At 35.5% G+C, this 72089-nt stretch overlaps 4 protein-coding genes across 5 annotated transcripts; 2 read left to right on the top strand and 2 right to left on the bottom strand.

Moving 5' to 3' along the window:
• Positions 1 to 15530: 15530 nt before the first annotated feature.
• Positions 15531 to 18408, top strand: PUB8 (plant U-box 8). Of its 2 annotated transcripts, XR_013662476.1 has the most exons (3): positions 15531 to 16768; positions 17394 to 17456; positions 18116 to 18408. XR_013662476.1 is itself a non-coding variant. In XM_078964026.1 (2 exons), the coding sequence occupies exon 1, from the start codon at positions 15630 to 15632 to the stop codon at positions 16755 to 16757; it is 1128 nt and encodes a 375-aa protein (XP_078820152.1). In that variant the 5' UTR covers positions 15531 to 15629; the 3' UTR covers positions 16758 to 16768; positions 17394 to 17617. The 2 variants fall into 2 exon arrangements, 1 of the variants encoding a protein (XP_078820152.1); XM_078964026.1 differs by lacking the exon at positions 18116 to 18408 and having other exon boundaries at positions 17394 to 17617.
• A 5705-nt stretch (positions 18409 to 24113) lies between these two features.
• Positions 24114 to 26020, bottom strand: LOC145006707 (uncharacterized; the record flags this gene model as incomplete). Its single annotated transcript, XM_078965772.1, has 2 exons — positions 24114 to 24208; positions 25447 to 26020. Coding segments are annotated over 2 exons (669 nt in total), but the record flags the coding sequence as incomplete, so codon positions are not given.
• Positions 26021 to 30726: 4706 nt separating this feature from the next.
• Positions 30727 to 33748, top strand: LOC145006706 (uncharacterized). Its single transcript, XM_078965771.1, has 7 exons — positions 30727 to 30735; positions 30954 to 30983; positions 31194 to 31206; positions 31274 to 31286; positions 31358 to 31645; positions 31747 to 32473; positions 32558 to 33748. Exons 1-7 carry the CDS (start codon positions 30727 to 30729, stop codon positions 33746 to 33748), a joined length of 2271 nt encoding a protein of 756 aa, XP_078821897.1.
• An 8999-nt stretch (positions 33749 to 42747) lies between these two features.
• LOC145005783 (transcription factor bHLH112-like) lies at positions 42748 to 45110 on the bottom strand. The gene is made up of 7 exons (XM_078964892.1): positions 44793 to 45110; positions 44148 to 44631; positions 43941 to 44051; positions 43764 to 43829; positions 43598 to 43663; positions 43467 to 43517; positions 42748 to 43359 (listed from the first exon to the last, which is right to left on the bottom strand). The coding sequence occupies exons 1-7, from the start codon at positions 45044 to 45046 to the stop codon at positions 43207 to 43209; spliced, it is 1185 nt and encodes a 394-aa protein (XP_078821018.1). The 5' UTR covers positions 45047 to 45110; the 3' UTR covers positions 42748 to 43206.
• Positions 45111 to 72089: the final 26979 nt, after the last annotated feature.

Here is a 72089-nt window from a genome sequence, read left to right as displayed (position 1 = left end):
GACTTTGTCTCGGTCTGGCAGTCAAGCAGAAAGCTGAACCAGATCTAGTACCCTCGCCATACACTATAAGCACTCCCCAGCTAGGGTCTCGTATGGTCACTACCTGATGCTCGCAGTCGATCACAACCCCGAATCGACTTAACCAGTCCATGCCCACAATGACACATACATCACCCATCGTGATCGACACCAGATCTATCGGAAACTCAACAATAAAAATCTTGAGCACACATCCCCAAATCACATTAGTAGCAAACACCACGTGTTCAACGGCTATAGAAACTCGCAGAGGTGAACTCAACGCCTCACATCGGATATTGATGTGGCGACTAAACACTAATGACACGAAGGATCGACTCACACCCGAGTCAAATAGCACCAAGGCAGGTACATAACTCACAAGAAAAGTACCTATACACTACACAATATAAGCACAAATATAACTCGAAAATAGAATAAGTAAAAGAACACATACTGGCAATGACATCTGGTGTTGCGCGAACCTCCTCCGCTGTCAGCTGGAAGGCTATCCACGAATGCTCGATATCTCGACTTTCGCTGGTCGACTCTTAGTAGCTCGTACAGCAGCAGGTGCAGATCCCTGTGCTGATCCCTGAAGCATCTAGGTTTCGATGGCCAGTCTGGTTGCAGTGAAATTAGACTGCAAACCCATTGGGTCAATCTCTCGCCATATGCCTCTCTTTGCTACATCTGTAGCAAATTCCCACTCGACATGATCCCTCATGACTCTTGCCACGCTTTCCACAAGTGCGGACTTTCTAGCCTCCTGATCTCAAATCAGCGGGCTTAGCCCGCTTTGCTACCGGATGCAACAGTGTCGGCCGCCTGTCTCTCCCCTGAGACTCCGCCTCCTCCCTGGCCTGAGTCTCCAGCTCAATCTCCCTCTTTCGGGTATTTTCCTGAAGCTCATCAAATGTCTGATAAGACGATTTCTCCATGAACTCCCGAATATCCCTCCTCAGAATGCTCAAATATCGGCACATATGTGTTTGATCAGAAGACACATGCTCAGGGCAGAACAACGCCCTCTCGTGGAACATCCTCGTAATCTCTGTTATTGACTCAGTTTTCTGCTTGAGAGACAGAAACTCCTTGGCCAAACGTTCCCTCTCTACTGGGGGAACATACTCATCTCGAAACATCAAATTAAACCTCTCCCAAGTCACTGCAGTGAGCTCTGCAGGAGTAAAATTGGCTGTCACAAACTTCCACCAGTCCTTCGCTCCCAAGCGAAGCTGGTTCAACGCGAATCGAACCCTCAAGTGCTCTGGACATGAACAAGTGTAGAAACACCCCTCGATATCAGAGATCCATCTCATCACAAAAATTGGATCCTGGGTCCCATCAAACTATGGTGACTTCGTGCTACTGAACTCCCGATACAACAATGAGTTACCCTCATGTGGCCTGGTAGCAGCGACAGCTGTAGTGGCTGCAGCAGCAGCCGCCTCAGTAACTACAGCGTATCGCTCGTCAAACGTCTCGATCAAAGTGGTCTTAATAGACCCAAACATCTCTAGAATAGCCTCTCGTATGACTACGGCCACCTCATCATGAATCATCCTCCAAATCTCATCATCACTGACTCCACTACTCTCTGGGTTGTGACGTGTACCCACTATGATGCCTCTAAAACACAACACAAAATCATTAGAGACTCGCTCGATTATACTCACACTCGATCACTCACCCCTACTTGCTCCTTAGCATCCTAAGGATTCTTACATGGATTGCCTACAGATCCAGTGTTTCCAGTAGTACGGGCCCAATACTACCTTCCACACCAACCTATATTCATCCCAAGTCCTCCTCCAAGGATCCTAATTTATAGGTACTCTATCTCTTACAATATCAGACTACTCTCTCAGTAGACTACTCATATACTCATCTAGGTATCACTTCCTAGATTATCTCTAGACCCAGAACTCAGCACGTACTTAGAGCAAATAACAAATAACACTGATCATAAGCATCTCCTAGGCTAAGGCATCATACATCAGGAAACTCTAGCCCTAGAATATGAAATACCTAGCCTAATCTCTAGCATAAATTTCTAATAAAATATCTCATAACACAAAAATAAAGGTATTTTGGGAATTCATTGTTCGGGCTCTGGCTGATTGTACACACTGCTCTGACCCGTTTTCTCGTAAACTCTTTTCTCATTTTAGAAAAATTATCCTTTTTGAATTTTTTTCTCAAATCCTCAGTTTGAGTCCAAACATACCCGGAGGTGCATTCAGATCCCTCAAACCAAGACTCTAATACCAACTTGTAACACCGTAAATTTTCAAACCAATATTTTCATTTTCAAACACAATAAAACACATGTTGCATTTTCCCAAAAATCTCAAGCATCAAATATCAATACATATATCAAAAAAATTGTTTATCACAATCAAGGATCCACCAAAAATATAACTCCAGCTCAGGTGTGTTTATAATCAAGCCGGTGCCTTCCCGTGATCCTCAAAAGTACCTTAAACACATAATACATAACACGGTAAGCACGAAGCTTAGTGAGTTCCCCAAAATACCACACACAACTCATTAGCCACTCTCAGTGGGACCCTCCGGTCTTACAGCTCGGTTCGGACCCTACGGTCCTGTCTCAGTGGAAACTCTCCGGTCCCACATCTCTGGTTGGACCCTCCGGTCCGATATCAGTAAACACAAAATATAACATATATATCACACATGCAAAAAGCATAATATCACATAACTCAATGTTCACTTAAGACCCTCCGGTCACACAGTAGATTACCATTCTAGGTAAAGTATAATGAGAAGACTCACCTCGTAAGATCTCGGATTATCTCGAACTCGAATCACCGGTCTAGCCTCCACCTAACACATACGATAATTATCCCTAATTAATAATGTCTCTCATGAAGCTAGACTATAACTCACAGAAGGGTAAAAGACAATTTTAGCCCTCCATGGGCTTAATAATCCACAAATTGGCCAAACCCTAACAGTCAACCAAAAAGTCAACGACAGGGAGTATGTTGTGCGTACCAGCTCTCTACGGTGGGCGTACTCAGCTGCCATGCAGGCATCAAGGATGCTCGACCCCTACGTTGCACGTACTGGGATTATGCCCATCGTACACCCCAGCTTCACTCTTCTCACTCATTTTGTCTTAATCAGTTAAGACCTTGGCTCATATCATAGATCTGGACTCCCTAATAGCTCTTACTCCATAAAGTTAGTGACTTTAAGCCTTTACATGGATGATATGGTCACAACACACAAAACACTCACTCTCTTATCTTAAAAAGCTCATAACTCATGCATGGTTGATTCCAACGTCCAAGATTGGATTTTTATCACATTACACCACTAGATACACTCAAAGGGTTTGATCAAAGTCTTTGGAGCTCAATATCTCATAAAGTCTCCAACTTTTGGGATAAAAACCCTAAAATACTCTATTATGATGCACAAATCAAAAGAGTAAGAAAGCTTGAAGCTTTATACCTCTATGTGAAGCTCTCAACACATATATGCTCAGATCCAAGGGCCTAGACTCTCACTCCTTCTCCAATGCTTCTCCTTCAATTAAAGAATACGCAAAGACCTTCAAAGGCTCTCAAATGCACTCCCACGCTCTAAGAACGAAGGTTAGGGCACAAGAGGGTTTGTTGTCTGAGAATGGTGGCCATATCCTTTATATAGGGGACTCACACTAAATTAGGGTTTTCACTATGGGCCTAGTATGCCTAGCGTAGTAGGTGGCCTCCGCGTCAAATGCACGCATATAAGTACGTTGAGCGTACACTCGCGTACGCCCCGCGTACTCATTTACCACCTTTTCTCAATAAATTGCTAAAATGGACAAGTACTCAAAAGATCAAGGGTTTCAAGGTATACCTGAACTCGGGATGTTACATATGGAGTGGTTTTTAGTGATATGTATACATTATAATGTTGTTGGATATGTAGATGAACTGACTCCCACCACATTAGTGGTTACTGTGAGTATTCTTGACCTTATAAATATAATCTACAAAACTAACTTCGCATATATTATCAGTTTTATATAATTCATTCTTATTTTTATAAATTATACTTGAGACAATTTCATAGTTTTGTTAACCAATGGATGTGGGTATGATCTTTCGTATATTTAACATTATCAATTTCAATTTAAGTTAATTAACTTAATACGTTTGCTCTATATAAAAAAATATTAATTAGAAAAAGATATTTAGGATGACGAGATAAATTAAAAACTATAAAAAAAATAACACACACATATATATATATATATATATATATATATATATATATATATATATATATATATATATATATAATCTTATAAATATTGTGGGGTATTTTTGATCTTTTTGTTTATATTTGAAGAAGAACATAAACTGAATTTAAAGATGGCGTTGAGTATATTTTAGATTTAGGAAGACTATATTTAAATACAAAAGTCTCCTAATGTTGTATTAATAATATCTTACAAATTGTGTTCACTAGATTCTATACTTTTATGTATTACTTTCTCCATCCCAATTTGAAGTTATTATTTTAGGTTGTTCGAAAATAAATGTCCACTATTAAAAATATATGAATAGATTACCAAAATATGGAAACAAATAGTAACTCTAGTAAACTAAAAATTCAATCATATGAATTCATTGTAGTGACAGTAAATCAAATCGTAACCACACAAACAAAACATTTCATTTTTTTTTAACTTTCATTAAAAAAAAATCAAAATACAAGTGTTCTTTTCCAAACAAGGTGACATGTAATGCATTTTTTCCGGTTTAAATACAATATGTCATTGTCTAATAAATTTTGATCACATTCAATTTGGAGTGGCAAATTACCTTCTCGTTCTGACTTACATTTACCAATATGCGGTACATGATAGTTGTTGCGACATTGAATTTTTATGATTTCTTTCATACATGTTTGTAGAGTTAAAAAAACATTGTTAAGCTGTTATGATGACATTCTTTCAAAATTTGTTTAAACCGCATCAACCAATTCATCAATTATACGCAAAACCTCTTGTTCTTGAAGTGACTGGATTGCTCGAAAAAAACCAAGGTCTAACATTCAGATTCGGACTATTAGGGGGCTGAAAACTAAGTTGAATATCAAATCCATCTCGAGATGCCGCTTCAAGAAACTCGATATCGTTAACATCAATATGGGGCTTCGCGTTGTCTTGTTGAATAAATATTGGACCGATATGACCTTGCGGCCATTTGGCTTTGATATCCGGTAGAACCTTTTCTATCAACCATGACCTTGTTACATCTTTGCTCATCGATAAAATAGGCTTCGTCTCCAACGTTCCCGTAATACAGTTTTTGCTTGAACGCTTAGCGAGTTCTAATGTTGTAAACGGGTAGATACCAATTTTTTCTGAAAATACTTCGTTACCTAATGAATCAAATCTCGGTCTTGCTATGGCCGCTAGAAACATAACTTTTGTGACAAACTTTTTGCTTTTACATGTTCGCAACGGTTCATCCTCACTGGGGACAAGGTAGTAACGTTTTGATGGTTTTGATATGTAAAACCACTTTTCATCAATATGAACAACGTTAAACATATCATAAAATGTAGGAATCAGACTTAATCATGATTGTATAGTAATCTTGGATAAGAAAAACTCTAACATTTCTCTTCTATTCTCATGAGTTAGAGTCGGCTTGATCGCATTTGTATGTGGTCGAAGTACACCTTCCTTGATACGTCTATGCATCGTTGATTTTGAGACATTTATAGATTTTGCAAGAGATCGTATATTGGCTTGACGACGTAACTGAACTTCTGAAACTTGATTCAAGTTTATTTTTACCCTTTTCCGCCCAACAACCTTTGGCTTATTTAAAGATAAATCAACTGGTAATCCGTGGTTAATTTGAAATTTAGCTTGATGCCAAATGCGACTAATTATCCGTGTAGAAACCGAAAATCATGAAGCTATTTCACTTATGGAACCTTTTTTTAAATTCTCCATCACTACTTTATTGCAATAAGAATTGATATATGGCTTGACGTTGTGCAATGGTGGTGTTTTTTTTAGTGGATGGAGTTGTGGAATGCTCCATATGAAATTTGAATTATGACCAATAATGGTTAATGTTTAAGGCTAGTCACACGAAGTCTTTGCTTAAATGAATACATATGTATATGTAATTAATGGGAAGTGAAGAGACACATGGAATAAATTGGCGGCAAAAGAAAAAGCTACGTAATCTAAAATCAAAATGAAATTTTAAATGAGTTTTAATCTAAATGAAAATTTAACTGTGATTTGCAACAAAATTATGGCGGCAAATTTTGCCTCCATTCGTTTACCAAAAATAATGAAAGTTTCAAGATACATTGTGGCAAAAAAAATTTCAAGATATGTTTATATGAATTCTAAAATAAACTAAATTAATAAGGGTAGAAATGACATTTTATTAGGTAAAAGCCACATTGATGTGTGTTTTCTTAAACTGTGTGTTTTTTGTTGATGGATACTTATTTTGGGACAGAGGGAGTACTTTTTTGTAATGTATGAATAAATGTGTTCTAAATGTATTTTATTTATTGACTAAATTTTATAAGTTCAAGGAAGGAGTAGTGGTATATACTGTTGGTGATTTTAGTGTCAGCGGTTCATTTTATGTAATGAGACTTATATATGTTTCAGATGAGATTATATATTAGTTTTAATAGAAGTTTAGAGATGTAGAGTGCACACTTGTATTAATTTAGATCGACCCCGATGTGACCAAAAGAGCGGAGGTCAAGGGGGTTGCACCCCCTTGTGGAGCCCCGTGGCGAGTGTTTATCCAACCCTCAACGGGTTAGGAAAAAAAATGAAAATTTACTACAAGGAACTTAATAGAAATTGTTGAATTTTCAAGGGTTTCATTGTAAATTTGTGTTTTTATCCAACCCTTAACTGCCTTATCCTAAGGAAGTTGTTTGAATTCCGAAAGATATTAGAACTCTTTATCTCTCGTTTTTTGAAACATACGAAATACACACACACACACCATATTCTTTCTCGTTTTGGTCAAGTTTTTTGTGCCTAGAATCTGGTTGTTCCTTTAAGGATTATCATATATTAAATTTCTCGTAACCTAGACATAGGGGATAAATATTGATTCAGAAAGTGAATAATACAATCCTTGAAGAATATAATGATCATATTTTGTTTTCTACCCTATTTTTCTAACAATCTAATGAATAATTTATGTTAGGGATCATGGCGGATTTTGTGAAGGACATGACTTTGAAATTCAACAAACTGGACAAGTTTGAAGGGAATGATTTTAGATGCTGGCAGAAAAAAGATGCATTTTGCGTTGACAACATTGAAAGTGGTGTACATGTTGAGTACTCCGATGCGAAGAAGTAGAAGATGAGACGCTGGAACAAACTCGAAAGCGCAGTAAGTGGGAGAACGATGATTATATATGCATATGACACATTCTAAACGGTATGTTAAATTCCTTGTTCAATACCTACCAAAATATTTAAAGTGCCAAGGCATTATGGAATTCCCTCGAATCAAAATACACCGTTGAAGATGCTTCAAGTAAGAAGTTTTTAATGAGTGATTTTAATTACTATAAGATGGTTAATTGAATAATGCAATGAACTCCTTTGTATCTTGGGGAAATTCACTAACACAATATGAATATGGATGAATCCATTGCTATTTCGAGTGTGATTGATAAACTCCCCTCTTCGTGGAAGGATTTGAAACATACTTTGAAACATCATAAGGAGGAATTGTCTTTGGTTCAATTGGGTAGTCACTTGCGCATAGAAGAATCTCTTCGTGTGAAAGAGCATGCATTTAATAAGGGAAATGTTGAATCTGGACAACCCTCTGTTCATATGGTTGAAGATAAGAAAAAAAACTCCAATAACAAAGGAAAAGGAAAGAAACGCAAGTTTGATGAAACGTACATATCCAACAACAAAAACTACAATGAGTTGGTGTGTTGGAGATGTCATTGAGTAGGTCCTAGGATGTCACACCCCAAAACCATTGAATGGCGGAAACGTTGTGGGGCGGAGGACGTCATGTACAGTATCACAACAATGAAAAGTAGTAAACAAGCAACAACATCATCCATTGCATTAATAATATAATTTTAATACAAGTGTGTTCTGTCAAATTATAATAGACACTACAGTATAAATCAAAATGAAAGATGAGTCTTGAACGAGCACCATCTTCTCTAAACCTTGCATCGGTACCTGTCTATGGTTAACCTGAGGATACAAGTAATTTTGAAAGCGAGTATCAGCTTTGAAGCTGGTGAGATCATAAGTATTTTAGTGTCTTAATTTGTATGTATAAGAATTGTAAGTATTGAAAATGTATGTAAAACAACTGTAAACGTTTGAAAAACTCTAGAAATCCCTATGATTCCTACTATTATAACATGGAGTCTTCTACCAAGACTTAACTGATCTGTATGCAGCCTTCTACCAAGGCATCTAGTGTCTGTGTGTGTGTCTCTTGTGAGAGTGTGTATTTTCCCGAGTCTGACTATCATTAACCAAAAATATAGTTTGTACATTACCGTGCGTCGTGTGAATGTTCACGAAGTGAATGTAATGGGAAAATGAAATAGTACTATGGTCTAGTGTCGAACTACAACCGTACTAATTACCTTAAGTCTAGGGTAATCTCGTAAGTACTGCAATATTTATAATAAATGACTGCCTATGTACTCCTATTTCCATATTTGATGGATAAGGCATAATGTGATGGCTAGATCCCAGGCTAAACGCTCCCCTGTTAAAGGGATTTTGAGACCTTTACACGCCCATGCATGTATGCATGCCGTGAACATCCACATTATTATGATCATGTATACCCGATATAACTATCACAATGCGTTGCGATTCATCGGTATAGTTAGATCCTGAACTTGTTCTATGCTATAGCACCTAGTGATGTCTGTCCTATCAAAGTATATGTAATGGAACTCATGTAAATGTATATATGTAAACGTACTCATGTAAGCGTAATCATGTAAAAACATATCTATGTAATAGTATAGTAATGTTCTGCGTCTGCTAGCTGTAACGTGTGTTCTCTCTCTCTATCTAGCATGTATAGTAATGTACTATGTGTACTAGCTGTATTGTATGTTCTCTCTATCTAGCAAGTATTGGCTCATGAATGAACTAACTCATTGTATGATATCGTGTTCTAATAATAGTTCTAGTATCTTCCTAAACTACCCCTATGGTAGCTTACTAGTAATATAACTGGTACGCATGAACATGGGCGCATACCCTTGCTACCCAAGGGTATTGAATGAACTGGATGAACCTTTATGACTATATATGTACACATGATATATAACTAATATTTAAACGACCTTCGGACGGGTACCCGATATCCCACTAGACCACATCTCACGCGCGAAAAGGAAATAGGGTAGATAGCCTTCCTAAGTCTTTTAAACATTTCTTATATAACTATACATATATAGGAATGCAATTGATAATATAAAAGCATAAAATAAGTTTGGTAAAACCTTTGAACATAATTATTATCTAAGAAACGATCAACTTGATGTCAATCCATAAAACGGTTTGAAAGCGTGGGTTTGATAAAACAGTTTAAGTATAAAGGAATATTTGTTTGAAACGCAATTGTAAATGAGTTTGAAATGAAGCGTACAGAGTAAAATGTACAACTTAATAAGGAGTTTTAATCATATAAAATGTTTATGAAAATCATTTGAAGGAAACTGTTTGGTAAAATGGCTAATGAGTAGTAAATCATTTAAATGTTACTTACTAATCACATGTGATTGATATAGTAACTAACATGATTCTGATTGATATAGTAACTAACATGATTCTACTTGTATCCCCCCCCTTAAAACATTTAAAAACAGTTAAAACATTGATTAAGGGGTATGAACTTACCTGTTGTGGGTGATACGGGTGAACTGAAGAGGTAGGACTGCTAGGTGTCAAGTGAAGACTTTAGACACACACAATGGTCCTAATTACATATGAAGACATATATATATAAACAATTAGTGATTATAACACTAATTAAACATGTATGAACATCCTAATGCGAGGAAAACACTTTTGGTCAAGTGCTAGGAGGCTAATGGGTTGCAACAAAGGAGTGCAAGACCTCATATGGAAGTTTATGGTCAAATGACCATGTGTATTGGAGTTTACGGCCCAGGGGAGTAAACTCCTGGCCGTAAACTCTATATAGGGCCCCTAAATGAAGCTTAACATTATTACAACTCAAGTGGTGAAGTGCTTCTAGGCTTAAACAAGTGTTTGGGTGGGTTTATGGCCTTAAAATTGCCTTGCTTGATGTTCACGGCCCTGGGACCACTCCCCCATGAGTTTACGGCCGTAAACTCATGGTAAGGAGTACCATTTGATGTTTTGAGGTTCCTAACACTTCAAGGACATGATCTATGTTGGGTTGTTGACATAAGGAAGGAGTTAGGGTGTCATTTGTCCCATTTATAGGGGTTTATGGCCCAAGAACTTGTCTTGGCCGTAAACCCCTTTATCCTTGTGATTCCTTATGTTTTCTAGGCTATAAACACTTTAGGGTATATGTCTAAATTAGTCTCTTGCCTTAAGGAAGGTTTTTAGGGCATTTTGGCACATAAATATGGAGTTCACGGCCCAAGAACTTCCTTGGCCGTGAACTCACTTTCACCCTTGATTCTTAATTGTTTTGTGGTCTAAAACATGTAATGGTAGTTCCTAGGTTAAGTTCCAAGGCTTAGAGGGACATTGGGCACTCTTTTGTCCCTTAAAAAGGAGTTTACTCTCTAAGTGTTCTTGGGCGGTAAACTCCCAAATCTTGGGGTTTTGATCCGATTTTGATGTTATAAAACACAATCTAAGGTATATAATATAACTAGATAGAAGTACTCACGATTTGGGATAAAACCCGAAGATCTGTGAGAGAAAATTCGGCTTTTCTCTAGTTGGAAATGCAACTAATGAATGAATATGGTTTAGATTTCAATATATAGTCCTGAGATTTTTGGCAGAAAATATTTTATTCCTGGAATGAACTCTAATATCATAGAGTATTGAAATAACAGTGTTGCACAAAACCCTAGTGCATCCACTCTCCTGATATCTCCTTAAGTGCTAAACCTGAAATACTTAAACTTATACCCACAGTCTGGAATTTCACTGTAACTATTCTAACTTCTATTGGCTTGATATGGTTTGTTAAGAACGGAAATTTCAGGTTGTCACATAGGATGTTTGATTATTGTGTGAAATTAACTGATGGTGCTACTTGAAGCGGGAGTGGAAATGGAAATGAAAATAGTGGACAAGGATTAAAATACCAAAGTCTACCAAAAGAAGGTCAGATTTTGACTAATTTTGATAATTTTGTTAAGAATTATATCACAAATTATGTTTTATTCATTTAGAATAATGATTAGTGGTCATAAGATTAAATTGTATTTTGCAGCTAAAATAAGTCATTTTGAAGAATAAGGACTAAAAATGGAAAAAAGAAAAACTTGGAGACTAAGAAGATTAAAGAAGATAAAACACACGAAAATAGTTGTGTCCATGTCATGGATATGACTTACACGATGTGGAAAAGGAAAATTCTGGAAGATGAGTACGCGCAAAGTTGAAATCCTTGCCCGATAAGGATTCGTCTAGGACCACAATGTGGAGCACTATTCCATGACGTGGAAGGCAATTTTATGACAACTATAAATATTCATGATCTCTACGAATATGAGGGTTGGCTGGTGAAAGAAGTTTTCCAGAAGTCGATATTCAGAAGGTTAGAAGGTCAGTAAATTGGTTTGAATACCAAAGAAGAAGTGTAACACCCATAAAAATCAAGCCAATTTAAAACTTTTTCAAACATCCAAAAGTCATTACAAAATAGTTTATTATCAAAGTATCCCAGAACCCATAAGACCAAAAAACGAGGATATGCACGGTCACGCCTTCGCCTTGCCAAGACATCTGGAGCACCTGAAACAATAAACTGAAACCGTAAGCACGAAGCTTAGTGAGTTCCCTAAAAATAATCATACCCACAACAATACACAAATAATCATAAACAACATACTAAGGGTCTAGTCAACCATCGAGTTGGAATACCCCCGGCCCACAGCCAACAGGTTGGAATGCCAACATACTATGGGTCCACTCATCCTTAGGATAGAATAACCCAGGCCCACAACCAACAGGTTGGAATGCAAACATACTATGGGTCTAATCAACCATCAGGTTGGAATACCCCAGGCCCACAAACAATAGGTTGGAATGCCCACATACTATAAGTCCAATCATCCTCGGGATGGAATATTCACCGCCCACAACCAACAGGATGGAATGCCTAGGTCTATTGGCTTTCACACAAAGCAGATAAGTCTCAACCGCCAAACAAATATGTGCATATAACATATAATCACATAACATTCTATAGGCAATATTTGATCTAACGGATCATACCACATAGCACATAACACCATCCTATCTACCAGGATGCCGATCTAACAAATCATACCACATATCATATAATATTATCCTACCCTCTAAGATACCAATCTAACAGATCATACTAGCATAACATAACCAGATAACAATCCAAAGGGCCGGCCTTGGTGCCTTAAGCCCTTGAGTATAGTGAGGAAAACTCACATGTCACTACTGAAGTCCCTAGAGATGCACACAAAAACCGGTTTCACTATTCAAATCCGATCCGATCCGATTTTGTCAAAACCAGTTTTAAACCCTTGTGTGTGTGTCCCGATCAATTTCCACAAATTAGGGTTTTCCTACCCAATCATAGCCCATTAAGCAATTGGTTGGGCTTTTAGGTCACTTCGGGCCTTATTGGCCCATTAGGTTTCTATTGGGTCCACTAGGGTTTCTTTGGGCCCATTAGGATTTCATTGATCCCACATTGTCCAAAAATCCCCAAACAAGGTCTAAACTCAATCAAAGCACACCGCCACCCAACACGGCGACTGGTGGTGGTGATGGATCTTCTTTTCATTATTCCTATTTTTTTTACAATTACAATGCTAAACCCCAATTAACCAACACACACAAACACACTAATAAACACATATACACTCACTAATAACACATACATATTGTCTTGTTCGCGAAGGGAATCCGGCCACCCACCTGGTGGCGTGAGGCAACGGTAGTGACACGAGGAGGCGGCTATCGGCGACACAGATGATGGTCGGTAGGTGGCAAACGACAATATCGAGTCTCAACCCAATCGATCTGACCTGCTCCTCCCACGACCACAACAATGGACCTAAACTCGTTTTTGATCTTCTACAGTGGCGACAATGTACCACGATTCATGAGCAACAACAGCACCAACCATCAGCGCTCTTGGTGGTGATGGCGATGACGAACATTTCCGAGGAGCGGCAACAGAAGGATGGAGAAAGGAGGTTGCGTGCGACCTACCCACAAACCACCACAAAGTCCATGGTCGCTCGCCTCCGACTCTCGCGACTGGATCAATGATGGGTGGCGGTCCTCCGTCTTCAAGCACAGCAACGGTCCGTCAGCGACCTTGGTTGATCGGACCAACATGAAGGAGAAGGGATATGGCAGCAAGACGAGGGAGAAGAAGATGGAGGCTGGAGGATGAAGAGGGGGTGAGGTGTCGGTTGTATCATGTGTTGGTTTAGGGTAACCAGGAATGGCAACCTTATATATCCCGTCCCTTATTAAACTTCAACCCATATTGACTATAGCAACACCTCTTTTTCCTTTTTCTTTCAAAGAAGATCCATATTTTCCCTTTTTACCCCCCCCCCCCCCCCCCCCCGCCATCAAAGCTCTTCACAAATTGGGTCCGAAGTTTACCATTTAGCCCTTAGGTTCCAACATCTCTTCATATTAAGTCCCAATAATTATCCGATAGTCCTTGCCCTCATAATTATTTACGAAACCCATCGGAAAACTCACACTTTTAACCATCGTAAATCAAAGTATATCATTTGGCACCCCGAAACCAACACTGCACTAATTATTATCTGATTTTGGACTATAATAACATATAATAATTATAATAATTGCTGTTCGGGGTTCTGAATTTATTATTTAATTATTCTATTTTAAATGAGATGTTACAAGAAGAATAAACTCATAATTACTTTCTAGTTGTGGTATTTTACAATGTTTTTTTTTATTATGACTTGTTTGTGTTTACTTATTAGAATAAGTAGCTAAATCTAGTTGCTTCTGTTAGCTATATGAAGCTGGAACTCATGGTTTGTTTATAAAAACTTAGAATTTTCTTGTTGGTTAAAAAAAATGAAAAAAAATTAATTAAAAAAAAACTTTTGGTAAGGGTGCCAAAAACTTGATGTGGTGCATGAGTACGTACTAATTTTAAATTTATATCCTAACTAACTTAACTAATATGCACCTAGGTAGTGTACCTAGTCGGATTGTAATGTAGTTTAGATAAGTCGGGGTCAAACACAGGGAATGATTTTAATTAATTAATCTACCTACTCTCAAGTTAACCTAGAATTCTAGCAAAGTCTTGGGTTTTATCTAATTTTGCAAGTTTAAATGAACTTAATATGTCAACATCTATTCAATCAATATTATAAAAACATTTCTTTTTAGTTTGAATCTACTTTCCCTCAATGGTTTAATTATTAATTATGACAAATCCTGTTGGTTACCAATTAAGATATTATTAACATTTAATTCCAAATTAACTAATATTGAATTAATTCATGTAGATCTAAGCATAGCCACACATAATTTAACACATAATTAGCTATTAAATAGAATTGGAGCTATGTAAGATTGAGTTAACAAACATAGTTATGTTCATAATATGAGTTCTCCAGCACAACCAAATTCAATACTTCAATTACTTATCTAAGATTGGTTAAATTTTAGCTCTAATAATCTAATGTTCACTAAATTACTAGGTATTCAAATTCATGCAGGTTATTGGTCACTAACTACACACAATAAGAGTTTAAACCAATCAAGTATCAAATTAAGCATGCTACGTATAACCAATCAAACACAATACATTAACCAACAAGAAAAGTCTAACTTTTTATAAACAAATCATGAATTCCAGCTTCATCTAGCTAACAGAAGCAATTAGATTTAGCCACTCATTCTAACAGGTAAATACAAACAAGTCATAATAAAAAAACATTGTAAAATACCACAACTAGAAAGTAATTATGAACTTATTCTTCTTCTTTAGTATTCAAACCAATTTCCTCACCTTCTAACCTTCTGAATATCGACTTTTGGAAACCTTCTTTCACCAGCCAACCTCTCAAATTCATAGAGATCAAGAATATTTATAGTCGTTATAAAATTGCCTTCCACGTCGTGGAATAGTATAAAAATATGTATAAAAACGAATGAGAGAGAGAGTAAAGTTTGAATAAAATTAAAAAATAAAATAAAAGAAAAAAAGGGATTTGTGAAACTTAGTTCCTCCACCTCACAACTAGATGAAGCTAAACCTCATAAACCTCTTTTTCAACTCCATGGATTTATTGAAATCTAATACTATCTAGAAAGAGATTGATATAGAGAGAGAAAGAGAAACAAAGAGTCTTCTCTCGATGGCAACAACAACAAACGCCACCACCACCCACTATCCAGACGACTTCAAATGCCCGATTTCTCTTGAGATAATGTCGGAGCCGGTCATCCTTTCTTCCGGCCACACCTTCGACCGCTCCTCAATCCAACGGTGGCTTGACGCAGGCCACCGTACTTGTCCTATCTCCAAATTACCCCTCTCCGACCCTCCTTCTTTAATCCCTAACCACGCCCTTCGCAGCCTTATCTCCAGCTACACCACCCTCAATTTATCAAAACCTAATCAAAACCGAGGAGACCCGGAAACCCTAATTTCTAACTTGACTTCGAAATCGTCGTCGCCGGAGGCTAAGCTTGTCTCGATTGAACAGCTCTGTCAGCTTTCAAAACGCGATTTCGAGCTTCGGAAACGGCTGACCGAGTCAGGAGCTGTAGCGGCCGTTCTGGCTTGTATTTCGAGGAAAAATTATATTACTTTGCAGGAGAAAGCTTTAAAATTGCTGTTGAATTTGAGCTTAGATGATGACAACAAGGTGGGTTTGGTGGCAGAGGGTGCAATTTGTAGTATCATTGCTGCTTTATGTGGCGGAGAGTCTGCAGATTGTAGGGCAACGGCGGCAACGGTGTTGACGAGTCTAGCGGTGGTGGAAGTCAATAAAGCAACAATCGGCGCATACCCTTTTGCGATTAGAGGGTTAGTTACGCTTTTGAGAGAGGGCGGAGGACGCGAGAGGAAAGAAGCTGCCACCGCTCTTTACGCCCTTTGTTCTTTTCCGGATAACCGGAGACGAGCGGTGGAATGTGGGGCGGTGGAAATCTTAGTGATTTCATTGAATTCCGGGCTTGAAAGGGCGGTTGAAGTATTGGGTTTATTGGCGAAATGTAAAAGAGGGAGAGATGAAATGGTCAGGTTTAATGGTTGTGTAAAGAGTTTGATTCATGTTATACGTAATGGGAGTTGGAGAGGTGTTCAATATGCACTCATGACACTGAATTTACTTTGTTTGAGTAGTGAAGTAATTTGTATGGAGGCATTGAAGGAAGGTGCATTTGACATTTGTTTGAGGTTCTTGGATGATGATAATGAAAAAGTTAGGAGAAATGCTTCAAGTTTGATCAAGGTTTTCGGTGGTGCTGCTTGTGTTTGATCCATCGGGAGGTCAGTTGGGTTCTAATCTTTATGTTTCAAAAATTTGTTGAAGAAACAAAGAAAAAAAAAGTTTAGATTTTGGTTGAAATCTTGTTGTCAATTTGTATGTTGTACATTTGCAATAAATTTGGCAAAAATAGGAAGTTCCTTGTAATGTGTCAATAGAAAGTTCAAATTTTGTTCATTGCTGCTTTCAGATCCATTTCTCTGCCTAATAAACACACACACACACACACACAGTTATAGCATCATACTTTCATTTATTTTCTATTACCACATTATGCTTTTAATTTTTTTTCTTCTTGTTAAGGAATTGTAGTTTGAAAAATTGACACTATTTAAGCGTTGTACAATGTTGTTATATTATATTTTGTTATAATACAATGTTGTAATAGGAATAAATGAGATAATAAACAAATCAAGCATTAAATGTGGAATTAGTTAATTGGTTATGAGGATGATGGATTTTAATATCAAAGTGATTATTAAACCAAGAATGTAATTATCATACCGAATCTAATGCATGGAGTACAAGATTTAATGTGGGCAAATGTCACTTCTGTAAGTCATCTATTTAAATTATCAACGTTTTGTTCATCTGTCTATTTTTGATTTATTTTAAAATGGATTTCAGATCGAGACAGATGAAGCAATCAACGAAGATAGTTAAATATTCGCAAGAAAACAAACATTAAAGGTATGTTTTTTCATGAAAATTTACGGAATTTATAAAAAATGTTCATAGAAAGTTGAAAAAACAAAAGGAATCTTGAAAGATTCTGTGATTAATTTGGTGAGTTTGGACTTTGGATGCACCAACTATGCCTGCAGGCTTATGAAAGTGATGTTATTGACTAATATATTTGCATGATTCATGACTTTTAGGGTATCTAATAGATTAATAATAGATAGTTTTCCTTTTTATTTTAAGGTTAAACTTAAATGCATTGAAATAACAATTTACTTTTGTTAATGTTGTTTATTATAGCATCCTACTTTCTTCTCTTCTTATTGTAACATTGTACTTTGAAAATCCAGTATAGTGTTGTACTTTCATTTAAATTACAATATGCAAATAAGTAAAAAATGTTGTAATAGAAAAAAAAAAATTAAAAGTAGGATGCAATAATAAAAAAATTAATAAAAGTATATTGCTATTGCTTGCATTTAGCATCCAAAAGCTGGTTTTTCTTAGCCTAGAAGATAACGTTCCTTTTGACTTTTTATATGTTGACTTAGCATTGACTAAATTCATTTCTTGCTATTATGTGTACAAGTACAACTGTTATTTAATACTCACCATGGCCCACGTTCAATCTTTATTGGGCTAACACGGGCCCAATCTTTTGACTCTAGGTGGGCTGGTTTGGACCACCCTAGTAGGGATGAAAGGCCAGCCATGTAATGTGGGCCCATTATACTATATTTTTTTTTTGTCTCAAAATGATAACAATTGTATAATATTTGGTGAAAACAGTAATTTGTTCCGATTCTTTACGCTATGTTTAGTACCAAAAAGAGTTCCTTTTTTTATTTTCCAACTTTTGTGATTTTCTAAACAACTTTTAATTAGATTATGAGCATTGTAATATGTACTTTGATTATGTTCTATTATAAAATGTATTGTAAAGTACTAATTTTTTAAGTAAGTTTGAAATATAAAAGTTTAAGTTTAATATACAATATGTAATATCAATTTAATGTATAATCTATCATCACGAGTGACGATATTACTTATAGAATATTATCGGACAAACAATAATATAAAAATAAATAAATTAGAAGTTGAAATCAAAACCAAATTAGTGTTAATGAACAGTACAACATCATGTTCGGTGTCTTACAATTATCAACATCATTTTCGGCCTAAAGTCATTCAATTGGTGTTGGGTCGTTGTGATTTTGTACAAAAAGTAATTTAATTTATATTTAAATATTTACGAGCTTCTCAATCATTTTATTGAATTAAATCATTTTGATATAGTAATACGGTTCTTATAATCATACTTAATATCTTGTCTTAGTATAAATATAAGTTAAGAACATTTAAAAACTTGACAAAAAGATATTGATAGGTAAACTCAAGTCGTTCCAAAATAAAAGCACGCTATGATCTGAACTCCGTTACCTGTCCCATCTATATTCCGGGTCCAAAATCTAATAATTTTCACATGGATAATGCTTACTTATAACGTGCAATCTCCTTTATGTTGAGCCTCTACTTGTGGGGTATTTTTGTAATATTTGATATTTCATACTCTAATTGTTCATTTCGTTTAAATAATATCTAACTGTGGGTAGTTGCGAAAATCTTGTGTTTGGGGTGCATCGATAACCAATGCAACGGTTGTGAACGTATTGCCTATAAAACGAACCTTGAAATTTTGACAACAGATTCAAGTCAAAGCAAGAATGATCTTGCAAGACAACATTTTAAGGATAACGAAATTTGGGATGCAAGAAAGATTGTCGATTGCCACTTTGACCAACAACGATTGACAAAGTTCATACTAACGCCTTCAGCCATGTTATTGTGCAAGTTGTGTTCTTAGAAGAGATTCAATTAAAATGTGGAAATTACTCTTTGAAACGATTCATGTTTTGAAAAATTGAAATATGGAGTAAATTCAACATGCGATGTCTAGACAACTTCACATAGCTTAACACATACGTATCTAACCATTATGGCTTATTGTCTAAATCGGAGAACGTGGCTAGTGATGGAAAACATGATTGTGTTTGAATTGTTTGGATATCCATACATTAGACACAAATTATCTAGAATTTTAAAGCATGTAATTACTATGTCTAAATTACATAGTAAAGTTATTTCTATTTATTTTCATTATAGGTGTGCATGACTTGATTTGGGATCTAAGTCAAACCAATCGGTTTTAGTTATTGCCTAAAGTCGGTTAAATCAGTTCCATTTATGGTTATTGTATCTTTATAATGGCAAAATTTTATTGACGGAAAAAATAAACTAGTAAGAAGCTAGCCAAAATAAACAAAAACATAAAATAATAGCTAGTTGTAATCTTTGAAGCCCCAACCCATTTAATATATTTTCAAAAACTAGCATTACAATATAAATAAGACCTCCTCCAAATATTTTTTGACAATTTCAGAAACATAGAGATGTTAATTGCGACAACCAGTTCGCATACGAACCAATGGGATGCGATGTGATAAGTCATCACCTAAAAATCTAGAAAAGGAGCTCATTTGGTAATGAGCAAGTAAAGAACAAATGACTAGCTATCTCTATGACTCTATCCCAACTTCACAGATAGGCACAACAACGAAGGAACATCCAAATCACGACTCTCTAGATTAGCTTTAATTGGGAGTTGATCTAAAGACAAACGTCATGCCATAATGTTAACCTTGATAGGTATATTCCTCATTCACCGAGTAAGAGAAACTAAATATGACAACACATAAATCTTGTATGTCTTTTTACAATGACAAGAACCTTTGAGGTGTGTAGACCAAATATAAACCTTGGTTTTGGGATTAGTTTCAACTAATCCCAACATTACAAAAATAAAATAAAATAACGCCATTTATTCTGTAGATCAATACAACATAAACTAAAAAAGTTATTAAGATCAATACTTGCTCTCAAAATTTCAAGATCAATACAACCAAAACCAATTATATCTCGTTTTTCTATAATAAAATCTTGTATTAACTTGTACTTTAATTATGAAAACAAAATACTAGTAGCAAAATGTAACATTCAATTCCAGGTATTTCCCTCTTTGGTCCTTGAAGTTTGAATTTTTTGCGAAAATGGTTCCCTCGTACGCTGGGCGTATGTTTAGGTACGCTTAGTGTAAATGCACGCTTTTGGATCGAAGGGCTTAGCCACGTACACTGAGCGTACGTGGTGTACGCAGGGCGTATGTAGCTAAAAACTAAACCCTAATTTTTAGGGCATAAGCCCTGTTTAAACAACATTATGGTCTTTGGACACTCACCCTCATCAACCTCCATTGTTCATTACATCCCATCTAACCCTAGCTCACCCCCTTTGAGTGTTCTTGAGCTTTGAATTGATTTTGTGGCATTTTAGTGTGTATTCAAGAAGAAGGAACTTGGGGACTAAACATTTGTTGAGGTTGAGCTTCTAGATCGAGAGACTTCATCAACTTTTGAAGCTTTTGAAGGTAAAAAGTTCTTACATTGATTATTCATTTTGATTGTTAGAGTTTAGGGCTTGTTTATGAGTTCACTTGGTCCCATGGGTTCTTTTTATGAGTTTGGGCAACTCCAGAAGTTAGAGGTGTTAGATCTCAGTCCCTTTGATGTTTTAGATGCATAAAAGTGTCATATTGATGGTTGATATGAGTCTATGCATGAATGGATGTTGGACAAAAATGGATGTTAGGTTCCATTAAGACATGCTAAGGCATAAAGTTGCCAACTTTATGTCTTAGAACCCCATAATGGTCGAGATCTGAAAGTTAGATCAAATGGTTGTAAGGATTAAGCACCAAATGGCTTAAGGTCGCAAGCAACTCAGTACGCTGAGAGTACCAAGGGCATGCATCGCGTATTGGCAGGCGGATGAGTACGCAGCGCGTACAACGTGTATGCCGAGTGTACGCCTCTCAGTGGGCATTTGGACTGTGGTTGGGCCTTGAACCTTTTGGTCTTTAGCTAGTTTATGGGCTTTGGCCTGTTTAGAGTAGGTGGGTCTCGAAACTCTGTTAGTGGGCCTTAAGTTGCTTAAGTTGGGCCTTTTTGGGCCTTGGAGTCCATTATTGTGTTTTTAGGCTAATGTTGGTTAGGCCCATTATGGGAAAGGTAAATGGGCCTTTATCTTAGGAGTTTGGACTTGGGGTTTATGCTAGGGATGAAAGTGGGTACAAACCCGAACCGGATGGACCCGGACCCAGAAAACCCGAAACCAGTTCATGGGATTTTGTAGAACCGGAAACCAGACCGATAAATAGGAACCGGTTTCGGTTCGGTTCTGTGTACGGTACCGGATAAAGTGGGTATAGAACCGGAAAACCCGGAAACATCAAAGTGGGTAGGTTGGAACCGAATAAAGTGGGTTTAGAACCGAAAAACTCGTAAAAACCGAATTTTTTTGGTAATTACTTACTACTTAGTGGGTTGAACTTTGAAGTCGGAATTTTTCAGCTATTTGTTTTTGTACTTTGTATTATGTGAAAATGTTAACACATGTATATCTTATTCATTTAAAGTTGGATTGACATGTGGTTTTTTACAGAGTGTATTTTAGAGTTTGTACATGATGTTAAACTATAAGTTTTGTTAACTTTGGTTTCATATTCAATGATTTACAGTCCTCCACTAAGTAGTAAGTTGAAAATTTTCAGTTTTGATATCCCGACTTTGGAGGACTGTAAACCATTGAATATTTAAAAAAAACGACAAAATTATTGTCTAAACTTATGTACAAACTTTAAACTACAAGTTGGAAAACACCACATGTCAATCCGATTTCAAACGAATTAGATATGAATTTTTTAAAACTTTCACCGAATACAAAAAAACTGAAAAACTAAAAACTTACAACTTTGATATATCGACTTTGGGGGACTGTAAGTTAATGAATATAAAACTAAAAATGGTAAATTTATAGTCTAAAATCATGTACAAACTCTAAAACACGTGTTGGAAAAAACAGCATGTCAATCGGAGTTGAAACGAATGAGATATGCATCTTTTAAACGTTTCACAATAATCGGTTCCGATCCTAAAAGTGGTTCCGGTTCCTAACACCGGTTCCGGGTTTTAGACCCGTTTTACCCAGACCCAATGGAACCAAACCCGAATGACCCGAAACCCGAATAAAGCCAATTTTTAAAACTGCAACTGAAACCGATTCTATATATTCCGGTTCTAACGGTTTTGGTTTCGGTCCGGTTTTCCGGTTTTAAATCTCATCCCTAGTTTATGCCCACGATTATGGTTTATAACCTATGTATGATTAGGGTAATTTGTGTATGTTCAGTGTGGGATCTTCTGGTTCGATAGCCGAGTAGTTAGTTATTTATCAACAGACTAAGGTGAGTTTTCTCACTGTATCAATGGGTCGAAGGCACCAAGGCAGACCCATTATTTGTGATATACGGTGTTAGCTATATTTGAGATATGTGTACGAAAGACCACGATTTGGCCCCTGACAACTATATGAAAGACCGGGATATGGCCCCTGACATTTGTGTGAAAGACGAGGATCTGACCCCTGACAACTGTATGGAAGACCGAGATTTGGCCCTCGGCTGGAAATTGCTTGTAAGACTATGGTTTGACCCATAAAACTAGCTTATTTATGTTTTGATATGTGGTACTTTGTGGAAAATCACTAAGCTTTTGCTTACAGTTTATATTTGTGGTTCCAGGTACTTCCGGTACTAAGGGGAACGACCCGACGTGATGACACAACATTCACTCCTCACTATTTTCCGCACTTTTGATATTGTACTCTGATGATTTAACATTATTATTATGTGATGGTTTTGGAACAATGTGATGATAGTAACTATTGTTTTAAAATGAAAAATTTTATCTTGATTTTTGGACCGTTACACAAAATACGACACTTTGAGAGTTTTATGATCCTTCAATGTTCATGTCTTAGTGATAAGAGACACCTTTTGATTTTGTTAAAATTGTTTGAGCTTTTTCTTTTGTTCCCTTCGATTCGATGTAACTAATTGATAAACGAATTTTCACAACGGTTCATCTAGATGAAAATTTGAACGTGATATCAATTTCCCATACAAATTCGCCCAAATTGCTCATCATCAACATACTAAACGGTCTTTTTGTAACACACATTCCAAGTAGAAATTTTCTATCATTTTGTTTTTTGAAATAACAGAATCTATCCCCAAATTCCCATAGCATAATTTAGATTGTTTCTCCATGTGTTATTAATAATATAGGAGCGACCCTCTACATAAGTTATCCAAATGATACGTCATATCATTCAAGCCGTTTTTTTACCAACAACCATTATATTTAACAAGGGTATTTTGCCTTTAGTAGTACTACCTTTTACATACCTTATCCAAATGATATGCTTCTCGATATTGCTTTTAAAGAAATAAATATGTTGATTGAATTCTTAGTGGATTTTAGAGAAGCAGGGTTCCTAAAGCGATTGATGATGATACAAAATTTTCGATTGAAATGAATATTGGTATGATATCCGTCTAAGCGTTTCGTTCATTGAAAAAATTATTTTGATGAGAATTCAAGTAATCTAGGTACCGTAGTTTCAACTAATGGGAATTTTAATTTTTTATTTTATTTCTTTTATATATTTTTGATTAAATTAGGGTTTATCTTAAAATAATATTTGTACAATTCAAAGAATATGAAATGAATTTCGGTTTTTTGTTTCCAAAAAATTGAAGAAATTTGATGATAAAGATTTTAAGTTTTGTTGTAGCCGTGTGAAAACTGCATTTAAATATGGTGAACAATCAAATTTCAATGTCAATAAACGTTATCTAGAGTTAAAGTTGTTTGATGAGTTCTTAACGAGTGAAACTACCAACCCTTCCGATGTTTTAAAATATATGAAAAATATTGATTGTTTTCCTAATTACAGTGACGTTTGTAGAAAGAAGTTTCTCAAAACTAAAGTTGTTAAAAACTAATTACGATCCATAATGTCACAAGAACGACTTAATGAATTGACAATAATAGCTATTGATAATGATATATTAGCAAATATTGATTATGAAGAGTTGTTGAATGGTGACCAACTTCTAAAAAGAAGTTTCTCAAAATTAAAGTTGTTAAAAACTACTTATGCTATATTATGTCACAAGAAATATTTAATGAATTAACAATGATAACTATTGATAAGGATATATTAACGGGTATTGATTATGAAAAAGTTAGTGAATGGTGACCAATGTCGCTTCCAAAATATTAGAAAAGTCTCACAATTCATACAACTATGTAAAGATTAGAAAGAATTGGAATTCATGATTCCATTCCAACAGAATTGGAATTCTTGATTCCATTCCAACATAATTGGAATTCATGGTTCCTTTTATCTTTCTTCATATCAATCTCAAGAATTGTACCACACGTTTATGTTTTCTTTCCCTTAAATCACAATGTGCTCCAGATCTATCAAAATTCACAACTATACAATAAGATCATCAAGAGAATCGATTTTTTTTTAAATCTATTTAACTAGTAAAACCCAATAAAAAGAACATACCCAATTCTGTTTTCTTGCCAAAGAACACTACTAGAGATGGTAAACTTGGTTCTTGCTTCTATATTTATGACACAGTCGATCTTTCACCTCGTAAAATTAGAGTTCATATGAAACATATATGTAACAAAATAAACACATATTCATGAATTTTATGAAATAAATGCGTAAAAAACAAAAAAAAAAATAAAAAGTTCATATTCTTTAATAAGTGATTTAACAATTTGAGCTCTAAAACTGTATAGCACCCTAAGCAATTTAACAATTTCCAAGAAGAATTAGCAATTCAAATAATTGAACAAAGCAACACCAAACAGTGACACATTTTAAGAGACAATAACATATATGCAATACCCCATGGACAAAAATACCCTTCTAGCAATACATTGAATGCAGAAAGCAGAAAGCAAGTCCCAAAAAATACATTGAATGAGATACAAAATAATAAAATGATAAAAACTCAAACCTGAATGCAAAAAGCATGTCCCAAAAAATATTCTGTCAACACATCGAAGCCCGAAGATTATCTCCCTCTGTTCCCAATTCCTGATTACAAAACTGTCGTCCCCAAACTCAAAAGCCGGAAGAATTACCTGAGGTAGGTTAACTAGAGACTCATCGGAGCTGAGTTGCCGCCGGTCAAAATCAATATCATATCCACTTTCTTCACCGTAATCTTTCTTTAACAACGGTTCTCCCTTCGGTGGTGATTTGAAATTTAATTTCCTCTTCTTCCATGGTAAGATGCTGCGTTTCAAAATCTGAGTTATACTCTGTTCAGAACTCGAAGCGGTCAGGTCATTTTCCGGTGAGTAACGCTCACTCTCATCGTAATCATCACCTGATTCAGAGTCAACAAGATTGGAATTGGAATTGGAATAGTCACCTTCGTCACTCCTGCTTTCGCTAATTTCATTATCATCCTTGCTGGAGGCTTTTTTGCATCTTTTAATCGAGACGTACTCCTTGAAGATCTTAACTTTTCTTAATCCCGCTTTAAGTGCTGAATGCTCGTCTTTATCCCCCGATGAAGTTTCCGATTATTGATTTTGAGTTTGAGTAGCTCTAGGAAAAGCGCTGATACCCTCTAGGATGCTAGGGCTTTATCTGGTGGGAAATTGAGGAAGACACGCTTATTAATTTAATCAATACCATGATTATAAGGATTATTTTTGGAATTTACTAACAAATTACTAAATTACCCTTATTTATTTATTTAATTATTTAAGTTTTTATTTAGTTTTGATTGGTCCACATTTATGCATATGATAACACAATACTTAGTTTAAACAAATGAACCTAACACTCTCTCTCTCTCTCTCTATATATATATATATATATATATATATGTTATTTGATTGTTCATTTATTAACTTATTGTATTATTAAAGAATTTTACGTATAAAAAGATATATATTTATGAGTTCATTTTTATTTTTATGCACAAGGCCTTTGAAATCAATGAGCCCATGTATGTATGTGTGTTTGGTGTAACATTTTATTTGATGAAACAATGTTTATGGGCATGCTTGGCACACAACGTTTAGAAGCTTCTAACTTTTAGTTTTTAAGAAAACGCTAGTAAAAAAGAACAAGACTCGTTTGGCGACATGATCGTTTAACTTTTAACCTAAACAAAATGTTCCAAAATCAAAAGCTATCCGTTAACCGTTAACCGCTACCCATTAGTTTTGCCGAACACGCCATATATTATAAATGAGCTTTTGATGACATCTTTTAAAAGAAATAAACATATTTAACTGTGGAAGGAGAACATATTTTATAAAGACAATTGTGATAACTGATAAATGATAATACCAGAAGGGGACGAGTGCAAAGAGAAGACGACAGAGAATTAGAGAAAGGGAGAAATCGGATCTAGGATAAGAGAAAGTGAGACCGTGACCCCACTATATATGTTGGTGGGATAGAAACTTCAATTGAAAATATAATCTATAATTTGGGTTTAATCGACAACAACATTTCTTTTGTCAAAAATAGAAATTGGATTTCACAAAAAAAAATTCAAAAATATTTGAATTACCCCACTCCCACTCGATGGAATTATGCATTTGCATAAAGAACTACTCGGATAACACACAATGGTGACAAACATACTTTTGCTTGAAGGTGAAATTGAAAAGGTGGTACAAATATATACGCGAGGAAGAATTAGCAATATGAATATCGCCACCAAAATCCGGTATTCATATGGTACGATTTTAACTTATCTCGGTTTGGAAGTTGATTCATAAACAATAACTTTTTTTCCGTACACAATAATTTATGTTTTAAAATTTTATATTGTACAACTCTATTAAACGCAAATTGTTATTTATGGAAAACGCAAATTGTTATTTATGTAAAAAAATATTGTGTACAAATGACTTCCTTAGATATGTTTGGACTTCTTGGCCAAAATTTGATTTCAAACTCATCCGATTTTAAACCAAAAGCGATTTGTTTATGTTGGGAAAAAGGAATATTTATCGTTTTTTGAAATAATAATAATCCTTTTTTTTTCTTTCTCTAAAAAGAAACTCGTTGTAAAGATTGAGATCATAGTTTCTGCTGGATCATTAGCAAGCCCAAAACCTCTAATGCCATGTTGACTTGGCCCGTCGGAACTACACTGTCTCCTTATTTTGGTCCGGCCCACTTTTGGCAATATCATATTGGCATGGCAAATGTTTATCAATAAAATCTTAAAAATTCTTTTAAGTAATAACAGAAAGGGAAGTGATTCGTATAACAGTTTTTTATCATACACAACAATTTATGTATTATTGAGTTGTACAGTACAACATTTTAAAACACCAATTGTTGTGTATGGAGAAAAATTGTTATGTACAAATCATCTCCCTAACAGAAATCTGTAGTTGAGGAAGGAACGAATCGAACTTACGGGGACGGGATTGGCTGGAAATATTATAGTGATTGCTTGAACATTTCTAGTCATTACCATGTTTAACATGTCACAATGTAGATGCATTAGATTGATATTTGCGTTCCTTTTTATATCAACTTCTTAGATTGAGAATTACCAAACAATATTCAAACTCTTACTGGTTAATATAGAAAAAAAATTATTCCGTGGTTTATTCAAATAAGAGGCAGTGATTAATTACATTTTTCTTAAGGAAAATATTACATAAACATAGCGGGTAACGAGCAACAAGTTGTGTTGCAACCCTCTTTTGGATGAAAAAACTATTTTTTTTTTTTTTAAAAACAACAACATCCATAGATCTTGGGGTCATAGCGTTACTATGCATGACCCGTTGAACTCTAGTGAGGAGCTCCACAACATCTGACGCAAGAAACCAAAAATATCAAATGCAAAAGGTATAAACGTCTGTTGATTGTCTATGCATGCTTTCTCATGTTTTGCCAATTTGCATGATACAACTTTTAAAGCACCTTGCACCACAATGAAAACTCCACTCCCTAATCCCACAAGAGGGGAAGAACTCATATTTAGCAGTATACAACTCAAAAAACCGAATTTTAGATCAGTCGATTTTTAATCAAAATAATCTAAACAAGAGCTGAAGAACTCATTGATAGGAGTCCAACAAGAGAAAGTATGTCGAAAACGGACCGACAAGCCCACACAGGCCCACCCACTTTTCTCCACGTGTCAGACCAACATTTCGCCACGTCAGTATGTCCCGACCAAGAACATGACGCGCCCTATGGCATGCATGATGCGCATCCCAAGAAACCTGCTATAAGTAGCAACCCATTCACTCATTCATCCTCACACCATTTCAGTCGATATTCTCTCGACTTTTGCTCTACTTTAAGTCGATTTTCCCTCGTTTATGCTCTGCGGCGAAGCCCCTAAGTACTCGTCTGAGTAGTAGCCTTCGAGCAGGAGACCCCGAGTCAATATTCTTCCTACTTAGATCCTGGTCTCATCGGTAGTCCTCTGTAAGTGAGATACACTTACTCTGCTTCCGTGTAATTTATAATTATAATTATAAGTCATTACTAGGAACATATAAGTAATATTTATCAATGATTCCAAGTCACATATAAGTAATATTTATCAATGATTCCAAGTCGTTATACTGTTTGATCTACTTACCAGAGTGATGTCTAGGCTAGATTTAACAAGGTGTTTAAAGTGAGATTTCCAAATACTATACTCTGTATACCAAATAGACCCTACCTCTAATACCATCCTACCTGGTTATTCCTTATTTTAGGAATCTAAACCCTTAGGAGAGTAGTTCATAAATCATGAAGTTAGACTAAGACTTAGTGTTATATACATCTAGTTCATTTGGAAAAGGTGTAAGGCGAAGCTATGCCCGATTCACCAATCACCAGACACTATTGTCAGGTGAGTGCATAGTTATTATCAAGATCGTAATCTAAAAATAGAAGCATTATTTATATAATGCTTTCCTATGTTATCTGTGCTATATGCTATTATGTAATTAGGATAATTCTATTATATTAGAAACCATAACGGAAATCGATTGCCCTTAGTTATAAGTCTTACCTTAGGTTTAAGAATAAGACTTGTATAGGTTGCTTAGTTCAAATTAAGCTTGGCATCGAATAGGTCTCATGACTGAGGTAGAGTGTGTGAGATCAGAGCGGAGTGTTTCTCCTCTTTCTTGGATGACCAAAAATGGTGGGTCTAGATCAGACAACTGACAAGTATGTCTGGCTCATCGACCATAGTGAATAAGAACACTTGACTATTCTAGGCGGTCTAGTGAATTACATTGCTAGCATGGACTTATAACCCATGTACGTAGATAAAATGAGATACCATATTATCAAATATTTGAGTATTGGTTGCGTATATATGACTTACACTGGTCAAGGACACCCGTACTTGTGTATTCAAATAGTTGCTCAAACGATTCATCAGGTTGGGTTATTCCTCTTAATAATTGTTGCTTTAGGATCTGTTAGGATCAGAACCGAAGAGGAAGTTGCACACTTACTGGATCTGACTTGCTTACACCTCAACATCTTGACCCTTCCACTAAAATACACCAAAATGACAAGATTCTCAAAAACACCCAAAAAGGGGCTAGGGTTTCCCTCTAGGAGAGGGAGGCTGAAAATGAGGTGAAACCAGGGGTGGTCCTTTGTAGGTGCCCGGTGTGGCACCGGCAACACCTAGCTTCCGCGTACATAGTAGAATTTTTTTTTTTTAAAATTTTTACCTATTGTGCCACTACGTAAAAAAATCGTGCAACTACTAAAAAAATTGTGCAACTACATAAAAAAAATTGTCACTCTATCGGGAATTACCAAACGAAAAAAATAATAACGAGCCCACAATCCAATGTTTTAATCGATTATTATCTAATAGTCCAATTAGCCAAAGCCCAAAATAAAACTTAAGTGGATAAATTAGCAATTGGGCTAATTGCTTGTAAAAAAGATAGCCCATCCCAATTATTTTAGTATCTAATTAATGATCGGTACAAGCAAAAAAAAAAAAAAAAACCCGATCGTTGCCTTGCCTCCAGTCGATCTCCACTCCAGACGTCGACTCAACTTCTCAGTTCTTGGCTCCAATCGATTGCCTAATCAAATAATCAATGTCGATCGCCCCTCAGCCCCTGGAATCTGGATGACTTCTATATTCTATCGAGTCACAGCCTAATTCTGTCTTCTTGATCGTGAATCACAGCCCAAAATCGATTTTGTTGTTTGCCTTGAATCTTGATCGATTTCTTGAAGCAGTTGATCTAACTGTCTTCTTTCAATTTCTACAATGAAGCAAGTAAGTTTTACCAATTACCATTTACCAATTCATTTAGATATTTGAAATTGATATGTTTTTTAAAGTTATTGATTGACTTGGGTGAAATTGATTTGTTTTGTTGAAGTTATATTGTTTAATTAGGTTATATTCATATATTGCTATGTTTTTTTTTATTGAATTGATTGTTTGATTAGGTGAAATTCATATGTTTTTTATTGAATTGATTGTTTGATTAGGTGAAAGCAACTTGTCTTATTGAAGTCATTGTTTGATTAGGTGTAATTGTTATGTTTTTATTGAATTTTTGTTTGATTAGGTGAAAACAACTTGTTTTATTGAAGTCATTGTTTGATTAGGTGTAATTGTTAAGTTTTTATTGAAATTTTGTTTGATTAGGTGAAAGCAACTTGTTTTATTGAAGTCATTGTTTGATTAAGTGTAATTGTTAAGTTTTTATTGAATTTTTGTTTGATTAGGTGAAAGCAACTTGTTTTATTGAAGTCATTGTTTGATTAAGTGTAATTGTTAAGTTTTTATTGAATTTTTGTTTGAATAGGTGAAAGCAACTTGTTTTATTATTTGATTAGGTGTAATTGTTATATTTTTGTAGGTTAAACTAAGTGGTTTTTTTTACCAAAAGACAAAGACTTAATCCTAATGAAAGTGGTGAAGAATGTTCCCAAATACCAATCACTAATCAATCAATTCCTTTCGTTTCTAATCCTAATGCAACTCGACAAACACCAAGCACCAATCATTCAATCCCTTCGGTTTCTAATCCAACTCCACAAACACCATGTTCTAACCAACCTGATGATAACGTTGACTTGAAAGATCTTCCAAAGGACCCGGCGGATAGGCCATTGATTAGAAGTTACAATTCAAATATAAGAGATGATGTAAGAAGAGCATATGTGCTTCAAGGACCGTGTCAAGTAAGGGCACATAATTTTCCTAAAAAAAAATAGGTGATAGATTTAGAAGATTCGTTCCTTCATGGTTTAATGACTTTGATTGGTTGGAATATAGTGTGAAAAAGAATTGTGCATATTGTTTATATTGTTATTTGTATGGGGACCTCATGGGACAAAAAGGAGGGAGAGATGCATTTGTTTCCCAAGGTTTTGATACTTGGAATAAAAAAGATGCATTTCGGACTCATGTGGGTGGTGTTGATAGTTTTCACAACAAAGCAAGAGAAAAGTGTGAGTTTTTAATGAGGGAAAAACAAGCAATTAATGTAGTCTTGAGGAGGCAAACCGAAGCGGAGGACAATAAATACAAAGCTCGATTACGTGTTTCTATTATTGTTGTTAGACTTTTATTAAAAACCGGTTTACCGTTTCGTGGTCATGACGAGTCGGTTAACTCGGAAAATAGAGGGCTTTACATTGAAGTGTTAAAAGCCATTCGAGAGACTAGTGAAGAGATTTTCAACAATACTTTAGAAAATGCTCCTAAGAACAATCAACTAATTTCCCCTAAAATTCAAAAAGAACTTGTGCAATGTTTTGCACAAGAAGTACTTTTGAGTATTCGTGAAGAGATTGGTCAAGATGTTTTTGCTTTACTAGTTGATGAATCTAGTGATGTTTCAAAAAATGAACAAATGGCTATTGTTTTGCGTTATGTCGATAGTCTTGGCTTTGTGAAAGAAAGATTCATAGGAATAGTGCACGTGAAGGATACATCTTCTTTAACCCTCAAAAACGCCATAAATGAAGTACTTACAAGTAATGAGTTGAGTTTTAGTCAGGTAATTTATTCTTTACTTTTTTTTTTCAATTTAATTATATATATATATATATATATATATATTAATTGTTTTAAATTTTAATAGATAAGAGGACAAGGTTACGATGGGGCTAGCAATATGCGAGGGGAATTCAATGGTTTGAAAGCTTTGATATTACAAGAGAATGACACGACTTTTTATGTACATTGCTTTGCACACCAACTTCAACTAGTAGTTGTGGTTGTAGCAAAAAAGCATGATGGTGTTAGTGACTTTTTTGAGCAAATTTCGTTGGTGGTTAATGTTGTTTGTGCCTCGTGCAAAAGAAAAGACTTACTACGAGAGCAAGCAAGAGAAAGGGTGCAAAAAGGCTTGTGTAGTGGTGATCTTGAAACAGGAAGAGGGTTAAATCAAGAGACTACACTTGTTCGAGCGGGAGAAACAAGATGGGGTTCACATTTCAACACACTCACAAGTTTGATGAAGTTGTTTGCAGATGTTCTTGTAGTTTTAGATTTTGTGAAAGAGGAGGGAGGGTCATTGGCAAACCGTCAACAAGCATCTGGAATCTTAGCATATTTTAAATCATATGAGTTCATGTTTTACTTACATATGATGTATGATATTTTACACCTCACGGGTACATTGTCAAATCAACTTCAAAGAAAAGATCTAGACATTTTGGAAGCGGTTTCGATGGTTAGAGGGACAATGGAGGCATTGCAGTCTTTTAGAAACATAGGGTTTGCTAGCATTTTGCCAAAAGTATCCTCTTTTTGTCAAACACACGAAATTGAAACTTTAGATATGGAAGAGTTGTATATTGGTGCGAGAAACCGTAGGACTACAAAGACTAATAGGTTTCATTTTGAGGTTGAAATCTTCAACACAGTGGTAGATATGCAACTTACAGAATATCGGGATCGATTTAGTGAAACAAGCACCCAATTACTAGAATACATGGGTGCTTTGAGCCCTTTTGATTCATTTGCACAATTTGACAAATCAAAGTTATTGAAGTTGGGTAAGTTATACAAGTGTGACTTTGATGATTCAGATATGATAGACCTCGAAGGGCAACTTGAGATATTTTATCACTCTTGCATCAAAGATGAGCATTTCACTAGTTTGAAAGGAATTTCCGACCTTTCTCGTTTGATGGTTAGTACAGGGAAGCATCGGTCTTATCCTTTGGTTTATAAGCTTTTAAAGTTGGCTTTAATATTACCCGTAGCGACCGCAAGTGTAGAAAGATGTTTTTCAAAAGTTGAAGCTCTTGAAGACAGACTTGCGTAACAAAATTGGCGATGAATTTTTGAACGACGCATTGCTTTGTAATGTCGAGATGGAAGCACTTACGAAAGTTGAGGATGAAAAAGTAATGGAGCGGTTTCAGAAGATGTCTGCACGAAGAGGACAAATTTAAATTATAATAGATAGTTGTTATATAATGTTTATCAGAAAAAAAATTTGTATTAGATGGTTTATATTATGTTTGACCGGATTTTTGTTAACGTTCTATATTATGTTTGACTAGAAAAAAAAAATTTCTGCAACCCCTACTACTAATTCCTGCGTCTGCCCCTGGGTGAAACCCTAGCCAACATGTTGCGTAAATAGGGACCAAAGCCCAAACTCCAAGGTTTATGAATCTGTCACCGCCATGCCATGGTGAATACTCGACCACGTCGTGGTCAAATCTCAAACATGCTCTTCATTTAGATGAAGTTTCCATGTCGTGGTAAACAGTCTACCACGCTGTGGCATAAGATTTTTCCCATATGTTATCTATAAAATCCTTGAGCCTTCAACTTATCAAATCGGGAAAATGGGTGGTACATTTTCAACTTGAATTACGGGTCCAAAGTTGAATCTTATTTGTGGTTTTAGTCCCTTATAAACTTAAAATGGACAAAAATAGAAAATGGTCCCTATGGTTTGTCATTTTATGTGGCTATACTCTAAACATTATTTTTTTGATTTGGTCCTTATTCACTAGTTTCATTGTGAAACTGGTCCTTTTTCAAACTAAAATGACTATCATACCCATATCATTTAATTTTAATATTTTTTATTATTTATTAAATACTTAATAACTCTAAATTCTAAAATACATTTTCATATATATATATATATATATATATATATATATATATATATATCCAAACAAAAAAGCCTCATTTTTACACCCATATCCTATCCAAACCCTTCTTCCCAATCCATGTCACAGACATCACTCCCTACACCCTATCTTCCTGTCTTCCCCTCCTCTCTTATTCTCCCTCACTCGGTTAATTTGCATTTATCAGTAGTTCAACTATCCATTTGTAACCATGTCTGTACATTTACTTCCACCATCATGTGATGGGAAAAAAATGAGCGCTTAGTCTCAGTCAGTTTCCTTAAAATTTGAACTATATTAGTTTACAAAATCAATTTTGTTGACCTTTTTTTCCTTTTCTCTTTTGATCTTGAAATAAGGGCTTAGTACATAAAACTGTACTTAAACTTGCAACATTTAACCTTAAAACTACAAGCAAAAATCTTAGTGAGTTCCCCAAGATATCACATACCAATACGGTCCCCGCCCAACGTACATAATGGGCTCCGCTCAACGTACATAACGGGTCCCGCACAACATACATAAGGGGCCCTGCCCAACATGTATAATAGTCCCCGCCAAACATGCATAACGGACCCCACAACATATATAACAACTCGTCAACCCCACCCCACTTACATGAAAGAGCCACAAAGGCAATCTAACACTCTACACAGTATAGTGAGAATACTCACTTGAAATATTCAACAGAACCTCAACCACTAACTCAACAACATAATAGCTAAACCAAGCTACCCAATGCAAAATCGAGACCGTTCTATAGCTAAATACTCGATCTTGCCAAAGTTTGATCAAAAGTCAAACTGGTCAAAAAGTCAACGATCATAGTCTATTCAGTAGGTCTCTACGTTGTGGCCAACTACTAGCCACATCATGGCCGACAAACAACAAAAAAGTCATGATGATTCTCGCCACCACATCATGGGCTTTCCTTGGCCACACCGTTTTGTAACGTCCCAAAAATTCAAGGTAAAATTTTCATTTTTAAAACAATAATTCATACAAACGAGTTGTTCCATAACCGATCAAAGTGAATATATTATTTAAACATAAGAGTAGTATCGTTAATTTCCAATGCAGAAAACACTGGGGGATGTTTGTACCATCACCCTGGGCCCTTGTCCTTAGTATCAGATGTACCTAAAACATAAACTGAAAACCGTAAGCACAAAGCTTAGTGAGTTTTCCAAAGTACAACATACCATAACATACAAGTGCCATAGGCTACCCCTATGGTATTTCCTTGCAATTCCGAGGGCTAAATCCTGGTCTTACATACAAGTGTCATGTTCTCTCCTTTCAACATCGAGGGCTAAATCCCGTTCTTACATACAAGTACCATGGGCTACCGCCATGGTCTTTCATACAAATGCCAGGGCCAGATCCTGGTTTTTCATTCAATTTCCAAGGGCCAGATCCTGGTCTTTCACGCAAATATCACAGAGACAACTAGAATTCTACATAACAAAGTAATGGGCCGACATTGGTGCCTTTGACCCATTAATACAGTGAGAAAACTCATCTTACATCCTGAAAGAATAGTTGCACCGATCACTGCTCTAAAAGCTATCTATACTTATTACCTATAAAATTAATAGGAACCCAAATCTCAAATTATAAATCAAATTACCCAAAATAACCTTAGGTCAAACTTAGTCAAAGTCAACGTCAAGGTCCAAAAGTCAATATTCCTTCTTAGTGGAGCTTGTATGCAAAAGTTACGGATTTTAGAAGATAAATAGTTTTTGGAGTAACTAGCGAGTGACACAGGGTGCGATCTGAGCCACTGGTTCTTCCCCGCACCTTGCCACCAGATGGTGACATGTGGCCAATGAACGCCCAACGTTCAGCTAGGGAACGCCCACCGTTCGACATATTCACAGCCTATAAATAGAAGGCGCAAATCACTCCATTCTTCACACATTTCTCACTCATTCTCTCCCAAACACCCCAAACACTCTAAGCCTTTCCCCAACACCTCCTAGGTGTTAGTAGCGAGTCCCGAAGCTCCAGAAGGACCCGAGAAGAAGAGCTTTTGGCTTAGAAGTTTTGCCCGTGCAGAGCTTGGTTCCTCGCTAAACCCCCTTGTAAGTGAGCTATATTTACCAAAGTTTAAGTATAACTTATGTTTAAATTCATTATCGTTATTATGAACCTATAAACAAGATTTATCAGTGATTCCAAGTCATTATACTGATTGTTCTACTTATGGGGATGATGTATAGGCTGTGATTTAGTTAGGTTTTTAAAGTGTGATTTCCAAACAGTATACTTCGTATACCAAACATACCCTACCTCTGATATGATCCTACCTGGTTGTTCCTTACTTGATAAATCATGAAAGTAGACTTTGAGTTAATGATAAATCTAGACTAATAATTAGTCGCAATAAATATTAGACTAAAACTTAGTGATAATAATACTAGGTTTTGTTAACGGAAATACAATTTTTAGAAGCGAAGCGCTGCCCAAATTTCGAGTCATCACTTTAACAAGTGAGTGAATAGTCCCTTTCATGAACATGATTTTAATACAAGTATTAATTAAAGAATTAAATATATGTTTATGTGCGAGATATTTGATATTGCCTAAAATACGTGTTAAGAGCATATATGATAATATATGATGATTCAGGATACAGAATAAACCTAACTTAATTAAGATGAATAATGGGTAGTATATTATTATGAGTACGGGTGAGATATACACGGAGGGTAGAACTTTAAAATTTATCATTGATCCGAGAGCATTGATTAGACATAGTCATTCGTCCTTAGTCCAGTAGTATGGAGAGGGCATAGTCATTTGTCATTAATCCAAGAGCATAGATTAGACATAGTCATTCGTCCCTAGTCCGAGAGTATGGAGTGGGCATAGTCATTTGTCATTGATCCGAGAGCATGGATTAGACATACTTGATCCGGGAGTATGGATTAGGTAAAGCTGTTAATTTTAGATCCGAGAGTATGAATCATGTCATTGCGAGGATCGACGGGGTGGGGTAAAATTGCTTATATGAGGTAAAATTGTATATTGCGAGTTTTAAAAATTATATGTTATAACATTGTGGGATTGAAATCCCTATGTACTCACCAGGTTTCCAAACCTGACCCACTCAATTTATTATATCACAGGTAACAATGTTAAAGATACATTTTGCTAAGAGATTAAAGGAGTATTAAGCCACTAGTTTAATTACTGTAAGGCTTGTAATATTTCGTTACGATTATTTTTCTGTATTGATGATGACATCCCAATGTTTTAAATACATTTCTTCGGAAATGCTTTGATTGTATCATTATCATGTTTTCTAGGAACAAATTCCGCAATATTATTCTTCAAAAATGATACTCTGATTTTAAAATTAAGTATAAACAAATCGATCTTTTTTGGCCGTGAAATTGGGGATGTCACATCGTAGTCTAGGGGTCACTGGAAAGTACCGTAACACTTTATGAGCTACCTTCTTACTCTTGGTGTTTTATCAATCCACCGACTCTCTTTACAAATTGGACAAATCTACAATTATTTTTGTTCTTTCTATAAGAGAAAATTGTCATTTTGCATACATGTATTGACTCATACCCTAAACCAATCTTCTTTAGTTTCTTTTTGGCTTGATAATGTTAACGGGGAACCCTGCTTTCTTGTGGAAATATTGAATGCAACAACTCAAGGAGGTGATTAAATGAACTACCAGTCAATTTTTTGTTGACCTTGATATGCACCAGCTTTGCTAAAAAATCAAGGGAAGAAAACATACAACCAAGATATAACGTAGTTTCGACTTCTACTAACAACTGTACAAAATCATCATCGACACTGCTACTCCTTGTATTAGAGTTCCCTTCGTCGAGGTTGGTATCATTTTCCATTAATTCGCACATAACATCGTCAATAACATTAACCATCTCGTTACTTGGCGCTACCACATCTACAATCGAATGAATTAAAGGTTCACAGTGATATATCCACGTTTCATATGTCCGACTAAAACCATGTCTACACACTTGACATCTCATTGTTCTCAGATCGATGAAGTAAGAGTTATCACATTTCTCACACAAACATCTTATTTCACCATTACTATGAAGGTGTGATATGGATCTCTCGATAAAAGAGTTGAGTCCTAGCTGGAACTCGGGAGATAGACGACGCAGATTAGTAGTCCGACTTTTATCAATATACATGATGCAACTAAGACATCGTTTAGTGTTTAGGGTTTACTCTATGAGAAACTAGAAATCAAATAAAGTATTCATAAAGTAGATGATTCAAAAAGTATCCTCGAAACGGGAACAAATAATCAGAGACGGATAGAGTATTCTAAAGGGTAGGCTTATAAACCACTCTTTGAATACCTTATCTCATATGTGAACATGTATTACATGATTATCTGTTTAAGAAACATTTAACAACATTTCCCATTAGCTCTGAAGTGTGTGTGTGTATGTATATATATATACACACACACACACACAATCGATAAGCAAATACAAAATGACAACCAAAACTTTCTTACCCAAACAATCATGTAATACATGATCACATCCTACATTAGATAATGTACTAAAAATATAGTCCAACACAGGGACAACTTAAAATTAATTTCTAAATCTATTTGGGTCGGGTATTTCTAAGCTCATGATGATTACAAAGATGACACCTAAACAAATAGAATTTGGAAGAAATTTTGAGTTAATTATAGCATCTTACTTTTTTATATTATATTGGTTGAAGTTTTCTATAATAACGTTGTACTTTAAATATTATATTGTTTTTTCTATTTGTGCATTGTATTTTGCATTTTTTTATAGTTTATATATTTTCCTATTATAGCATTGTACTTTAAAATATATTTTTTTTATGGCATTTGATTTTGTTCTAAGTTTTCTATAATAACATTGCAAGTTAAATATTATATTACTTTTTCCATTTGAACATTGTACTTTTGTATATATTTTTTATTTATAGTATCACAATTTTTCATATTTTACTTTACATATCATATAGTTTTTTTTTGTGAATTATAGCAACCAACCTTTTTTTTTTTTTTTTCATTTTTTCCATTATAACATTGTACTTTACAAATTAAGGCCATGATGATTAAGCCCTTACACTTTATAAATTAAGGTCGTGATCAGTATAGCATTCTACTTTATAAATTAAGGTTATGATCATTATAACAATCTACTTTACAAATTAAGGTCATGATCATTATAACATTCTACTTTACAAATTAAGGTCATGATCATGTTTTCCATTATAACATTCTACTTATTTTTCATACTTTTCCTTACAAAATTTACTTTACAAATTAAGGTCATGGTGATTATAGCATCCTACTTTCTTTTTCTTTTCTTTTTCTTTTTTTTTTTCTTTTTTTTCATTAAAGCACTGTACTTTCAAAATAAGCCCTTAAAAGTTAGGTGATGTTCCAATCAAATTAACAAATACCTAAGGCTATTACTATTTCATATAACATTCTATCGTGCAACTATATTCAAGTATTAGACGTCACATATGTCACCGCTATTGAGGTCACTGCTAATAGTGTATACGACATTCGTTTCCATCGTTGGATTAGGGACTAAATTGATGGATATGGCTTAAAGTAAGCTTTTAATGTAGAGCGGGGTCCTTGACCATTAGTGGAGACGCCTTTAATGACGACAACTACAATTAGCGGTGACATCTAACACGAAAGGTAGCTATCGACGCTAAAGACATTGCCACTAAAGCTGATTATTCTTGTAGTGATACATATGATGAATACATATATGTTAGTTATTATGTTAATATTATTTGAAGTTGTAATGAATTTTTATATAAATATTCTACAATGAGTTTTAATTTATATGAAAGTTAGTTACATACATACATCTTATTATTTATTTTATTATGTTGTTTTTTTATTTATATCTATTTTGTGTTATTATTATGAATTAGTTAATAACACGTGAAAACTATAATTACAAAATTAATTAAAATTATATAGTAAAAGTTCATAATTATTAATCAATTATTTTAAATAAATTATTAATTAAAAGATATGCAAAAGTTTTAAAGTTAGTTAAAACTTTAAATTTAACATATAATTACAAAAAAATAAATATTTCAATAAAAGTTTAAAGTCTACTATTTAAAACATTATTGTCGTAAATAATAATAATCAAATATTAAAGAAAAGTCCCCTAAAACATAGGGATGATGCTTAGTATGTCTTCAAAAGTAATTTTATATTCAATTTTCTTTCCTAATATTTATTTAAAAAAAGTATAATAAAGTTATTTTAAATGTTAATTAAGGGCACGATACATCTATCCAGATGCTTAAAGATATAATACTAATAGTGGATCGATCAAGTCAAGTATCGTAAAATGGAAATATGATAAAGTTTCAATAAATTCCACGTAAACTATGCATTGTGGAATTATATTTCTTTATATGATTAGTCGCTTGTCTTGTTTGCGGATTCTTCGATATTAAATGCTTCTTCATACATCTTATACACATGAATATGTCCTTGGAATACTAGCTGAAAATATTAAACATGACGAATATCTATTTCAAGAACATGTGGTCTTCTCAAAGAGCTTAATCGAATAAAAGTGTCAAAGTAGTAATCTTTTTATAATCAAAATTTTAACTATATGTAGCCCTATTCGAACAAAACCTATATTCAAGATTCTTGTTCTTTTTCTTTAGCGAATTAGGTTTTTTTTTAATAGTTATATGTGACCATTTATACATGTTTTTTGTTACTTCCCGTTTCTTTCAGAAGTTGATAAATGATCGAGAAAAAACCATATGGTTAAACATGCAGCTCAATCAATGTATGCATAAGATAAGGTTATAAATGCTATTTTTGTAGGATACATTGATATCTTGTATATATATTATATACAAATGTTTATGTATTGTTATTAATTACTAGTTATGTAGAGTCATCTCTAGGATATATATTCCTGATATCTTGTATGAGAAATTAAATATCCTTCTACATTTTGTTTGTAATTTTTTTTTATCTATTTAACATAATAATAAGTGTACAAATCTAACATTTCATTCAAATGTAAATCAAATTAAATGACACTTGTCACCATCTAAAATAAGTAGGAAGATATTAGGCGCAAAAAGTAGTAGGATAATTAATTTCTCATCTTTTATATATATATATATATATATATATATATATATATATATATATATATATATATATATATATATATATATATATATATATATATATAGAGTCAAGATCAAATAAGAAGGAAATTTTTGGTAGGAAGGTAAGAAGTTTTTTTTCTACATATTTTTTTTGCGAACAAACAAAATGAATCATTAGATGATTCATTTTTAAGATGATTCACGAGAAAAAATTCTCAAAAAAACATCTCGATGATTCATTTATACAATGATTTTATTGTTATTCACTAAAATTGTCATAAAAATCAATTTTTTCTTAATTTACTTAAAAATTAATCATAAATATGTTTTTTTGGGAATTTTTTCTTGTGAATCATCTTACAAATGAATCATCTAGTGATTCATTTATTTTGTTCGTAAAAAAAATATGTAGAAAAAAAACTTCTTACCTTCCTACCAAAAAAAATTTCTTACCGGATCTATATCCTATATATATATATATATATATATATATATATATATATATATATATATATATATATATATATATATATATATATATATATATATATATATATATATATATTTTCTTACACAATAATTTGCGTTGATGTTTTGTTCATTGTTAATTAGTAGTGCTGTAGTGTTTTATTTTTTATATTTATTTTTTCTAAAATATAAAATTGCAAAGTGTAATATTTTAAATCATAAATTTTTGTGTATAAAAAAATAGTTTACATAATTAATTCCAAAATCACTTGTTTGAACTCATAATTAAATAATATCTTGTGAATTACCTATTTAACATCAATAACCATACATGCAAATTAACTTCATCAAGGTTCATCAACGTGGGTATGGTTTTTTTTGTCTTTGGAGAAATTTTTTGGAGCAAATTATATATGATCGTATATATGCATTTAAACATTTGACAATACTTTACTACTTTTTGGACTTCCTATCAAAATTTTTTGAATAGAAACGAAAAACTCACAAGATAATTAACATCTAAAAGTTGCAATAATTAAGCTAACACAAAGCATGTTATTAATAAATATTAAAAAACACAACTAAAATTAGAGCAAAAAAACATATTCTCTTTCTTTATATAGAAACCTAATCATTTGCTAACCCTACATCAAACTGGCATTGGTTGTCCTTCCTTCAAGGGTCACTTTGTAGCTTCTTTTTTAATATCCTCTTTTTTTCCTTTCCTTTTCTAACTTTTCTTCATTGTACTTCTACTACACTACTCCAATATGTGGCTCATATTTCTCTCTAAAGTATATATATAAATATAAATATAAATTTCAAGCTTTCTTGCTATTTTGATTAATTTGTTTTAATCAAAATAATAAAAAAGCTTAAGAACTTAACCTTTTTTTTTTTTGTGAAAAACAAACCAATGGGGCATGAACTTTTGTTATGTTTACAAAGAAATCAGTTTTTGAGGGTTTGAGTATTTTTGACTTTTTCGTCACCTCTATCTGAATGTGGTACCGAAGCTTGATGTCCAGTAATCGGTTGCGGCTTCAGTCGTAACTGGGAAGGTACTCGATACTGGCACAAGGCAAAGTCCACGGCTCCTTAAGTCTTGTTGTTTATCTTCCATAATGGTTTTAACGTTGTCGTGAATCTGTAGATGAGATTTAAGCTAGTGTAAACGATTTACGTTATAATTAACGTTTGAAAAAAAACGAACTAAAGATTCTAATAAATCAGCTATGTGTCTGCGTATCTTACTTGTTGACGTTGCATAGTAGCGCCATTTTTCATATAGGGAGCACTTAGAACCTGAAGTATGTAATGAAACAAATAAACATGATGTATTATAAGATATTATATTTAGAAATTTATACCAAATATAAACATACATTGACTTGATCGTGAAGGAGCTTAATGTACTCGATTGCTTCATGGAGAACTGATGCTGTATCAGTCTGTAAGTTTTAAATTTAATTGATCAACCATAAGCTATAAAAAGATTGAATATTTGAACGGAATTAATGATGTCGAAAAGAACATTAAGATCATGAATACCTTTCCGAAAGGTGAAACTAGTTGTTGGAGCGCAGTTACTCGATCCCCTAGCTTCTCTTTTCGAACCTGAAAAAACGACACCCTTAGGGTTTGTAACTACGTATTTATGGGTATTAATTCAACTAAATTCTTTAAAAGATTTAATGAAAATTCCATTAAAAATTAATCAATGTATACCTTAAACGTTGGCAATGGTGATGGTGTTTCAAGACGAGTTCGCTTGAATGTAGGTTCACCGGAGCTTTTCTTTACAGATGATCCCAATTCCCGAATTTCTTCATTTTGAGACTAAATTGAGCATTTAAAACGAAGTTGTTGATGAAACCCTAATCTTGATGTGCATGAGTGTATGCAAGTAAAAAAAAAAGTTATTTTTTCCGTTACCTTGTTGTTAGGGAAAATGGGTTTCTCTTCATATGTCGATGAGAGAAACGGAGACTGCGTTGAAGTGAAAAATCCTGCACGATTATGGTTTAAATCTAACGTTGAGGCGTTCCAGAAGGGGGTCTTGTTGGCTAAGTGTAAACCTCCAAGAGACTGTTGTTTTGACTTTACAGAAGAAGAGAATCCGGGCATGCTTGAAACCGAATTATAATCATCTAAATTCGATTGAAAATCATAAAGGGGTTGCTGCGACGGAGCTGCCGGCGGCGGTGGTGAAGTGTTATGGAATAAAGTTTGAAGTAAACTGGATGGGTAACCATATGAAGTACCACCCAAGTTTCCGTTGCTATCGCCGGAGCTTGTGATAAAGTTTGAAGGCTGTTGTTCGTCCATACCGAAATTTGATGAATCTTGGCCGCCGGACGGTAGGTTGTTCATGATTTCTGGTAGGGTTTGACTGTAACTCTCTTCACTTCTTCCATTACTAATGAAAATTTTCAATGGAGTGATCATCAGATTCTTTTTCTGCTTCATATAATTACAAAAGAAGTCTATGGTCCTTTTCTTCGAGTGAGTGGAATTTAAAGTTGAACCAATAATTGAAAAAACAAAGTAAAAGATAACCAAAAGCTATCGTATGCTTACACTAATAAAGCTTGATTCCAATTGGTAGTTGTAGACGGTGGCGAACCCATCATCTGAAAGGCTGAATCCGGTGAGATAGTCGTGGTTCGACCACCTGAAGACTCGTCAGTTGACCTTGTTTTCATGTTCATTATATCACTTTGCGGCCAGCAGCCTCCATAATTGCTCATATATGATGAGCCGATGAAGGTGGTGGTTCTTGGTGAACTCCACCAACTTCCGCCGCAGACCTCCCCCTGAAATTCTTCTGCCATGTAAATTTATCCACCAAGATTTCTCTCTCGTTCTTCCGTTGTACAATTAAACACTTGGAATGAAAGTTAGTCATTATATATATATATATATATATATATATATATATATATATATATATATATATATATATATATATATATATATATATATATATATATATGTGTGTGTGTGTGTGTTTTGTGGTATGTGTATGTGAAACATCAGGGAATGTACGGAGGATGTAAACTACTGAATCTGGTTGACAATTTACAAAGTGACAAGCTAGTCAAAAATAAATTGATTTTTTTATATGAAATTTCAAGATTTTATTAATATTTATATAAGAAATTTCAGTATTTTATATTCTAGAAATTTTTAGTTCAATAGAGAAACAATTTCGGAAAATGACTATTAAGGGTAACTAACTGTTGCGTTTGTTTTCATTTGATTTTTTTTCCTTTTTTTTACTTAATATACCATCAAACTTGTTGTTTGTATTCACCATAACCTTTTTGATCGGCTTTTGACATGTGATAGCTGGTCAAAAAATTATGGTGAACACAAACAACAAGTTCAATTCTATATTGAGTACAAAAAAAGGAAAGGTACCAAATAAGAACAAACTCAATAGTTGGTTACCATCCTGAGTCATTTTCCCCAAAAAGTTTATAACATCCAGAATTTCAGGTATCATATTTTAATTAATTAGTTTGTGTCAAGAAGAGGGACTCGACAAGTTGACGCCTAGACTCGTCGAGTAGGATCACGATTGCTGACTGGATTTAATGAATGGACTCGACGAGTCGGCAGGTTGACTCGACGAGTCCGCGCTGTGGATAGAAACCCTAAATCCCTGGGCTTGTGCCCTATTTAAGGGATCTTATGGCCCTCATTTGCGGCCACCTTCACCCTTGAGAACACCAGAGAACCTGAGAGCATTGTGAATGAGAAAAGAAGCTATTTTCATCATTTCTAGTGTGATTTTGCAAGAAAGAAGTAAGAAGGGCAAGCTAGGCAGATTGAGGAGCTTAGATCTACTACCATTTGATCAGAAGAGGCTGCTAGAGGTATAAATCCATGATCGTTCTTGTGTATATGGTGATCTACTTGAATCTAGGGTTTTCTTATGCCTTCTTTAGCTTAGATTCAAAGCATATGAGGTCCCAAGGTGGAATTCTTCTTAGATCTGGACCTTAAGAGGTCCAGAGAGTCCTATCTATCCTGCTTTATGCTATTCCTTTGGAGATATGAACCTAGGTTGCCATTTTAGAAGCTATTTCTCCAAAAGAAGCCCTTTGAGTGTTGCATGAGTGTAAAGGTCGGATCTTTACGTGATTATTGTGTACTGGAAGGTCGGATCTATAGGTTAGAGAAGCAGATCTGACCTCAGAAGGTCTTTTGAGTGTTTCCATGGAGGGAATTCGCCGAGTCCATAAGGGGACTCGACGAGTTGAGTCAGGTTGCCCCGCGATTCATGACCAGTGGTAACCCGTCGAGGGAAAGGTTAACTCGACGAGTCGAGTGAGGATTTATGAGGATTAAGAATACACGCATGGACTCGCCGAGTTTGGTCAAAGTTTGACCATTGATTAGAGGTGACTTCAGTTGACCTTAGGATTTTGGTCAAGCTGATTCAAGAGAGGTCAGAGAGGGGTAGAATGGTCTTCTACCCATTCTTTAGGAATGAGGACAAGAGAAAGTATTGATTAGAGATGTTATTATGTTGATAGGAGGAGGCTAGGTCGGGTTATCAAGCACGAGAGGTTATCCGACATCGTACGAGGTGAGTCTTTTCACTATGCTTTACCTAGAGTGGTAACTATGTGTGACTGAAAGGTCTTATGTGCTATGATGAGTATGTGATATATGTTGTTATATGATATGTATGTGCTATGTTATGATTGATTATTATGATATGGATCGGAAGGTCGACAGTGTATGGGCTGGAAGGTCAAGATGATACAGACCGAAAGGTCAGAGAAGTGGGACCGGAAGGTCTACCAGGTTTATGGGATGAAAGTCCCTTGAGACACATTGACCAGAAGGTCTTGTAGAGTTGTAGCCTTGAGTGGCGTATGTGTTTTACATGGTATTTTGGGGAACTCACTAAGCATTTATGCTTACCGATTATGTGATATGTGTTTCAGGTACCAGTGAGGATCGCGGGAAGGCACCGACATGATCTGTACACATTGATAGAGTTTTATGTATTTGAGATCTTGGGAATTGTTTTATTTGGATGACATGTGTTACATTGGGTTTTGATATTTCTTATGAATGAAATCATGTTTTTTTTTAAAAAAAATGAAAAATTGTTTTGGAAATTCACGTTGTTACAAACTTAAATGAAATTAAAGTTGCAAAATTATCAAAGACTACAACCTTCTTTGGCCATAATGTATATGAAGAGCGTTTTGAAGAGGTAACTTCGTTAAAACATGGTCTATGCTATGTTTACTGTGGTAAGCTATCAGCACCTCTCTGCAAAAAGATATGCCTATGTATGAGAGGTATATTTATCATGATAAACGTTTACCTCATGGTATATTATGATGATGTGTCTGTAAAAGTTGCATGATATTGTACATATTAATGTTGTATCTTATCCTATGAATTCGATCTTAAATCTAAGTAAACTAAAAAATCACAGTACTTGTGACTCACTCGTTTGTAGATTTGTCTAGAATCCATGATACGATAAATCATTTGATTTGAAATTAATGTAAATGTAGTCATGAAATGCACATGCTTAGTCAATATTCTCCTAATAAGTATTCAAGTGCATCGCAAAGTTGTACATGTATGAATAATGTTCTTTCGTGGGTTATGTTTTGAAGATAAGCAATAATAAATATCATTAAGTAGATGACTGAGATTTCCTATAAATGAGTAATGGGAAAATGAATCAGGAGGGTAATCAACTGTTGCATTTGTTCTCATTTGGTCCCTTTCCTTTTTTTTTGTACTCAATATACCATCGAACTTGTTGTTTGTGTTCACCATATCCCTTTTGACAAAAAAAATCGGTCAAAAGGGTTATGGTGAACACAAACAACAAGTTCGATGTTATATTGAATATAAAAAAATGACTAGATGAGAACAAACACAACAATTATTTACCCTCAAGAATTATTTTCCCAAACAATTTTAATCTCACAAGTAGCAATTTATAATTATTCAATTAAAGATTTAAATATAATGATTATAAGGATATACCCATGCCTTGCCAAATTTCATTAAACATATAAATAGTAAATACATACAAGTGTGGGCTAACTAACCGAATACAATGAGCCTAAATACGATGACTGTATATAAAATACTTGACGACATAACTTGTTGTCCGTTTGCCTTCTTATTCGCTATACGATAATAACTAAGATGTATGAATTTGTTTTTCTATAATAGATAAGAAGAAATTTTTTGATAGGAAAGTAAAAAAAAAATATGTGTATTATTCTTATCACAAATAAAATGAATCATTAGATTATTCAAAAGGAAAATAATTCATAAGAAAAAATTATCAAAAAAATATCTTTATGATTCATTTTTAAGTAAATCAAACAAAATTCACTTATATTACAATTTTAGTGAATAACAACAAAATCATTATAAAAATGAATCATCGAGATATTTTTTCAGGAATATTTTTTGTGAATCATGTTATTTTTGTTTCATTTAGTGATTCATTTGTTTTGTTCGCCAAAAAATTATGTAGAAAAAAAAACTTCTTAACTTCCTATAAAAAAATTGCTCACCGGATCTATATCCTACAAAATAGTGGCTATACAAATACAATATCTTAAAGAAAAAACCATATCGCAGTACTGACATGCTTAGTAGCAAATTGATTCAAATAAGTAGGCGATGCACAAAATTATTACAACAAGCTTCAGTAGTAACAGCAGTGTAGAACCAACGAATTTCATTTGTTGAAATCCGTAAAAGAACAATATTGGGTCAAGATGGGACATGTGTTCGAGCTTGATAAAGCATGGGAGTTAGTGCGATAGATCCAAAATGTATTAAAACTCCTACAACATCGGAGGTTGGATCGAAGAGGTCTCAAAATTCAAGTTCGGTCGATGTTTTGGATGCATGCATTACAACACTAACCCCCTATGGCGACGACAATTTTTGACGCTATACCAATGACATCTCATTGCCATAGGGTATACAGACGATTTGTCGTCGGTAATAAGTTGTTGGCATAGGTCAATACAATCGTCGATATAGGTGTCGTCGAGATAGGTTCCTTTATTCCGACGACATGTAGTTGGTACAGCTTTTGTCCAGATATTTTCGGAAAAAAATAAAGTTTTATTAATTACCTGTAGCGACGACATGTCATTGGGAAACCTGTAATGATGATTTGTCGTCAGAATATGGACAAGCTATTGCGACGACTTGTCGTTGCTACAGGTTTTTCATAGTTGTCGATTAAATACTTATAGCGACGACTTGTTGTCGGGATAGCCACTGACTGTTTTTTTAGTTTTTACAGATTCTGTACATTACCATTCCCGCATTTTTAACAAATCCAAAAATTTTGCAACATATATCAATTGAAATACAATAACTATCTACTATTGTTCAAATTCAAAACATCAAATTCAAGTTTAATATTACAATAAGTAGTTAACATTGTTCAAAACAGTGAAAAACATCAACCATCATTATCATCCTCATCATCTTCTTCTTTTTCTTCTTCCATCATTTTAGCAAATTGTTGAGAGATACTTCCTTGTATGTTAGAGTTGAATAGAAAGTTAGGAAATGGTGGTGGTTGGAAGTTAGAAATACATGCCGCTAATGATGCATTATATTGTTGCAAGTATTCTTGCATTTGTTGTGCATCAAATTGGGATTGAGATTTGGATTGAGATTAGGGATGAGCAAAAACCGAACCGAAAACCAAAAAAAACCGACATAACCGAAACCGAAAAACTGAAACCAAAGCAATAACCGACGGTTTAGGTTTGAATTTTACAAAAACCGAAAAATAACGGTTTGGTTCGGTTTTGACGTATAAAACCGCCCATAAAAACCGAACCGAACCAGATATATATTATTTATATTATGATTTACACTTTTAGTTTTAGACTTTAGACTTTATCTCTTTAATACTTTATGTTTATTTTCAACAAACTGTTAATGGTGTTAAACTTTGATCTTTTGAGCACTTTTATGCTTTTATAATACTAGAATTCGTTCTATTTATTTTAGTATATTTAAAGTAGATACAATACTATTTATCACAATGTATTTTCACTAGGTTTGAACCAAAAAACTAGAAAAAAAAACAGGAGCTCATAAACCCACGGTTTAAAACCGAAAACCCATAAACCCAACCCGGAAAACCGAAAAACCGACCCATGCAAAAACCGAACCTATATGGGTTTAAAAACCGAAAAACCGACTTTCTATAGTTTGGTTTGGTTTTAGCCGAAAACCGACCCAAATCGACCCATGCTCATCCCTAGTTGAGATTGAGACGATTTGGAAGTGGAAGGCCGTTTGTTTGGAATTAAACTGAAGTTGGCGGTTGGTTTCCTACCCACTCCGCGAGCATGCCCGCGTCTCGTCCCAAGGGCACGTTCTAAACATTCTTCCTCATTTACTTCTCCGCCTTCCCCAATCCCACTTTGAATTTTCTCATATTCATCTTGAATTTTCTCATAAATAAAGAAACAATAAGCATACGATAATTAAAAAAAACAACTAAATTTAAACATTAAAATAATTATAATATACCTTCAACAAAAAACTATAATTAATAATAATAATATATTTATACAAATCATTCCTTTCGTTTATCACTTACCCAATCCCGTTGTGCTCGACTTGTACACCAAACGGAACCTTCTTTGTAGCGTATTTGTCTCCAACCCTCAATATGATCTAGCTTCTTTCCCATTTTATCCTATAAAAAGTGAAAAAATAAAATAAAATAGTTATACAAATGTTAATAACAATTTTAAATAATACTAATATATTTTATTACCTCTAAATAATGTCGTTGAGCATAGGATCTACATTCGTGAGCACTTGTGTGTGGAAGTTTCGACCTAGTAACCATATTTTTGACGTACGTGTGTTTATATTCATTGGTCAAAAACAACAAATCAATCATTTTATGCCAAGCTTCGGCGGTCTAATCAGTCGATGGACATCTTCTTGTCCTTTCCACATCATGATATCCACCAACTCTATCAAAATGTTTTTTCATCTGATACCTGCGCTCTCGATCAGCACTTTGCATATCTGCTTGGATACCCGCTCGAACGGGTTCCCACAAGTCTATGCCCCGATACCTATCAAGATCAAAATAAGTCTGCAAAAAGAAAAACATATTCGGTTAGTAAAAAAGAATATTTAATAAGTGTAAATTTCAATAAATATAAAATATATTGTATACTTACTTCTAGCTCAGGATATAAATCATCTTTGTACTTGGTAGGAACACAATACCAAGTATGATAATGCAACGGTACCTCATCCCACCAGATTTGTGATCAACCTGACAAACAGTTGTTCGTTGTCCCCCACGAATCGATACGTCCGCCCGGAGGTATCAATTCTCACAACCAAAGGCTTACGATCGTTATTTTCAAACTCATTGTAAAAATTTAAGTTTCTCCCTTTGCCACACACATTCACATTCTTCTCATTTTGCTAAATTTACATATAGAATTGGAAATTTAGAAATTTAAAACCTTAATATATCTAATACTTAAGAATTTGATGTAAATTACAAGATTGACAACCCGATGGTACACCGCGTACGACCCCGTGTGGAGGTCTATCCCCACCGTCTCCTCCATGTCCCCTCACGACTTCTGCCATCTGTTTAACAAATATTATAAACATTCAAAATATATAATAAAGCTACTTATAAACAATCAACATTTAAAAATTTAACAAATATTATAACCAATCATGATATATAATAACTATAACATATCGTCAATCAGATTTATCACTAGAAAAATATAGATGTATAACATCATCATCACTGTCTTAGTTTTCATAATTTATTTCTGCATCTAGAGAGTACATATCACCACCGTCATTGTCATCGTTAATGACTGGTATCGATAACAACCATACTATTTATAGTCTTTAAACGTCCATTACGTAATGACACATTGAGCCATTTTCCACGAAAGAGTACAACTGATTTACCATAAAAATAATGCAACTCTATGATATCCTCTAATTGACCATAGAATGGTGTATTGTCTTCTCTGAATGTAACAACACTACTATTGTGAATAGCACATCGGAGATCACAACTATTCACGAACAATCGAACACCATTTACTATGCACACAATATAAGAATATATACACGCAACGGACCATGTGCCAGCGCCTTTAATTCGTCAGTACAGTTCGAAGACAAATCTTTTTGCAAACAATAAATCTGTAAGGAAATATAATATTGCATGTTTAAGTAATAAATTAGTTTTACATTATAAATATATAACACATTTAGCTTTTCTTTAAAGCATGAAGGAAATTCCATTTTGAAATCAGTTTTAAGGAAATTATGATTTGAATTCACTGAATGTAGGACAAAACAATTAAAATAGTTAAAACATATTATAACACTATCGAACAAAACAATTAAAATAGTTAAAACATATTATAACACTATCGAAAATGTAGTTAATAGATCAGAAACTTATGATTTGTAGCTTCTCATCTCATCCTCATTGCAATTGTTTAGTACAAGCCAATGCAATAAATTTTTGGCCTCTTTACAAAGTTCAACGATTTTCTTAGCCAACTTATTCGACATCTTGATGAGAAGAGAAAATTGCCCTTTTGGAAGGCCGGGATCATCATTTCTATCAGCAAGGTTGAATTTAGTTTGCATACCCTCAAGATACATAAAGCAGATTATGTCAAAGCTTCGTCTACAACATAACCCTCTGATATTAAACCTTCTGGTTTGGATTTGTTTCTGACACAATTATTAAGGCTTTTCATATATCTTTCAAAAGGATACATCCATGTCATGTGTACTGTCACAACTAGCAAAATTAGGATCGAGATTTTATTCATGTACAAACACTTTCTCTATGTAACCCTGTTGCATTAGATTATTGAAATTCAAACGACAATGTTATACGAGTACATGTATGCATACATTAAGAAATGAAGATGTAATAGCCTTTTATAAGCCCAAATTTAATTTAATAGCTTTTTTTTGCCACACACAAAGGCTTAAAAACCTTTCATTCTTCATATCTTTCTCAAGAAAAATTTAGGATCTCCAAGCATTTCTTCACTATCTTCAAATTTTTGGGTTTTAGGTAATCCATTCCTTGAACTTCTAGCTTTTCTATGTGACTTTTATGTTGATTCCCTCATGTTCACACACATTTTTCGTGTGTTAGATTCCTAGGAACACCAACCTTTCCAAGAAACCCTTCAAGTTCATCCTCTTCATCCTAGGCTCGACATCATCTTCATCATCTTTCCAACAACCCACAAAAATCACCAAGGTGAGTTCATACCCCCCACATTTTCAAAAAAATTTATGTTTTAGGGGGGGGGGGGGACACATGTAAAACTTTGTTTATGCCAAAAATAACTTCATGTTTACATCTTTATGTTAAAGGTAAAATATTATTTGCATTAGTCATGGTTTATACTAGTTTTCAGAATAAATATTTTTGATATACATATTTTTAGAAAGAAACATAACTTACGATTATAAAACTACGTGGTTTTGGAAACTTTTACTAAAAGATAGATCTTCTAGCAAATGTGGTTACATTATAGGCACTTACTAATTTAGTGGGTTTTAACCCATAAATATTATGATCCAATTTCATATTTTCGTACTAGGCAAAAATACACTTTCATATTTATATAAAAGATTATATATATAGTTTCAAAGATATACTTCCTTCGTTTTACAAGAAAAAGGAGTCGTAGTTCACGTAAATCAGTTAATGGTCTTGTGAGACGTTCTTTTCACAATACCTACCTAGCGTACACCTTAAGTCTTGCATTATAACTAGAGTATCCTGGAGGGAGAGCGAGGCCATTTTGTATAGATCTATATGGGATTGACAACCCCACACCTCAGCTGTTCACTACAGCTAGACGGGCCAGTCTAGGGTGACAAAGGTCCTACCAGCTCCGATGCTTGAAGAACGTCGTGTACAGGTATACAATCACATTAGCATGGTTATAATAACTCACATAGGGATTAACATACTATCTCGGTTTACAGGGAGCTTACACTTCATTAGTTTTTCTAAAAAGATATAACTGCATACTATTGTTCAGTACAACAACTCTCATACACTTTTGGTCTTAGGGTTTAAGACTACACTTTTTCATACATCAGAAAATATTGGATTTTCTGGGAATACGCATTTTACAATAATAAAGAAAGTATACAAAGGAAATACATACATCTACAGTTCATACATAAGAAAATATTGGATTTTCTGGAAACATACATTATCATTTTACAAGGAAGAGATACAAAGAAAATACATACATTTTTGGTCTTGGGTATAAGACTTATAACTTGTTTTTAAAGAAAATATCAGATTTTCTAAAAGTATACAAAAACCAATTTCTCGAAAATGTTAAAAATCCTTTTCATACAAAATTCTTATGAATTTATTAGCGTAATCGTTGACACTTTTCAAAATCACTTGTATTCTCAAGAAACCAGTAGAAAGGTATTCAACCATTCTTGAGGATCGGCGTCGTCGTTTCATGGTTTATACTTTTCAATTATTTGTATTTAACTTTTGAACAAGTAAAGTATTGTAAACTAGCATTATCAATGTATGAATGTTTGAGTTTCTATCTTTCATTACTATTCAATTTTTATGATATTGTACATGAAGTCACTCCATCTGCCCCCAGACGTTTCCACCGTTTGGGTATGGGGGTGTGACAGATTGGTATCAGATCATTATTTATAGTGAACTAGTATATCAAACCATATAAAATATGGAAATATAAATACCATGGCGCTTAAACACTCTGAGTACAAATATACTTTTAAAAAAATATAATAATATTTTAAGTATAAGTGCATACAAGTTAAGGCAGTGTCATAACAAGGGCATAATAAAAGTAGTATGATGAGTTGAAAACTACGGGCAAGCCTCAGTATATGTGATTAGACCTTAGATAAGTATAGTCTGATCAACTATATTTATCCGAGGTGTAACTAGCATAGGCTGGGAAATAGTCGTAGTAAATGACGAATATGAGTATTTTAGGATATTTTAGAACCACACACTTACACCCACTACGTATTTCTCGTACATGTATTCTCGCACAGACGACATGGTTGAATTTCACCATGAAGACCCTCGTTATCCTACCGTATTAGCCAATGAATGGATTAAGGTGAAGCCAAAAGAGGTTCATGAGGAGAACCCAAAAGTGGGTCCTGAAGAATACCAAGAGATGGACTAGGGGGGATTCTTATGAGGAGTCGGACGATGATGAAGGCGCCAGAGAGATCCTTAGCGAGCCTTACCCTATCGGGAGTCGACAAGAGACCCTTTCAGTTTTCTCCTCTCAGGTACGTAAACATCCAATAAAAGCTCCCTTGGGATAAACATACCTAGTATGAAAAATATTGTTCATAAAAGGGAAAGCTTCGTTGCTAACATCCACCTTGTCCAAGATACACCTCCAAAAGGGGCAACCTAGTTACATGCCTGGGCTAGAGGAGACTATCGATGATCTGCATTAGGCATGCATCAACTACACAACATCCTAGGCCCTAACACCCTCACCAATCAAGCATTACCTCTAATGGAACAACTATTGGCTCATCTAGGAACCCAGGTTTAGGCTCTCCATCATGAAGTAATGGATATGGGAGGCGAAGCCCGGAATGCGACATTGCAAAATTAACGCCTCTGCAAAACACAAGAACGCCATTCAGGAACAATGTTGAGTCAGCAATCAGAGCAGGAGGACCATACAAACCGTCTACACTCCTTAGAGGAGGAAGTGGTTTTCTTGAGACAACAAATCATTGCAGCTGAGGCTAGGGCATATGATAGACTAGGATAGCCAAGTGAGCTAGTAACTACACTCGTGAAATGATATGCTGTCTAGGATAGCCAAGTGAGCTAGTAACTACACTACTCGCACTACGTCTTAGGTTTATTACGTATTTGATCACAGTTAGTAGTACTAAATTAAGAGAGGTACACCCTTCAAGAAACCATGTAATATGAATCAACTAATTGTATTGATAACTATATTCTATTTTGATAAACCTAATGTTCATATAATACCTACTACTACTTGTTACCATGAGTACATTTTTAGAATGTGATCGAAACTTTTGGGAATCATACAACAAAACATGTGACTTATATACGTGTATACATAAATGTATATAGATGCGATACTCGTAGCTCTTAAAGAACCATTGTCAAACTCTGACCTAGTCAATGATGTGTCCATTAGATAAGGGATCATATATTCCTTGATTCTAGATATTATATGGACTGAGGCATGGATTATAATCATTCTCTCTGTCCATCTTTTTTTTCCCGATTTTCGATTTATGACGACCGACTAGTTGAACAAATCAAATCAGTCCAGGCTTGGCTAAGCACTTAGGGTGTCATCATTAAATCATTGAGGCGCCTAAAGATATCGCTTTTATCCACATGGGGTAAAAAAAGCAATGATTTTTATGATATTAGAGTGTAATAAGGGCTTCTAGAGAGTATGAGTGAGTTTCTTAAACGATTAAGAGCTTAATGCATTAAACTGTCAAGGAGCAGTTCCTACCACGTGGCCATATGATCACCACGTCGTGGAGATTGTGGTTATCACAGCTACTTTGTTTTAAGTTTGTCATGATGTGATAGATGCTTATCCATCACATGGTGGCCAGTTTAGTTGACTTTTGGATGTTGACTTTGACCGTTGACTTTTTTGAAAAAGTTTGACTTTAGGTCAATTTGAGGGTCTTATGTTGTAGTTTACAGTTTGGTCCATCATAGTTGTATATGTGACTTTAGTACCTGTTTTTTTTTTTTTGGATTTACGAGAGCCATGTTGTTATGTGCTAGACTGCAAGGTGAGTTTTCTCACTATACTGTGAACTGTAGTATGTGTCCTTATGCTAGATGGTAAGGTGAGTTTTGGATTTGTGAGAGCTATGTTGTTATCTATTAGAATGCTAAATCTACCACGATTAAATGTGATTGCTTGTTATTGTTTTGTGCATATGTTAACATAGGTTTGTTGGGTTCAGGTGATACTGCTTTGTATTGTAAGCCAACATACTCTAAAGCAATCCGACTATCTGTTGCAAGCTCACGAGCGGTTCATCTTTATGTTGTTGGCTTAGGATTGTATAGTTAAGTTGAGGCGCTAATGCTTTGTGTTGTAGGCCAACAAATACAGGAGTGGTCCAAGGATATGGTTCATGCTCGGGAGTGATCCAACTTTATTTTGTAGGTTATGTATAAGGTGGTTAGGTTGAGGCGGTACTACTTAGTGTTTTACCCGGGAACGGTCCGACTATATGATGTAGGCTCGAGAGCGATCCATATTTTTGTCGTAGGCTTAGGAGGTGGTGCAGCCCTGTGTTGTAGGCATGGTATGCATACATTGTATGTGTATTGTTGTGTGTGGTAGTTTAAGGAAACTCACTAAGCTTTGGCTTATAATTGTAGATTACATGTTTTTCAGATACTTACCGGATGTCGAAGGTGGGACTGTACACATGCATATCAACGCATTTAAGTTTCAAGATTCCGCATTGTTCTCCTCATAACTGTGATTTTGAATTATGGTTTATGAACAAATGGTTGACTTTAATGTAACTTAAAAAATGGGTGTTTATTCTTTTTTAATAGAATTTGGGAAGTTACAACCTATAAAAGATTTCAAACAACCCAATATCCATCCTCTCCACTGCATACCAAAACAAAACCTCTCAAGTATGTCATCAAGTAAGTACTTGTGTACCAAGTCATATGCTTCCTCAAAATCTACCTTAAAAATCATATTCGTTTTTTTCTTAGCTTTACACCAATACATAAACTCGTTAAAAATCACAGGGTCATCTAAAATTTGACGATCACCAACAAAAGCTGACTGCTTGACACTAATTAATTCTCCAACCACTACACTGTAACAACCCAAAAATCAAGAGTAAAATATTCAATTTTATTATAGCCAAAACATTAATACCATTTATTTCAAACATTCGAAAACATCGTTAATTAAAACATTTTTCAGAGTTCGTCCCAAAATCATTTGTTGCGGAAATCATAGGTCTGTGCAATGCGATCAATCCGAGCCCTTCTTTTCCAAATCTATGATACCTGAAACAATAAACAAAATTGTAAGCACGAAGCTTAGTGAGTTCCCCAGAACATACACCACATAATCCATACTAGCTATAACATCTATATAAACCATATCAATCACATAAGCCATGCATATAAACATATAAAGATTGCCATGGGCTCCTCCACATGGTTTGATATCCAACTTCTACACGATTCCCTCGGGGTCTTCCAAGCAAGTATCACAAAGACAACTAGCATATCACATACTTTGATAAACAACTATCGTTCCACATGTCACATAATCAACTAGCATATACAAGCCAAGCATATAAACATATAAGGATGCCCTGGACACCCTCCACGGTCTTATTCCATGATGTAATGGGCACCCTCACATGGTCTTACACCTATATGCCATGCACACCCCCCATGATCCTACATGGTCTTACATCCAAGGGCTAAGGGTACCCCCTCGGTCATATTTGGAACGTCACGGGCACCCCCACATGGTCTTACAGCCAAGTGCCATGGGTACCCCCATGGTCTTTCCTGCAAGTAACACAAACAAATAGCATGGCACATAGCATATAACCAAGTAACGTACATACCACATATCACTACATCAACTAGTATACCACATAACACAAAATGGGTCTGCCTTGGTGCCTTCAACCCATTGGTATGGTGAGGAGACTCACCTCACACTGCTAAAGTCCCGCGAATAAAACTTTAACTGCTGGTTGATAAGTTCATGAACTGTCAACATCAAAACGAAACCCAATTAATAATTGGGTTCCAAGACGAAACCATAATTCCATTCTTGGGGTAAAAAACTACTTTACCCTAACTTAGCTTTATTCAGTCAAACTATGGACCAAAGCCCAACATATGACCCAATTTTCCAAATTCGGCCCAAACCTCTACATGGGCTTATCTTAAGGCCCAATCATTTATTCTAGTCCAAAAACTTAGCATTCTGCTGGCCCAATAGCTAATAATCCTCAAGGCCCAATTATGGCCTATTTTTCAAAATTGGGCCCAATCCTTTCAAATGGGCCTTATCCGAAGGCCTAATAATTCTCTTCATCGATAAGCATGTTCCCCATTTGGCCCACGCAGGCCCACATTAGCTTAGTCCAATAAATGGCCCAACAAAAACCCAAGCCTAATTAGGGTTTTTCACATAAAATGACGATTAGGGTTAAATTGTTCCTACTTAACCCATTAAGGACTTAATCCATTAAGTCTAATCGTATAATGAAATCGGGCTTGTGTCATAACTTCACTCCAATGGTCCAAAATGCGGGTCCTGATAAGCCCAAACCAATAATTCCAAAATTAGGGTTTTCTAAACCTAATTAGGGTTTCCAACCCATCACAATCCAATTAGGCCCAAAAGCTAAGTACTTAGGCCCATTAGGCTTTCATTAGGTCAATTAGGGTTTTCCTAAGTCGGACAACACCTACTACCACCTCGGGTAGTGGTGGTCAACGGAGGCTTACAGCGGCGGCCACTACCTTACGGTGGTGGTTATGGTTCTAGTCCCATTATATCCAAGCATCCAAAAGCAAGCTAAACACATGAAAAAGCACACCACCACCCAACATGGAGGTAGTTGGCGGCAGCCACCACCTCACGGTGGTGGTGACAACTTTTTCTTTTGATTATTCTAACATGATTACAATAATACAACGTAATATCCCAAAAATAACACACTCAAAAAAAATACACACGCACAACCACCTTGTGGCGGCAGGCGGCGGTAGAGAGTGGTAGCCACCACCTCACGATGGTGGCGGTGGGGTCTTTCTTCGGATCTACGGCCAAGAAAACCTCATGTATCCCTAAACCATCGCAAAACACGCACACAACCACCTCTCTTGGTGGCTGGTGGCAGCAGAAAAGGTTCAGTCTTAACTGACGCGAAAAGGAGAAGTCGACGTTGCTGAGGTCAACAATCGGACGTCCGACGGTGGTTTTCGTCTTTACTGAAGTGATAGAATGACCACCGCTCTTCCATCATTCTCAAACCATGCGTCCATATTCATATCTCTAACTCCGGTCTCCAGTCGTTCTCTCTCTCTCTCTCTCTCTCTCTCTTTCTCTCTCTCTCGTCTGTTCACGACATCCGTTGGTGTGTCAACGGTGATTCGGTGGTGCAAGGTGGCGACGAGGAAGCTGGAGGCTGACGTTTCATGCTTACGGCACCATTGTCGACTGGGAACGGCAGACCTTTCGTATCCACGGCTGACCAGAAGAATGTGCGTGGCGGCGGCCAGTGGGAGATATGAGGGTGGGGGCTTTTGGACTTCCGGTAATGGCAGTTGCACTTTGTCCCTTAGGGTTAGGGTTTCGTAGGGTTTATATACCCGAGCCAATGAAACATATTGCCACAATGGCACAAATGGTCCTTTCTTTAACATCTTTGCAAACCTAGTCCCATGATTTACTTTTCATACCCCTATTCCCATAATTCTTTTCATTTTAAGTCCAAAAGTTACCAAATAGCCCTCCGTATTTAAATTGTTTTCAAGTGAAGTCCATAGGTTACCATTCAGCCCCTAAGCCTCCAAAATCTCTTTAAATTAAGTCCAAACAATTTACCAAGTAGTTCCTGCCTTCATAATTATTTATCAAACCAATCTGAAACATACACTTTTAACCCCCCCCCCCCTGACTTCTAAAATTATGACAATTAGTTCCTCGAGACCAACACGTTGCTATATAATTATTGATTTTGGTTACTATTATATAAAATAATAACAAAGATTACATCTCAGTGCTTTTAAGTCTACTATTTATTTAATTTATTTTAAACAAAATGTTACAACTCTCCTCCATTTAAATTAGATTTCGTCCTCGAAATCATTCCTTACCACTCCCGACACGCCAAATAACTGGAGCATCATGACTATAATCCCGAGCATACCACAGCCTTCCCAGGGCAACTGAAACCAACCCTTGCAGGGTTCTCTAATCCGTAGATGAACAGATTTCTTGTATCATGATCACTTCCACTCCGTCTGAAATCTATAGTCTCAAGATGGCCTGTCTTCCTGACAGACCGCCCATATCGAATCATTGTCGAGTTTACTGCACTTATCTCCTAACTGGCTATTGCACTTATGATGTTATTTGGTCGAACTTTAAACAACTTAGTATATGCCCCGAATAACACGCAACTCCACACATGGACCCCAAATCACTGAAACCACTCCAACTTATATTGTTTCCATGTAGGTGCTTTCTTGAAGAACAACCGGGACCTCCGTGGTCCCAACTTGTCTGCCAAGTGTCTGGAACAGCGGACACCTACCCGATTGCTGAGCTAGAAATACATGTAAGTCCCATGCGACCTCCGAAGTGTACATCGTCTAACAATAACTGCCCTATTCATACCGCCACTCATGGCTCCTTCAATCCATTAGATCCATACGATCATGAAAGGCAAACAACTTGTTGCCACTAAATCCGACGCAAAAAGGTGAATGCTACCCGAATAATTGTAGTCTTACTGTTCCGTGATTCCAATTATATTGTGACCTACTCACAACCTTGCGAACTAGCCCATACTGGTTTAAGTCATTCAAACGAATCCGTGAATGCCACAGCTACCCTACAGTCTTTCTACACTTCCTGCACTATTTGACCGCTTATGAATGCTATGGCTCCCCCCCGTAGTCTTTCAACACTCTCCACACTATATGAATACTAGTGAATGCTACGACACCCCCTAGTATTACAACACTTCCACCCTATTGACCATGAGTGAATGCTACGGCTCCCCTGTAGTCTTACAACACTTTCATCCTAACCGACTATTAGTGAATGCTATGGCTCCCCCATACTCTTACAACACTTTCACCCCAACTAACCATTAGTGAATGCTACGGCTTCCCCGTAGTCTTACAACACTTTCAACCTAACACGACCGGAGCCCAATGCTTTACCCCTAATCTATCAATTCGAAACGCATACAGAGTCGAGCATGCACTCGACCGAACACCCGAACTGAACTTGATTCATGACTGGAGCGCCAACCGGCTTCCCCAAATTCTGCAATCATGCCCCAAGAAGACACAATTCAAATGCTGGGGAGTTTTACCAAACTCCAAACCCGCACAACCCTCAAACAAAATAGCCACTTAGGCCTCCATTTTCCTCGATGAGAATGAGAAACCCATCCCGATCTCATACCTTCCCCTGTCCTGAATACCTACATGATTCTCCGCAACTTAGATTCGACTAAGTCTTCGCAATACATGATGTTTGAAGGATTCCTAATCCTTTTTACTACTTAATAACCAAACTATTTACAATATACAGCTTACCCCGTGCTAGTTTTCTATTATTGGACCAAACCCCAAAAGACTACACAACTCCTAAAGATCAGACGAACACTTCACGAATCCTAGTGAAACTAATATTCTCAGATGCCTTGAAATGATGCCACACTTATATCTTGAAGTCCAAATAATCAAAGTCTCAGCAGTAGGCAAATTCCCCTGGCACTTCAAAAAGCCAACCCAAGCATAATGGTTGATTAACCAATCCTGACCGTATACCTTCCACATCACGTCTCTGAACTGATCTTGACCGTAGACCCAGATAACATTGAACGCTCCAAACCAACAAAGAGGGAAACGGATTTTTACTAACCCCCCCCCCCCCCTCGCGGCCACAATAACTCACGGTATGAAAATGGCATATGATAATTTTTGAAGGTATAACCCAAACACAAGCAGGGAAACAACCCAGAGGTACACTTACCAAAACCCTTAGAACGAAAACTACATCATGCTGTTTCTTGCAAGTGTTGTACTGAATCCGGACCTGCTGGCCTCTCAAAAGATGATCCGAACTCTTGGATCTCTAACTGAGATCCTCCATAAAACTCACATGACCTGAACCTCTCTTCTTGAGGTACTCAAAATCGATCTTCCGCCCTCAGGCTTTGGGACCAATATCATTCAGGGTCTCGCACCCTTACACACTCACCAACTCAAGTGTCAACGACTGAACTATAATAGTTGGAGCAACCTTTTCTCTAAAACAGGCTACTAACTACCCTAAATACATAGTCTCTAATCCTGAAAGTGCAATAGATCGGACAATCAATCCTTGCCTCATGATACAAGAGATCCAAGGCGAACTTAAAACCCTGATAGTCCTTCCACTAACTGGCTCACCACCAGAGCCGGGACCAAACCGTGGTCCTTCCTCATGTGTGCTCATCCTCGTCTGGAAAAGCATCTATCCCCACTATCTGAGCATAAGCAAGAATTTTCCTTCCCATAAGCTTCTTAGATTCTCCAAGACTCTCACCGACTCGAGTATGGATCTTGTGCTTTCAGTAGTATGGGTCCATACTACCTTCCACACCTATCCATACTTTCCTCAGGAATCCTCCCGAATCCTCTAAGTCACCTACTCCACTGGTTTACCAAATATCCGCTAAATAGCAACACAATACCCACCAAAGCAAATCCTAGGCTCCCCCTAGGTTCCCAACATCATTGAACCACCCTACTAACTCATTAGAACATATCCTACGCTTTCCTAGGTTCCCAACCTAGCCCTACCATCAGCTGCTAAGGAACTCCCCATGACACCAGCCATCCACCTCCTGGATAACGTTATATCAACTTAGTAGTTGACTCCCATTACTCAAGAGTTCCACAAAGCACAAATCAACCAGTATTCGTGCAGTAGCACTCCGATCCAAAGAACTATCATAGAACATTCAACCCACATACCACAACTCATGTTATCCACATCCATCTATCATCACTGTCGGCTGCCTTATGCATGCAAATTATACACAGACCAGGATCTAATAGTCTATCAAATAATAGACTCTACCCTAGGACCACAACCAGACAAGGAACTGGAAATAAGGCTAAATCAATTATTCTAAGGCTATAAGATCCTAACTGTATACAATTTTAAATTCATACACTTAGCAATTACTAATACCAATAATCATTCTCATTCTAGCATGGCATATAGTATCTCCAAGGCTACATGCATCATATATCAGGACAAATCTATCGCTAACTACTCAACACTAGAATTCAAGTCTACCAGCTCATACAACATATAAAGGCATATCTCCTAGCCTTAACTAGCATGCGATTCTCAAATTCATAAACCAAGTTGTAACAGATAACATATATGGGTATTCTAAGGAAATTTACTTGAGCTCGGTTGATGACATGCACCACACCCTTTCTTGTCTAAGAAAACTTTTTCCTTGAAAACATTTTTCTTTTTGAAAACTTTACAGATCCTCAATTTGAGTTCAGACACACCTGAAAGTATGTCCGACTCCCTCAAACCAAGGCTCTAATACCAACTTGTAACGACCCAAAAATCAAGGGTAAAAATTTCATTTTAATTATAGCCAAAAATTAATACCATTGCTTTCAAACATTCCAAAACATCGTTAATTAAAACATTTATCAGAGTTCATCCCAAAATCATTTGTTGCGGAAATCATAGGTGTGTGCACTGCAATCAATCCGAGCCCTTCTTTTCCAAATCGATGATACCTAAAACAATAAACAAAATTGTAAGCACGAAGCTTAGTGAGTTCCCCAGAGCATACTCCACACAATCTACATAACCACATAATCCATACTAGCTATAATAGCTACATAAACCATATCAATCACATAAGCCATGTATATAAAAATATAAGGATTGTTATGGGCTCCCCCACATGGTATGATATCCAACTACCACGAGCTCCCCCTAGGGTCTTCCATGCAAGTATCAAAAACACAACTAGCATATCACAAACTGTCATAAACAACTATTGTACTACATGTCATATAATCAACTAGCATATACAAGCCAAGCATACAAAATTATAGCTATGCCCTGGACACCCTCCATGGTCTTACTCCAGGATGTCATGGGCACCCCCACATGGTCTTACTACCTATGTGCCATGGGCACCCCCTATGGTCTTACATGGAACGTCATGGGAACCCCCACATGGTCTTACAACCAAGTGACATGGGCACCCCCCATAGGCTTACTTGGAACGCCATGGGGACCCCTACATGGTTTTACAGCCAAGTGCCATAGGCACCCCCTCATGGTCTTTCCTGCAAGTATCACATAAACAAATAACATATGGCCGAATTTTCTAAATTAGGCCCAAACCTCTACACGGGCATATCTTAAGGCCCAACCATTTATTCTAGTCCAAACACTTGGCATTCTAATAGCCCAATAGCTAATAATCCTTAAGGCCCAACTAATGCCCACTTATGGCCCAATTTTCCAAATTAGGCCCAAGCCTTTCCAATGGGCCTTATCCTAAGACCCACTAATTCTCTTTGTTCATAAGCATGTTCCCCATTTCACATAATATGACGATTAGGGTTAAGTGTTCATACTTAAACCATTAAGGACTTAACCCATTAAGAACTTAATCCACTAAGTCCAATCATACAATGAAATCGGACTTGAGTCATAACTTCACACTAATGGTCCAAAATGCAGGTCCTGATAAGTCCAAAACAATAATTCCAAAATTAGGGTTTTCTAAACACTAATTAGGGTTTCCGACCCATCACAATCCAATTAGGCCCAAAATCTAAATCCTTAGGGCCATTGGGGTTTCATTAGGTCAATTAGGGTTTTCCTAAGTCGGGCACCACCTACTACCACCTCAGGTAGTGGTGGCAACAACGGCTCACGGTGGTGGTTATGGTTCTAGTCCCATTATGTCCAAGCATCCAAAACCAAGTTAAACACAAGCAAAAACACACCGACACCCAACATGGCGACAGTTGGCAGCAGGAGACGGTAGCCACCACATGATGGTGGTGGTTATGAGTTTTTCTTTGGATTATTCCGACATGATTACAATAATACAACACAATATCCCAAAAATAACACACCCAAATAAAATACACACACAACCACCTTGTGGCGGCAGGCGGCGGTAGAGAGTGGCCGCCACCACCTCTCGGTGGTGGTGGTGGGGTCTTTCTTTGGATCTTCGGCCAAGAAAAGCTCATGTAGCCCTAAACCATCGCAACACATGCACACAGCCACCCCTCATGGTGGCTGGTGGCGGCAGAAAAGGTTCAGTCTTCACTAAAGTGAAAAGGAGAAGCCGACGTTGCTGCGGACGGTAGTCGGATGTCCGGCGGTGGTTTCCGTCTTCACTGAAGCGATACAGATACCACCGCTCTTCCATCGTTCTCAAACCATGTGTCTGCATTCATAGCTTCGACTTTGGTCTCCATCAATTCCCTCGCTCTCTCTCTCTCTCTCTCTCTCTCTCTTTCCCTTTCTCGGTTGTTCACAATGTCCGGTGATGTTTCAACGGTGATTTGGTAGTGCAAAGTGGCAACGAGGAAGCTGGAAGCTGGTGGTTCATGATAACGACACTGTTATCGGCTGGAAATAGCAGTCCTTTAGTAGCCATGGCTGACCGGAAGAACGTGTATGGCGGCGGTCGGTGGGAGACACAAGGGTGGGGGCTATTGGACTTTTGGCAATGGCGGCTGCACTTCCTCCCTTAGGGTTAGGGTTTGGTAGGATTTATATACCCGACACAATGAAACGTATTTCCATAATGACATAAATGGTCCCTCCCCATAAACATCTTTGCAAACCAAGGCCCATAATTTACTTATCATACCCTATTCCCATAATTCTTTTCATTTTAAGTCCAAAAGTTACCAAACAGCCCTCTGTATTCAAATTGTTTTTAAATGAAGTCCATATGTTACCATTTAGCCCTAAGCCTCCAAAATCTCTTCAAATTAAGTCCCAATAATTTATCAAGTAGTCCCTGCCTTTTCTTCATTATTTACGAAACCAATCCGCAACTTACACTTTTAACCCCTCAACTTCTAAAATTGTGACAATTAGCCACTCGATACTAACACCTTGCTATATAATTATCGATTTTGGCTACTATTATATAAAATAATAACAAAGATTACATCTCGGGGCTTTTGAGTTTACTATTTATTTAATTGATTTTAAACGGAATGTTACATACACTAGACGATTAGCTAAGATATTAGCCAGAATATTGTACTGTTACCCTGTCAAGCTAATAGGACGAAAGTATTTAAGATATTTCACATCTGTCACCTTCGAAATCAAATCTATTAAAGGCGAACAAGATCCCAATAATTTAGAAATAACTCAAAAGAGAACCCATCCATACCAGGTGACTTATCCACCCCACAATCCCCAACCACTAGCTTAATCTCATTTTGAGTGAACTCACCATCCAAAACCGAAATGTGGACATAAGAAACCAATTTAGGAGAACTGAAGGCTAGGGGAAGCCAAGAACTAGAATGAGCTGCAAACCGGTCAGAAAAATGAAAAAAAAAATTATTTCTTCACCCCTAAAGGATCATCAACCCAATCACCATTAATAAAATACAACAAATAGCATATTAACAACCTTTTTATTGATACGAAAATATTTGGAATTTTCTTCTCCTTCTATCTCCCATCTAATTTTAGCTTTTTGAGCAACATCGACTACATCTAACATGTCAAGATCAAGTAAAGATTTAAAAAGCAAAGCTCTCTCACCACCCAAATTTGTATTACCTACACAACAATCCATTCTTTTATCCAAATCCACTAAGGAATTCTTCAGCTCCAACTTTTTAACTAAATGATCATTTTTTTTCTTACCGTAATCACGAAGTACTTTTTAAGGGATAGCAATTTCTTCTCTAAATACACTAAATCATTAGAATCCTTAAAAACATCATTAGCCTAAGAATCCTCAACAATCTTGTCGAATTCATCCAATCAAAACCAAGAATGAAAGAGACGACACATAGTAGGACCATAATCCAAGCGTGAGTCCTTTAAGAGGATAGGTCAATGATATTAAAGATGCGTATCCAAAATAATACCAGATAAGTGAGGGAAAGACTCCAAAATACTTTTAAGACAAGAAATTTGTCTAATTATACATTTTACCCGCCATACTATGAGACCAAGTAAAAGAATACCCACCTAGATGAATATCAACTATGCTCATAGTAGAAAAAAAATTATTTAAAATGTGAGCACCCCGAGCACAAAAAACCTAGCCAAAACACTATGACTTCGATTGAACTTCATTACAATCACTCATAAGAATAACCTCACCACCCCATCTTAGGATCACTTGTGAAAGATAATCCCATAATTCTTGTTTTTCATGCAAATCATGAGGGGCATATATCAAAATCAACATCAAATCAATATTAGAAGGTTTCCATATGCCTTCAAAAAATAAAAATTAATCTGAGCAAGAAACGTTTCATTTAACAAATAACAAAGGATCCCAAACATAAAGAATACAACCCAACTTTCCGATAGCTCCGCTATAAGCAAAATCATAGTTGAAATTTTCCCCCACATAATGAATGGAAAAATCGTTCACCAAATCCAGCTTTGTTTCTTGTAAAGATAAAAAATCACTCTATGTTTAGAAAATAAAGTTGACACCTAAACAAATGTTCATTGCTAAAATAAGTAAATAAGCTTTCATGAATAGAAGTTTGTTGCTAAAGCGAATAATAAAGTTTCCATAAATAGAAATATATTGCAAAAATAAGTAATAAGTTTGCATAAACAAAGTAATATGTTGCCTAAATGAGATGCAACATTCATATTCTCATGGGAAATAAAGTTTGTTACTAAAATGAGTAAACAAGTTTCATTGCTATAATGAGCAACCAAGATCGTTGCTAAGACAAGTAAATAAGTTTCCAATAATAAAAGTTTGTTGCTATAATAGGTAAGCTAGTTTTGTATGTATATAAGCAAACAATGAGTTCACAACCAAGCCTATGACTTATGCCCTATCAAGATCTATGCTTATCGTTCTATAGATTATATGGTATCATGCACTCTAGCAATCGGGCGAGTGAAGAGTGGTCAATTCTTAATAGCGCTATCCGTAATGATCATTGGCTCAAAGAGTTAATGGTCGGAGTAAAGTATAAGGGAAGGGACTTAAGACGATAAGGGCTCATGTTTCGTGTTGCTTAGACATACATAGCAAAATATAGCAATCAAGTTTCATACAAATCAATTTAAATACAACGAACGATAAACAGTTTTTCAGACATGCTTTTCCACCCCCAAAACATAAAAATCGAAAATAGGGGAGCCTGAATACTCACAATGCTTTGAGATAATGTAAATGATGCCTTGAACTAAGATCCCCTTGTACTTCTATCGATTCCTACATGATGTTACACACTAATAAGTCTCAAGTCGAAATCTAATACTAGTATACCTACTATTACAATAGAATTATGTCAATATTGTGTCAAATTTTAATATTGATAAGTTACAAACATTTTTCTGTGAAATTTAGATTTCTATGAATCAATTGTTATATAACAATTTAAGTGGAAAAGTTCCCATGATTGAAATGTTAATATTTAACATTTTAAGAAGTGTTCCAATTATTAAATATTCAAAAACCGAATCAATTTAGTTCTAAACTTTCCCAAACTTTGTATTTCAGTTTCAAATGAAATATGTTAAGATAAATTTTCTTGAATTTTTGATTTGTCGAACTATTTTTCACCATTTTAATTCCCTGAATAATCGTAAAATCAAGGAAAATAGTTTATTATCATGAAAAATTTCTTATAATTTTTTGTATAACTGTTTTACAGATTACATAATCTGGGAAATAATAAAATGTTTTTTCAAATAGTTTAACATGATTTTTCTAATTTTGTGTATTTATTCTATCAAAATAGATATACATATAAAATAGTCTCAAAAATTCCCCAAACCTTTTGTACTAGTGTTATTACATATATAAAACCTAGGAAAAATATAAAAGTTGGTTTTCAAACAATTTAGCTATTTTCTTCGTTTTATTCATTTAAATAAGCATTAATTCATGAATAGCTAGTAAACAGTTAAGGAAAATTACCAAACTTTTTGTAAACTTCATATACAGTGTACATAACCTGGGAAAATTATTGGAAGTTATTTTTAACAGAAAATCCATATTTTTAGAATTTAAGTGTGTTTAATACCAAGATAATAGAAATAAATAGTAAACAGTTAAGATAAATCCCCAAAACTTTAATTTTTGGTTATAATGTAATAAATGATTTCCTGTTAAGTTTTTGTTAATTTTGGATAAGTTCACTATTTTTCACTTATTTAAATCTTGTAATATACATTAAATCTTGGAAAATTAGTAAAAGGTTATGGAAAATTCATCAAAATTTTATGTGAAGCTTATATAATATATATAGAAGCTACGAAAAATAATAAATATGATTTTTATAACTTGGAACCCGACTTTTGTTTTTTATTTGTGCTTAATAACAATAAAATAAAAACTAATAGTAAATAGTAATAAAAATTTCTCAAACTTCATGGGGGATGTTGTTTTACAGTATAGGTCATCCATGAATGTTTACATAATTTATTTACTAGCGTAAGTATTTTATATGCTTTAACACTCTATTTTTTATTATTTTCATGTAAAAATAAAAGAAATATATATTGAGCTAAAACTTCCAAATTTCATCTTCATACAATTTAATAACAATGAAAAATTGTTTTCTAATTTTTGATGTCGAAAAACATGCCTAAAGGCTCAATAAATTATAGAGAAATCTTGGTTCTTGTGATTTTGGTAAAGATCATTGATGTGACTTTGAGAATTTTTGCAACATGTTCCAAATACTTTCGAATCAATATCTTTTTTTCCTCTTAATACATGATGTTAAGTGCTCAAATTAATTTTTCCTAGATTATTAGTAAGGAATAATACATTTGAACGTGCAATCCTTCTAAATAATCTTTCATCAAAAACTCATTTTTGACACTCATTGTCTCTAAATTGACTAGTCCGGATTTGTGGGCATTACAATTATCTCCCCCTTAGGATGATTACGCCTTGGAATTATCAACGAAACATGGCTTGTATAATGATTCTATAACGACCCGTTCCCGGTATGTTGATTTATTGGTAATTATAGTGAGTTTTCCTAGAGGGACTCGGCGAGTTCTAGCCTGACTCGCCGAGTCGGGTCGCGTCTGAGGACACGCGTGAGCCGGCGACTCGACGAGTCCATAATATGGACTCGGCGAGTCCATCCGTCTGGGTGAAACCCTAAATCCCCGGGTTGCCCACTATTTATACCACCTTATAGCCCCCATTCTCGCCTCCCTCACCCTGAGAACACAGTGTTAGAGCCCCAAACCTCCATTGAAGAGCTTATTTGTGTTTGGTGCCCTCTTTGTGAAGGTGTGAAGAAGGAGAAGAAGGAAGAAGCAAGGAGAAGGGTTGGAGTGCAAAGATCCAAGGCCAAATCTGAGTTTATTGAGGTATTTTCGGAGTCCCCTTCTTGTTATATGCTTTAAACTTCCATTAGAGCTCTTCTAAGAGCTATTTGATGTTTGTCCCAAGCCTTATGTTTGCATGAATGTCTTAATAAGCCGAAATACCTTTGGATCTGAATGTTGGGGTGTTGTAGAGCCCAGATCTACTGTCTTTTTGGAGTTACATTGCATGTTAGCCATGGATCTACTCATTTTATGCATCTTTTAGCCTTGTTTCCCTTATTCATGAGGTTGTGCACGTAAAGTTGGAAACTTTACGTGGTAAAACAGCTTATTGGACTCAGATCTATCGATTGTATGCATTGGATTCAAACAAAATCAAGTAGAAATCAGTTGCATGGCGGCGACTCGGCGAGTCGGAAGAACGACTCGACGAGTC

The sequence above is a fragment of the Lactuca saligna genome, chromosome 7, assembly GCF_052625555.1.
Source record: "Lactuca saligna cultivar CGN05327 chromosome 7, ASM5262555v1, whole genome shotgun sequence".
In the NCBI taxonomy this organism is placed as follows: domain Eukaryota; kingdom Viridiplantae; phylum Streptophyta; class Magnoliopsida; order Asterales; family Asteraceae; genus Lactuca; species Lactuca saligna.
This window is presented reverse-complemented; position numbering and strand designations above follow the sequence as displayed.

Excerpts from the sequence above, each read along its gene's own strand:
- PUB8 (XM_078964026.1), top strand. The coding sequence starts at position 15,630 with ATGGCAACAACAACAAACGCCACCACCACCCACTATCCAGACGACTTC.
- LOC145006706 (XM_078965771.1), top strand. Across the intron at positions 31,646-31,746 it reads GCATATGTGCTTCAAGGACC|TGTGAAAAAGAATTGTGCAT; the intron begins GTGTCAAGTAAG and ends GTTGGAATATAG. Across the intron at positions 32,474-32,557 it reads ATGAGTTGAGTTTTAGTCAG|ATAAGAGGACAAGGTTACGA; the intron begins GTAATTTATTCT and ends AAATTTTAATAG.
- LOC145005783 (XM_078964892.1), bottom strand. The coding sequence starts at position 45,046 with ATGGCAGAAGAATTTCAGGGGGAGGTCTGCGGCGGAAGTTGGTGGAGT. Across the intron at positions 44,632-44,792 it reads TGGAATCAAGCTTTATTAGT|TAATGGAAGAAGTGAAGAGA; the intron begins GTAAGCATACGA and ends AATTTTCATTAG. Across the intron at positions 44,052-44,147 it reads CCATTTTCCCTAACAACAAG|TCTCAAAATGAAGAAATTCG; the intron begins GTAACGGAAAAA and ends TGCTCAATTTAG.